At 38.9% G+C, this 60,948-nt stretch overlaps 2 protein-coding genes and 1 long non-coding RNA gene across 4 annotated transcripts; 2 read left to right on the top strand and 1 right to left on the bottom strand.

Moving 5' to 3' along the window:
- The first annotated feature begins 8,580 nt into the window (after positions 1–8,580).
- Positions 8,581–10,401, top strand: LOC129730757 (uncharacterized). Of its 2 annotated transcripts, XR_008728921.1 has the most exons (4): positions 8,581–9,680; positions 9,746–9,874; positions 9,935–10,144; positions 10,209–10,401. It is a non-coding gene; the product is annotated as an uncharacterized LOC129730757 (long non-coding RNA). The 2 variants fall into 2 exon arrangements; XR_008728920.1 differs by having other exon boundaries at positions 8,581–9,874.
- A 9,777-nt stretch (positions 10,402–20,178) lies between these two features.
- LOC129728376 (uncharacterized) lies at positions 20,179–20,547 on the bottom strand. Its single transcript, XM_055686814.1, has one exon. The coding sequence runs from the start codon at positions 20,545–20,547 to the stop codon at positions 20,179–20,181; it is 369 nt and encodes a 122-aa protein (XP_055542789.1).
- An 8,475-nt stretch (positions 20,548–29,022) lies between these two features.
- On the top strand, positions 29,023–48,457 carry LOC129731310 (uncharacterized). Its single transcript, XM_055691189.1, has 8 exons — positions 29,023–29,208; positions 29,264–29,414; positions 29,474–30,122; positions 30,186–30,312; positions 46,696–47,055; positions 47,113–47,343; positions 47,402–47,620; positions 48,008–48,457. Exons 1-8 carry the CDS (start codon positions 29,103–29,105, stop codon positions 48,157–48,159), a joined length of 1,995 nt encoding a protein of 664 aa, XP_055547164.1. The 5' UTR covers positions 29,023–29,102; the 3' UTR covers positions 48,160–48,457.
- Positions 48,458–60,948: the final 12,491 nt, after the last annotated feature.

Genomic DNA, 60,948 nt, shown 5'->3' with positions numbered 1-60,948 from the left:
AACCGAAAACTCAGAGAGGGAAAAAACTGCAAGCGTTAGACCAACTAAAAGGCAGCACGAAACAGGGATACCAGATTTACAGAATTGACTGTGAAATGCAAATTTTCAGAGTCCGTTGCCGATTTTGTTTTTTCAAATGGCAAATATTTGTTGTTACTTTTTGCATAGCTTGCAAACTTTTTTAGAAACTATTAATATATGCGGATTTTTTTTTCCAAAATGTGTGCAGGTTTTTGCTTGTTTAAAAGAAAACTTCGATATCGGCCAACATACATCAGCGAATAAACCTTTGATGCAAATAAAACCGACGAACAAAGGAACATTGAGTTGACAGTAACAACAGTAAGCAACATTTTGTTAAACGATGAAAAACTTATTTTACTGTCAACACTTGCGACTCAGAAAGAAAGGGGGATAATTGTTCAAGCGATCGCAATCGCTTCTTTTTACCGATAATTATCGTCTCGCGATTCTTCTCTTTTGTTTTGACACTTGGATTCCCAGTCAGAATTTCATGGAACGCGATTCGGACCATCGGACCCATCTCTCTCAAAATTCATGCGGGTTGAACGAAATTCGCTCGAAATACACGATCTCTCGTATTGGTGTGTGCGCTGGACGCTCTATTTCTGTTTTTTCGTCTTTCTCTTTTGGCGCCGCGGGCATATTCTTTCGGTTTTTTTCTGTCTTTCTCGCTTTGGCGCAGACCTTATTCTCACCGATAGCAACGTCGCGCAAACAGATGCACGATTTATTGTATTGGTGTGTGTATTGAACTCTTGTTTATTCTCATCGAAAGCAAACGTAGCGCAAACATATTTTTATTTTCAATCGAGTTGTGATTGAAGTTTAATTATTTCGTGTCGCGTTAAAAATTTGTTTTCGCGTGTTTAAAGTAAGAAAATACTGTCGCGGCGGGTTAAAAAGTGTCGAAAGTGTTTATGCAGCTTCCAATTAATAATGGTGGGTGTTGTTTTCGGTGATATGTTTACTGGAATGGGCAGTGCAGCAGTGTGAAATTTATTATTTTCATGTGAATAAAAACGTAAAGCCCAAGAAAGTTAAGTGCGGTGGATGTCATTCTTAAGTGAAGTGGAAAATCTAGCCAATTTAAAACGGAATTGATCCGCGCTAGATGAAAAACGAATGCTGGTTGGTAACCAGCAAGTGTGTTGTTTTGGTGTTTGGTGTTGGTGATTACTCTTCTGCATCTTTAATAAGTGCCATTGCACTTGCCAGGTCAGTGTTTCAGCAAAAAAAAAAAAAAAAAAACAAACAAACAAAAAACCAGTTCGAACCACAAGGATAATATGAATGTCCGGCCGTTTTGGTTGTTTTTTTTTTCAAACCGCTTGTGGAGTCAATAAAAAATGCTTTTAATTGTTCAATGTGTAGGACGAAAATTGTCAGTTTTTTTGCAAGCGTTTAGTAAAAATAAATTATAAAGTCTTCTATGCTTGCTAGAAACGGGTTGATCGAATTGAAACAATGCAAAAAAGTTTTGTTGTGGAATTTAACTGCACTTCTTTAGGTATCTTTTTTGCCAAAATTAGACTGACACATTGTTTCTTAGCCACTGTTAAGGGAACTGTTATTAAATTTTGTTTCAAAACATTGATTATAAATCAATGGCAAATGCGTTTTTGTAAACACATTATATTTAGCTGGAAAAGTAAATATATGTATTAACATGTTGCGAAATTTATAATTTGCTGTATAACTAAAAAAAAATTAATTTGCTTTGAAATATTAAAGAGCGCATGTACTAAAACCAGTGCACTTTGTAAGAAATGAAAACTTGCATAAATCGTTGTAATTTTGCAAAACTTCGTTGTAGAATAAAATGATGATTCATGATTCTCAAAAGGGATGCCCTTAATCATTAAAGCTTCACGAAACATAGACTTGATCGACTAAACTGGAAATTTTTTGGTCCAGTTTTTTGTGTAAATCAAATTTTTTTTCTGTAATATTGAAAACTTTTACCCCAACAGCATATTTGTACACAGAAGTTTCCAAGCATGAGGCGTGCTTCCGTACCATTGACTTTGCCGCATCTCATAAACGTGGTTACGAGAGACGGTTTAAAACTTGATTATTTTTTACTTTTGAATTGATCTAGCGAGTATCGAGTGTTTCAAGCTTTTCAATATTAGTTTTACACAATAGCAGAAAAACGGCAATTGGCAACAGACTTGCTTGCTTATTAGCGCATAGTTTTTTAAATTAATATTACATATTTTGTCTTTTTACCTACAATATAATCAATATTGAAAAAAAAATATTTAAATTTAAAAATTTAAATTTAAAAATTTCATTAAAGACCCGAATAAAAACACAATTTATTTTGAGCAAAAAGCCTGTGTTAATGCTGATCCAAATAAATATAAGAAGAACAGATATGTTTGATAAGCTTTAACAGATTAGCTTTTCACACTGTAGCCAAATTTATGGGAAAAATTATATGTTTTGTTCATCTTTTCCACTAAATTCAGGTCCCGAATTTACTATGATGTTTTTCGCCATTTTAAATTCTCCAAAAATATTAGATTAGTTTAAAATAAGAAACATTTAAAATTACTTTCAGTGTGCTAATCCGATTAGTTCCATTTTTTTAATCAGCAAAATCGCTTTTTACACGGCGGATACGGACTGGTAAGAAATGGAAAATCTTCTAAATACAGTGAAGTCTTTTTTTACACGGTTTTGTTTTAAACGGTTTTTTTTTATAAGCGGTTTTATTCTACACGTTTTTTTACGACGATTTTCCAAATAACGCGACTATTTTTTACGTCGTTTCTCAAATAACGCGGTTTTTTTTGCACGATTTTTCGTCCTCGCGTAAAATTGTTACAATGAGTAACAGTAACGGTAACAGACTATAGTAGGCTGTTTTTTACAGGTTTTTTACACGATTTTTTTACGTCGTTTTTCCAAATAACGCGGTTTTTTTGCACGGTACGTAGAATCGTGTAAAAAAAAATTTACTGTACTTGTAAAATGTACCACGAATTTTGAAATTTACGTGTTTTTCAACCGAATTTCTCAGAAGAGTCGTTTTTTACGCGATAAGTTTTAAATGGTTTTTGGTAATTTTTCTGATATTCATGTTCATTCGCAGATGGAAATAACATTGCTTTTTAATTTTTAAACATGATTAAAAAATTCAAACAAGTAAAATTTTTTCACGTGGATTTCAGAATTTACTCGGTATTTTCTCGCGGATTTTGAAACTTACGCGTTTTTTGGAAGCTACGTTTCCCTCGCACGACAAGCAACTTACGGATATTAAAATTTTTAAAAGCGGTCTTCTTGAAGCAAAATTTTAACAACCGATTGGACTCAATTTTGTTTTTAGGGCTATTACATAACAGAAACGCGTTTTTATTTCAGTCGATTTTACCAAATTTTTCAAAAAAAATTAAATGTTTGTTGTTTTTTGAAAATGAAAACGGAAGTGTTTAGGAAACTCTTTTGTGCAAGCGTAGAATACTCTTCTGGAAGTTTCAAACTTTGCATAGACGTTTCTTTGGGCAGAAGACGTAATTTTGTGCTATTGATTCAATTTTTTGAAACACGACTCTTTTTTGAAAAGCTATTGAAAAATGTTATATTGAAAAGGCATTGATGATTATAAATATTTTAGAGATGAAACAGTTTGTTTGATCGGTGTGACGTCTTCGGTAGAGTTGTTGATAATAGTTTTGTCTTTCCAAAAAAATATTCTCTGGAAAAAATTTTTTGTTTTAAACATATTAAATATATAAATATTTAAATTTAACAATCAAAAATTAATTATGTAAAACAGCTCATTTCATAAATAATCTGCTTTTTTTTTAAATGAAAAAGATTCCCTAAATATTGCGGACTGTCCGATCATGTAGAAATTAAAAAAAAAATTCTACTGGTTTGAAAAACAGAACCAACAATTTATTTTGTAATTTTTTTTTCACAGTTATTTTTTTCGAAAGACAACATAATTATCTACAACTATAACTTTGCCAAAGACACTCAATCAAATAAACCGTGTTGACTGTTAAAATATTTTTAATCACTAGTAGAGCACTCTATTTAGTTTCTGATTATTCTTTAACTTATTTTTAAAACATGGTCGATTTAATCGGTTGCCCGTTTCTTTGTTGCAAAGTATGAATGTTAGAAAAAAAATTACTCGCAAATTGTCATTCAAAGTTGCGTCCTAGAAAGATAGTCTGCGTCATTTTGACTGCTCGCTTTCTGTAATATTGCCCACATACATTTTCAATTATTTTAAGTCGGGAGTCATTTCGACGTATGATTATCCTTTTACGCACATCAAAATATGTTAATAAAACCCAGTAAAAATGATGAACACGAAATAGAAAAAAAGGAATTGCGTCACATCGATACAGGTCTCTCTACGGCAGGTTTTGAATTAGAATGCTATATAAAAACCAAACGAAGAAAACCGCTGCTGAAGTAGTCCCATACCCTTCACAATTTCGCGAATGTTAAAAATGCCTTAAGGGGTTATATACCTTTTTGGTCGAGAAAAATGTGGGAAGTTTGAATTTATTTTTAAGTGCATAGCACCATTTTCATTGTATCAAAGTGGTATTTTTCTGAAAGTACAGTTTATCAACAACAACAAAATACGTTTTATTTTGAGATATACCAATTATTACTGGAGTAATGGCCATTTCCCCGAAACACTATTTTTTTGCAGTGGCTTGCGGTGATCCTGATAGAGATTCATGGGGTCAACCGAAATTAAAAAACTCATATTATTTCATTAGTTTAGAAGTGTGCCGGGTCCTTGAACGATCGCTTTTATGAGTATTTTTTTTTTTTTTCAGGGCAAACGGGAACGTTTATCCCAAAAAATGCACGTTTTGAGCGCATTAATTTTTTTTGCAGAAAATGTAACTGTTTGTTTCAAAAAGCGATCGTTCAAGGACCGGCAAATTCAATAACGAAAATTAAAAAAAAAATTAAGGAAATCGGTTCAGTAGCTTTCCCGCAATCAGGATTACGGCAAAGTCATTTTTTGAGAAACATCATTCCGAGATAAAAACGCGTATAAAGTTACAAGTTTAGCTTATGCGGCCGTGGCGAGGCGCGCTGCAAATCGCTCTAACTTTCTTCCTATTGCTCAGATCTTTATGAAAATGTTCTCAAGATGTTGTATTTGAAGATAATGCAATAAAATTTTTTTCGGGTTTTAGCAAACCAAAAAGGTATATAACCCCTTAACTAACAGAGTTGTGAAGAAAACTGAATTCTATGATTATTAATTGTAAAATCGTATATAATACTTCAATAAACAGCGGGTGGCCACACTGTTGTTTGAAGTATCACACACGATTTTACCATTAATAATGATAGAGTTCAGTTCAATCGGTTACATTCATGGAAAGCGAACCATTCCACGTGAAAATCAGGAATTCGCCATGTGATGGAATGTTTTCCTTTAAAAAAATTCTAATAGCTTGCAGAAAACAATTTTTAAACTTGAAGAAATTCGTAATCAGTATTGTTTTCAATACGTTTTGCATGTCCAAGTTCTGATTGAGAGTATTTTGTTGGAACTGACCCCAATGCACAATGGTCCAATAAGGCAAAAAGTGGAACTTAATTCCATAGCGCCTCTCACCTTCATCCTGGCTTGAAAGTGTCTTCGGAACAATTGTTTGCATAAATGACCCGCATAATCGCAAATTGTCAAAAAAATGAAAAGTTTTCTATACTAAAAATAGAAAAAATAAGAGATAGAAGAATAGTTTATTCAGCAAAATTGTAGAAAATTCAAAAATATTAAACTTTGATGAACAAATGAAAATCCTATCTTATTTTCAATACAAAGTTACAGAGAATTTTCTGTAAAAGTTACTCAAAAGTTAATTTTTTGCACTTAACTTTTGTTAGTTACATTTTACAAGAAAACGTTATTCTAGAGAAGCATTTGGACATACAAAACACACCTGAAGGCCACACATCTCCAGGACTTTTCCTTGCAAAGTTATAGTATGTTTTAACTTATTTTTTCGATATCTTTAAGAACGTATAAAGTGAAAAGGGGCATTCAGAATCATGATGTCAATACTTTTTCTCGAAGTTTAGCTCGAGTGCTCAAAACTGTTATTAGTTCCATCCGTCCCAACCCTAGGTGGATTGATCTTTATTCTATACGTTGTTAAAGTTATCGAAAAAATATGCTGAAATGTGCTACAACTTTGTAAGGATAAGTTCCGGAGATGTGTGGCCTTCAACAAAAACGTGTGTTTTGTATGTCCAAATGCTTCTCTATAATTACGTTTTCTTGTTAAATGTAACTAACAAAAGTTAAGTGCAAAAAATTAACTTTTAAGTAACTTTTATAGAATATACTCTGTAACTCTGTACCTAATGAAGATAGGCTTTTCATTTGTTCAGCAAAGTTTGATATTTTTTCACGTTATAAAACTTTGCCGAATAAATCATTCCTCTTTCTCTTAACACAAGAAAGTTAGTATTTTTTGTGTTAAGCCGTACTCTTATATAGGTGAATTGGGACAAATGGAACCTAGAGGAGTTTATAGTACTTCAGCTTAACCTTAAGGAAAAGTATTGACATCATGATTCCACTTGCCCCTTTTTAACCTATACGTTGTTGAAATTATCGAATAAATAAGGTAAATTATGATATAACTTTATAAGGAAAAGTCCTGGAGATATACGGTCTTTGACAAAAATGTGTGTTATATGTGTCCTAACAATTCCTATGAACAACACTTTCGTGTAAAATGCAACTAACAAAAGTTAAGTACAAAAAACTAAGTTTTAAGTAAGTTCCATGTAATACACTTTATAACTTTGTACCGAAAAAAGATAGGTTTTTCATTTGTTCAACAAAGTTTCATATTCTTAAATTTTCTACAACTTTTCTGAATAAACTATTCTTTTATCTCTTAACACAAAAAAGTTAATTTTTTTATTTTTAGTGTAGTAACTTTTTCATACTTTTTGACAATTTGCGATTATGGTCATTCATACAAATAATTGTTCCGAAGACACTTTTAAGCTAGGATGAAGATGAAAGGCGCTATGGAATTAAGTTCCACTTTTTGCCTTATTGAACCACTGTGCAATGGTAAGCTCGTTTTACATCGTTTCAAAATTAATTTGAAATCTTTCAAAAGACAGAGTGTCTGAAAACAGTGCTTCAAAACTTTTTACTCTTTTTACTTTTTATTGTTGGTAAACCAATGTTACATAATACCTATCCGAAATTGCTCAATGTTTGGGTACATCGAAGTAACTTCCACTGGGCAAATATAATAATTAAATTATATAAAATAATTATGTGAATTATCGCTTTTTGCATTGTCAAAACAGATACAGCCACTTATCAGTGAAAGTAAAGTATGCGCTCACCATATGGCTTTTAACAATTCTAAATTCATCGGTATTTATACACTTGTGTTATTTGAAACAATCGAAATACTTATTGTATTTTATGGAAGGATATGTACTAGGGTGGGGCATCGATATATGGAAAAAACGAAACTTGATAGCAGAAAGCCAGAACCAAGTTTGTTTTGTTCTATTTGGGGCCCCAAACAATCCTAAATTTATCGGAAGTCGATTGATTTTGTCTCTGCTTGGCGCTTTGCATTTCAAATTTATATGGAGATTTGTATGGAAAAACCAACTTTTATGCATTTTCCAATCTAAAGAGCTCAAAATGGCTCAAACGATAGGTTTCATGACTTCAAATGGTAGGTTTTTTGATGCCTAACAACTTGGCCGAAGACACTAAAGAGCTAGGGTGTCCCAAAAAATACTAGAGCTGTTCAAAGTTGAGTATGTAGAAATTTATGTTGCAAACCATGTTTTCTGCTAACACTGCCATTGTACCGGCGTCAGTCAGATTTCCATCAGAAGTATCCTTTGAAACACGTTGTAGATTCTTTCTACGCCTAGAATATTGACCTAAATTTGTTTTGCTAAGTGTGCAAACTCGTGACGATAGGTTACTTCTGATGGGAATCCTACTGACGCCGGTACATTGGTAATGTTGGCAGAAAACAAGATTTTCTGCATTTAAATCGCCATATTCAACTTTGAACAGCTATAGCTCTTTTTAGAGACATCCTAGCTCTTCAGTGTCTTTTGCAAAGTTGTTAAGCAGGTATTAGACGAAGCAAATATTTGCTATTTTTCAATACAGATTTTATTTTGTGCAAATAAAAATCGTACCAAAAATAGCAAATATTTGCTTCGTCTAATACCTGCTTTAGGCATCTAAAATACTATACTTTAACATCATGTAGTGCATTATTAGAGTATTATTGAGCTCTCTAGAAAGGTAAATGCAAAAAAGTTGGGTTTCCAATACAAATTTTCATACAAATTTGAAATGCAATGCGCCAAGCGGAGACAAAACCAATCGACTACATGTAAGTTTAGGGTTGTTTGGAGCCCCAAAAGAAACCAAACAAACTTGGAAGATCGATCATTTTTCCCCACCCTAATATGTACCTTTAGATAAAGCAATAAAAATATTCGCATTTTTTCGACTAAAGTATCTTTTCTCAAAAAATCATAAACGTCTGAGCAATAGATACACTTTGACAACTATAGCAAGCGCGTCAAGAACCATTAACTCGATCAGCCTGAATTTTAGACAGGCTTGTTCATAACAATAATAGCATGCTCGGGAATGAAGGAATTTCAATTTAAAGCTACATTTTTTCCTACCGAAAATTTTCACTTAAATAACGAAACTTTTTAGTAAAACGATCACCATTTCTGAAAAAAAGCATGCAAAACCCACCATTCATGTACAGCGCAAAGGTACAACTTACAGGATTTGTTCGTTTTTTTTTTGTTTTATGTTTTGTTTTTGTGTTTCTGATAAGAAGTTCTTTCTGTAACATGCTCACCGCGAGAGACGTTGGAAAAATTATGTTTTGGTACAATGACTGTAGTGTTTTTTTTTTTTTTTTGAAAATTTCACATGATATGCGTGAATAAATGTGCATTAACTTTTTTTAAATATTTCGTTTGTCTTCACCAACAAAAATATTTTTTTATCGCGAGCACAAGTGCATAACCTTTTAAGACGGAAGCTGCGTGGCCGCAAGGTTACAGAGTCTGCTTTGTCAGTCGATATCAATAAGAATTAACCATGGGTTTATTCTCAGGCTCCCCCATCAATTACCTTTCCTTTACTCTAAATTCTATTATACCTTTGTGTGACTTTCTCTTAACGAAAATAATTTCCTATCATCAATAAAACTGACCCAAAGGGCGCACGATTTTAGTTAAAAAGTTTTAGAAAAATCTTGCATTCATTCCTAGGGTCCAATGAAAAACAATGAGACAGGTGAGTACGATCAGCCAACCTACTTGTTTCGGGAAAAACATGGGAAATGTGGTCCCATAAGCTTCTGTATTGGTTAGTGGAGCAAAATGGACACAGCTTTGCTAGATGCTTTGTGAGATGATAGTTTACGACAATAAATATTCAAAATTTTGAGTTGTGTCGTTATCCGACGATACAATGGTCACTTCTTCACAATGCACTTCGTTTGGAGATAAACACTTTGGCGATACGCTGCAGTTTCCAAGGAATCACACGGATTCTTGCAAAGCTGTGAATTGACTTTCACTGTCTTCCAGCAGACTATTTTACTACCGGAGACACCCGACTTTGCAATGTAAGTAAACAAGAAAATAATTGCAAGTGATGAATAAAATGTATTTTTTTTGTCATTTTGAGTAGCTTCATGTTAATTACGAGCGGAATCTGTACGCGGCCGTAGTCACAGGAAGCTGAGGTCTATACCGGGTGCGCTTGAAGCTTCCAATGCCGAACTTGAGTGAAACATACCAGCACGAGAACATGAAGAAGGTTTGTCTTACTTTGTGTGTGTGTTTTTTTTTAATTTGACCAGAGTAAATCCTAATCCAGAAACTGCTGTTGCTGGACTACTGCTGCTGTTGGGACCACTGTTGCTGCTGGGACTATTACTACTGCTGCTGGGACTGCTGCCGAACTGTTGCCTCCAAGCAGTTTCGTGGAAACTCTAGGAACAACTATTACAACATGATCCAATGATCAACTGGAAGGCTCAGAAATATTGAAACGGATAGGTAAAATTGCTCCAGCGGGAGAACCTTGGTAAAATTTCAAAGTTTCCGTAATGAGAACAATTGTTTATTTTTTCCTTAATTTTACTTCCTAGACTGATACGAAAAATTCAGCGATTGCGACATCGATCGGGCAAGCAAGTCTACACAATTGGAACGCTGCGTTCATACACATATCCTGTTGTTACCAGGAAATGATTCAATTAAATGAACAAACAGAATAAAATTCAAATCAATCTATTGTACGCTCTTTTAAATGATAGAATGATCAAAATAAACAAAAAGAATAAAAACTCAAATTATTGTAAACTTTTTTTTAGTGATTACAATACCCTTGCTAACAAGTCTAGCGTGGTAGTAAAGTTTATTCACTTTGCTCGTGTACCGTCAGCGTTTGACGGTCCGTTTGGATTTTCTTGCTTCAGTCCCCTTTATCTATTCACTCTTGTCATACCTATTCACCTATGGGTTGTTTATATAAAGTTATATGCGAATTACAATAACAGAGTTAAGCGCTATTCTCACTGCTTTCGGGCAGTGTCCAAGCTGTGGCGCGAATGCAAAAAAAAACGAAAATATTTCACTGCCACATAGTCACATCATCGCAAGTTGCTGCCATGCACTCTCCGGGACGCAGAAAATATCGTCGGCAACGATATTTTTTCATTTTCACGGCGACAACACGGCACTGTCCCGGACATTGCACAGCGGCTTGGTGTGAATACGTTCGAAATAGCGCTGTATTAATAATTAGAGACACCTCACCACTTCGGCTGTCGCACCTGGATATGCGAATGACCTACACGATTGAAACAAAGCGGATTTTTTTATATATAAACTAGATTTATGCAGTTACACACTCCAAACACGCAAGCCCAGTGAATAGTTGTAGGCTTTGCAGACAAAACGGTTAAGATCGAATTTGAAATTTCAAATTTATTTAAAAATTGAATATAAAACTATAAAATTTCTGTGCCGTTTCAAGAAAAATTGTACACCCTGATTAACTGAAGAAAGAATAAAAAATGAAAATTATATTTATTCTCTTTGTTCCTGAACTCAAAAACATGCAACTTTGTGATATTGATACACACTTTGCAATTATCCTAAAATAAAAAAGGCAAACAATGTAAACTGTTTAAATTTTCCGAACAATCAATTACTTCTAATACACTCGCGGTAGTTCGAAACCGATTCATTGAATACAATCAATCATATCAAAATCAATAAATAGTTGAACGTTCCCGGCGATGCTCGGGATAGATTCAAAATTCAAATTTAATTTTTTTTTATATTTCTCTGCCGCATTAGCACCATTCACTTCAGAAACACTGGTATACAATTTTATTTTGCGATTAAGGCTGCTCTACAGAAACTGCAAGTCGCCTTCAAAATGACGTCTGGAGTGTTACCAAACTCTTTGACGGTCACAATAAAATAATCCGTTGGCCACTGAGCCAGCTTGATCTTTACTTCTATTTATTTTGTAATTTTTTTAGTGTTAACAAACCGCAGTTCCAGGTTCACAATTTGTTTTTTCGATGCCTGTTGTTTGTTTATACGTATAATGTTTACATGTGTCAAAAATGTCTATGCAAAAATTACGCAAATACATACTACATTGTTATGTATGAGTTTTGTTTAATTTTTGTTTAATAACCTCGTTTGGTGCCATTTTGCTTATTTGTTATAAATAAATTATTTTGATTGTTAGTTCATATTAATTATTTATTTTAACAATTTTGTTGTATTTTGCATGTATATGAAATTTAAATTTAAGTGAAAACCAGTTGTAGATTAGTTTAAATTATCAAATTGTTCTAAAAAAATTAAATAATGATAAATAAAACCCTGGCCAAGCTAAACGGTAAGTTTCTAGACGTTTCGAGTCGTCGGTTACAAACAACGGGGCGGTGCGCTACGCGGCAGGGAGGGTCTACGATGGAAAGCGGACTGGTTGTAAATTAAAAGGTCGGATAGCAAATATGCAGAATTATAACCTTCATTATAACCTGGAGAAGTAAAGTCGCGCGTTGAAGATCCAGTTTCGAGGTTTTGGCGGAATAACGCCTTAAGTGTGACCCTTTGTGGCCAAATTGGAAGGCCATTTTGTACGCTAGTTTTGGCGTGGCGTTGAAAGCCAGTTGAATCATCCATAGTGCAACAGTGACACCCTCCGGGTTACCCACCAGCCGATTGTCCATCGACCAACAAGCCGGTGCTACCCTTGTGACCGAGGCCGCCTTGTCCGATACTACAACGCATAGCTGGCCAGAAGACCGGATCCGGCAAGCGAAACCACCGCATCTCTAAGGCAGTAAAGCAACCACCCAACCAGCCTCTACCCCCTCCTCCCCCCTGCAAGCGGAGTGCCCGACGGGCGTTTAAACGTGAAAAGATATACGCAAGTGAATTAAATTCTTACTAACTCTTCCTTCCCGCTTAAGGCAATTTTAATAAAAAAATTGTATGGTCTCGTAATTTTCAAGCTGTTCTTTGTTAAATCAATTGTGAGTCCTTTTGACTTATTTCCGCTCCATAGTATACGTTTTGTGAATTTCGCTCAGTGACCAACGGTATAGGTGGGTTGAAAGTTCGCCCGATTGAGTTTTTTACTGGAGACCCAAGTGACGACCCAAAGCTGGTAAGAAAAAAAAACTAGAAACTAATGAACTGTAACAGGGGATCCACTTTTGAAAGTATTGAAATTATTGGCCAAATACGAGTTTAGGCTATATTCCTGACACCAGCGTGGTCATCTTGGAATTCGAAATTGCTATTGGGAATGATTTCTGGCCTTTGGGTATCATCCTGTTTCTGAGAATACTAAGATTGGATTGTATTTGACCACTTTGGGATGTTCGCCAGAAACCGGAAATTACCATCACAAAATTAAATATGGCAGCTGGAGTTGATATAGGATGACCATTTAGGGTTGTTTTTTTATTATTCTTAAGTTTAGGACTAATAATCTGCAAGATCAATCACGATGGCTACAATGTTTGTAGTTACGTATTTGATAAAATAGCTTCCTGTGTCTGACATTGGCGGCACACATTTATTTGTCGTATATTATACCGTTCCAGCAGATAATCAAAAACAATGACTTGCGACATTAGATTTTTTACCTTATGCATAATGCGCATAATGTCGCATCTAGTGCACCATTTAGCGTGAAAAAACACATAAATTCGAAAATCCACGCAAAAACGCGGAAAAAAACTGATCGATGCTTAAAATATGGATATTCAAAAACATCACTTCGCATGCAGATTTGAATCAAACGTATTGATGTGATTAATGTTTATCAATTTTGGGGCTACCAACATTCATAATTTTACATGTCTACGTAGTTCTATGAATAATATCTCATTTTTTATTTATCAGATTAAGTTATTTGCAATATATTTCCATATTTTCTTCATTTGTCAGATATTCTCAAATTCCATTGAATATCATCATTATGAATGTTTTATGTAGTGAATAATATCTCAATTTTTATTAATCAGATACCTGTTGTTTCTTCTCAAATGTCTTTCCTAAACATCAACAAACATTTAGTTGAAAAAAAAATCACATATTGCTTTGAATTTTGATTTAGAGGTAGATTGAGCATTAAAAATGATTAATCGCGAAACTACGTGAAAAATGCGTGAAACATATTTCTCCTCAAATATCTTTCCGAACATTTTAATATAGAAAAAAAAAAATATCATCTCAATGAACTTTGATTTAAATTGAGCATAAAAAGACATGATTTTGCATGATACGCTCAGTTTTTAGTAAAGAAAATACCATAACTTTCCCACACATGTCGATCCGAAACAATATCAAACATTTTATTATAGAGAAAAAAACAACACATCACCGCTTCAGATTTTGATTTAGAGGTAAATCAAGCATGAAAAGTCATGGTTTGTTATATTTTTCGAAGTCTTGTGAATTATAACTTTAGTAATCAAACACCTATTATTTCTCCTCAAATGTCTAGTCTGAATATCAATATAAAAGACCACGTGCCATCGCTTTGAATTTCGAATTATAGGGTGAACGTTGAAGGTTGAACGAAAAAAAAAGTCAGGTTTAAATTATGTTTAAATGATATCAACTTTTTTATTATTAATAAATCGTAACTGTTTTTGGCACATTTTGCCAAAAGATAAGTACAATGATACACCGTGGCCCAGTGCTGAGTCGAGAAAATTTCCAGCTCGAAAAGTTCCTCGACTCGATCGGGAATCGAACCCGATATCACAACCATGTGGGAGAGCTAGCCGACCGACATCGCTAACCACAGGGCCACGGGGACCACAATCATCATGGTCAAATCATGGTGCTTATTGTGTACCTTGGCGGTAACAGTATCAATAAGATCTGCGTTACGTAATTCTATTTTTATATAGTAGATAAAAATAATTAATCTTGGACCATCTTATATCTTGGACCATCTTATATCTATTTTTATTATTGAGAAACCTTAAATGTTTTGCAAATTTATTGCTTCGAACTCTACAAAGTTTTTCTTGCAACAAAACGTACATGTCTCTGCTTACTTATATGACTAAAAACGATTTAAAATGATTGTAATTATTGTGCACCTCAGAAACGACGGAAATAATATCAATAAGAACTGCGTTACGTCTTTTCATTTCAATATAGTAGATAAAAAAAATTAATCATGAATCATCGTATAAATGAGGCGCTCTAATTCAGTACTGCGCTATCAAAATAATCAAAACAAAGCTACCTGTACAAGTGTACACCGCCGCTGCTGCGTCACGCCACTATGTATAAATCGCACAGCCCCGTCGCCACGTTTTACATTATGTGAATGAAATCACAGTTTTCATAATAGCAAAACCCTAAATGTTTCACAAATATATTGCTTCGAACTCTACGAATGTTTTCTTGCAATAAAACGTACATGTAACTGCTTACTTTCTTGATTTAGAACGATTTAAAATGATGGTAATTATTTTGCACCTCAAAAACTGCGGGAATTATTTTAAAAAAAATCTGCGTTACGTAAATCCATCTTTATATAGTGGATGAAAATAATTAATCATGAACCATCCTATAAATGAAGCACTCTAATCCGATACTGCGCTATCAAAATAATCAAAACAAAGCAACCATCCTATACACATCCATCAAGAACCATCCTATAAATGAAGCACTCTAATCCGATACTGCGCTATCAAAATAATCAAAACAAAGCAACCTGCACATCGCCGTTGTTGCATCGCACACAACGAGGTTTGATTCGCACAGCCCCGCCACCTAGTTTCACATTATGTGAATGATTTCACAATTTTTAAATGTTTTACAAATATATTGCTTCGAACTCTACAAATATTTTCTTGCAATAAAACGTACATGTCACAGCTAACTTTAATGATAATGAACGAATCAAAATAATTACCATTACCATTGCACCTCAGGAATGGCGGGAATAATATCAATAAAGTCTGCGTTACGGAATTCCATTTTAATATAATAGATAAAAATAATTAATCATGAATCATCGTATGAATGAAGCCCTCTAATTCAATACTGTGCTATCAAAATAATCAAAATAAAGCAACCTGCACATCGCCGTTGTTGCATCGCACACAATGAGGTTTGAATCGTACAGCCCCGCCACCACGTTTTGCGTTGTGTGAATGATATCACAATTTTAAGTATTAAAAACCCTAACTTTTTCACAAATATATTGCTTCGACCTCTACGAATATTTTCTTGCAATAAAACGTACATGTCACCGCTTACTTTCTTGATTTAAAACGATTTAAAATGATGGTGCTTATTGTGCACCTCAGAAACGGCGGCAACAATATCCATAAAATCTGCGTTACGTAAATCCATTTTTATATAGTGACTAAAAATAATTAATCATGCACTACCCTATAAATGAAGCGCTCTAATCCAATATCACGCTATCAAAATAATCAAAATAAAGCAACCTGCACATCGCTGTTGTTGCATCGCACACAATGAGGTTTGAATCGTACAGCCCAGCCACCACGTTTTACGTTATGTTAATGATATCACAATTTTGATTATTAACAAACCTTTAATGTTTCACAAATATATTGCTTCGAACTCTACGAATATTTCCTTGCAATAAAACGTACGTGTCACCGCTTACCATCTTGATTTAAAACGATTTAAAATGATGGTGCTTATTGTGCATCTCAGTGCAATAATATCAATGAAATCTGCGTTACGTAAATCCATTTTATAAAGTGGATTAACATAATTAACCATGCACCATCCTATAAATGAAGCGCTCTAATCCAATACTGCGCTATCAAAATAATCAAAATAAAGCAACCTGCACATCGCCGTTGTTGCATCGCACACAATGAGATTTGAATCGCACAGCCCCGCCACCACGTTTTACGTTATGTGAATGATATCACAATTTTTATTATTAAGAAACCCTAAATGTTTCACAAATATATTGTTCCGAACTCTACAAATATTTTATTGCAATAAAACGCACATGTCACCGCTTACTTTCTTGATTTAAAATGATGGTGCTTATTGTGCACCTCAGTAACGGCGGGAATAATATCAATAAAATCTGCGTTACGTAAATCCATTTTTATATAGTGGATAAAAATAATTAATCATGCACCATCCTAAAATAAATGAAGCGCTCTAATCCAAAACCGCGCTATCAAAATAATCAAAACAAAGCAACCTGCACACCGCCGTTGCTGCGTCGCATACAATGAAGATTGAATCGCACACCCCGCCATCGTGATCTCTTTGCGGCAGGAGAAGTTTGGTTGTGTTTGTTTTGACCAAGTCCGCATGCCAGCCGCACCGGACTTGCTTCAAAACAAACACAACTAAACTTCCCTCTCGCCCGCGACGCACGAAGACGAATGAACCCCTAGGAGCGAATGAACCCTGGTCCGACATTTTTGTTGCATTTGAGCACGATATCGGACCGATGTTGAGCGAAATGTCCACCCGTTGTTGGACCGATCTATCGGAGAATCGGACGCGAATTGGTCCGACATCGGCCCGACAATTCTTACTGGGTTCTATCAGCGAAGAGTGAATCATCGGTTTGTAGAGCTATTGGAAATTCCATCTCTGAGAGAGAAAGAATTATCTCAGTGAATCTCCGAATTGGTTTACTCGGACTGGCATATCGTACGATAAATGTTAGAACCGACTGCGAGACGAAGTTGACTCACACGCTGAAAATAATCGAATGTTTATCGTCGATTTTATCGCCGATCACCATCATTGCTGGCAGGAAGTGCTCCTATACAAATCAAGCACAAATTTTCAAGGTGGTTTGGCACTCCACCGTACTCTAAAAGGGAGGGAGGACTGAAATTAAACAGATATTTCAATCAGTTTTTCCGGGAAACAGCTCAAAATGATCGGGATGATGCATAGGAGCCAAAAGTCGACTCCAGATGCCACTTTTAGGCCCAGAATTGTCTCCGAATGCCATTTAGAAATTCAAGAAGGCAAATTCCAGTTGTCGAAAAACAACCGAATGAGACAATGCTGCTTATTATGGTATCATGGTGAAACATATTTCACTCTCACGCTCACTTCGCTTTTTATGACCTCTTCTCGATTTCACCACAAGTGAGGTGACAAAAATCATCTCCGTGAACTGAGATTGACAGTGAAGAGAAATTGTCCTACAAGTGAAATGAGAATGTTTTCAAGTCCAGAAAATCTATTTTTTCCGTTTTTTTAGATAACACCAGATTTTTCCGTTTATTTTTATTACACCAGATCTTGACGTTTTCTGCATTTCTAAGACTTTTGGCATCAAAAAAAAATTCCGATATCGAATACTTCATGAATTACTATGCATTTTTTCATCGGCCAAAAAGTTGAAACTTTGACCGCTTAGAGGCCGGATCAAATCCTGATTCGTATCGTTACTCAAAAATAAATCCAATATTTATCATCAGATCACAAATCAATTAATATTCAAGACTTATCCCATCGTCGTGAAATTTCACCGTTCAAAATGGTCGTGAAATAATTCCGCGCGAAACGTCGCTTATTCTGTTTTCACTTCAGTGATATGACACTCATAATAACCCAGATTTCACGGCAGATGTCGCTTTACGACGTTTTTCTCACATATGTCCGTCCCGTAACAGGACTATATTCACTTAACTCTGATTTCACCATGAAGTGACTCCCGTGATAAGCATTTCCGGAATCAGATTGAAGCTCAGAGGCTAAAAATTGACTCCACATCCCAGATGACGATTTCCGGTTTCTTGGAAACAGCTGAAATAATCGCACACCAACCAATATATATTTCCAGAATCGAGGCGGAACTCTGGTGTGTTGGGATGGTTCATATCCATTGGCTTCACCTGGACGTTGTTCGCTGCCTACCACTCCATGTTCTTTTTCCGTAATGGCATATTGCCAAATCCGGCAAAACAGAAGGGAACTACTGTGTTGCTTGGGGAACGGTCACAGAGGTTTAGGCACTTCTGCACATACATTTCCTGGTTGACGGCACCTTCCTCATCCAGTTGCCGTATTATATTCCTGCCCTGGAAGCTGTTTGAAGTCTGCTTTTCCTTCAGTAAACATCAACATCCTGTACCACGCAATCAAACTTCATCAACATCGTTGTCTGGCCGACTTGTTTTGCTTATAATCAAGTCCGGCTCGTTTTTTGACTCGATTCATAGTTTTAGACAAGCTTCACAGCTTGTTTGCGACATCTCGGATGGAAAGGTTGGAAATTCGGTTGAAACTGCTGGTCACTCTTTAATAAGAAACCGATTTGGCCGTGATAAGATCAGATAACCTGAGAAATACTATGGAGTAAAGTTAAGCACGTTTTATTATAGGAACGATAGTTTTAGGTTAGATAAAAGAATATAATGATAGTGACATTCGCTCAAAAGGAGTTCCGACACAAGGTCGAATAAGGGGTAACAAATGTATGTCGAATAGAGGAATTGCCACTCTTCAACATCCCTGCTCAATTCCGGCAATCCTTAATCCGAGCATCTCTCGCAGCTTAACAAACGTAGAAGTTGGTAAACCCTTCGTTAGAATATCCGCCTGCTGATCGACCGAAGGGACATACTCAATCCGAATGTTTCTTGCCTTAACTAAGTCACGAGTGAAGTAGTACTTCACCTCGACGCGCTCCATCCTTCTACAGTCACGCGGCTCCTCCGCCACGCGAAGGCACGACTGATTGTCCTCGTAGTATGTAACAGGACCATCGATACGAATTCCCAAATCGGCTAGAAGACGCGCCAACCATACTCCTTCGCACACAGCTGTACACAGAGCGACGAACTCCGCCTCAGTTGAAAAGAGCGATACGGTCGGCTGTTTACGAGTAAGCCAAACGCTCGTGCTTCCAAAAATCTTGAAGAGATACCCTGTCACAGATCGTCGATCGTTAACGTCATTCGCCCAATCAGCGTCGCTGAACGCCGTTAGGGCAGCCTCTCGATTATCTCAACGAAACTCCAACACAAGATTTAGCGTCCCTTTCACATACCTAAGGATCCTCTTCAGGTGGATCCAGTGCTCCTCCGTCGGACAGCTTTGATACTGACTCATCAAGTTTACGGATGCGGACAAGTCTGGTCTGCTAGCGAGGGTGATGTATATCAAGCAACCCACTAGTTCGCGGTAGGGCTTGTCAGTACGCTGACCCTCTTCACCTTTGCGTAGTTTCAGATGACATTCAATTGCCGTGGACAGTGGTTTACAGTCGTCCATCCCGAATCGTTTCAGCAAACCCTTTAAATAACTCTGTTGGTCGATTCGCATTACTCTTCCGTCCACGTCGCGCTGTATGCGCATCCCCAAGAAACAGCTCACCGCATCAAGATTCACCATTTCAAATTCCTTTGATAGCAGACATTTCACCGTTCGTATTCCCTTCAGGTTGTGACCGATGACGAGTATTTCGTCCACATAGAGGACAAGAAAAATTTTCTCTAGCCCAGAACTCCGGATGTAAAGACACGGATCGTTGTCACTGCGCCTGAATCCAATGATGAAACCGTTCATTCCAGGCCCGCGAAGCTTGCTTCAGGCCATAAATGTAACGGTTAAACCGACACACCAGATCGTCTCCCTACTGAAATTTGTCCGGTTGGACCATATAGATTTCCTGCGGAAGGCATTCCGCACGTCCATCTGATGCACAAGTAGCCATTCCTGATTCGCTACTGCCAGTACTGCTCTCAAAGTGTTCAACCTGGCCACCGGTGCATATGTTTCGGTGTAGTCATACCCGTAGCGCTGAGTGAACCCACGGGCCACTAACCTTGCCTTATAACGGTCCGGTTCTCCATTTGCACCAGACTTAACTTTGAAAACCCATTCACAGGAGATTAGCTTCTTTCCAGCAGGCAGCTTCGTTAGCACCCAGGTTTGATTGCGATTCAACGAGTTCATTTCATCTTGCACGGCCGCTTGCCATTTTGGCCAATCATCACGCTTTCGTATTTATTTTATAGTGTCCGGAAAATCCTGTATAATTCCGATAGCACTCATGGCAAATCCTGCAAAGTCCATGTCGAAATCCTTCTGCCAGATGGGGGGTTGACGATTGCGACGAGTTCGATCCGCCGATCCCTGCTGCGCACCAATAGGTTCTACTGCTGTCACCGATGGTTCCTCCATTTCCACCAATGCTTCCTCGTCTTCCACCGATGCTTCTTTTTCTTCCACCGATGCTAACTCTTCTTCTAGTATTTCATCATCGTCAGTAGCACTTGCACTGTTCAATGATTCATTCGACTCGCTGCGACAGATCGGAAAACCATTGCTCTCCAATTGCAGCCCATCTTTACCAACGGCTCCTTTACTAATCTTGCCACCGATGTTCTCATCGAAAACAACATTACGGACGATTTTCACCTTCCTAACTCTTGGATCAAAGATACGATACCCATTTTTAGCGTAGCCGACGAAAACACCCTTCCATGATTTGCTGTCGAGTTTCTTTTTGTACTCCTTTGGAATGTGGCAGTGAGCAGTGCACCCAAATATGCGCAAGTTGGAGATATTTGGTTTGAGTCCACTCCATAATTCGCACGGTGTTTTGCCCTGTTTCAAAGCACTTGCCGGGCTTCGGTTCGTTAAATAAGCAGCAGTTTCAATGGCTTCGCTCCAAAATCTCTTGCTGACGCCGGAGAGAACGAGCATCGAGCGAGCCTTTTCGACGAGGGTACGGTTCATGCGCTCACTGACCCCGTTCTGCTCCGGCGTGTAGGGCACTGTGTACTCCACCTGAATTCCTTTCTTGCGGCAGAACTTCATGAGCGAACCCCGGTACTCGCCACCGTTGTCACAGCGAACACGGGAAACCCGCCACTCGAACTGCGCTTCCACGATGGCAATGTACTCCTCGAAGCACTCTAACACTTTATCCTTCGTCGCAATGGGATACACTTTTACGAACCGACTCCAGTCATCAATGAAGCTAACGAAATACTTCGTGACTGGCCCGCAAACGTCTGTATGCACCAGTTCTAGAATTCGTGTCGACCGTTTTCCGACGTGTTCCCTTTCGAAAGGCTTCCGGGTCTGCCTACCTTCGACGCACGATTCACAAATCACGGTAACATCGCTATCTCTTGACTTTGATGTTTTATTCATTCCATCGACCATGCCGGTTTCAATAAGACACGTAAGGTTCTTCTGGTTCAGGTGGCCATAACGGCGATGCAAGAGTTCATCACACATACGCACTTCACCACACGACTACAGCGATTTTGCATCTATCGCTTTTCCGCCCGCATAGAACTCAAGTTCATACAGTAGATTTCTACACTTGCCGAGCGCGACTACCTCCGAGCCTTTAAACATCTTTACCGTTCCGCTTTGGAAAGTCACCGACATTCCCGCACCTTCAATCTTTCTTACTGAGAATAGATTGCACCTTGCTCCTGGTACGAAAAGTACGTCTTTCACTTCGCACGCGATCTTCTTCTCCCCAACAACGGAATTCATGACGATAGTTCCCGCGTATTTCGCAACGATACTTTCACCATCTTTCACAATAGCAATGGTCATCGGACGATCAAGTCGTTTTAGCTTCACAAACAGGTCCCGATTGTTCACTATGTGTTCAGACGCACCCGAATCTACGAACCACTGGATCTTTTTCATCGCATTAGGATTTCCGACATTAACAAAACACACGCACTTGCTTTGTTCCGAGAAGTGGGCAGTTACAGGTTTCTTTTGACGTGGGACTACGTCTTTCTTTACTATACTAAGGTACCTTCTGGGAAAACTGGATTGAACATGTAACGTTTTTGGTTGGCGGAATGGAAGATTTTAGATGCTAATAGCACTCAAACAACTGTTCCGATTTCAATAGTTAATATACCGTTGGAAAGCTAAAACATACAAGATTTGTATAATGATAATTTCAGTTACCATTTTCTTATTACTCCGTGAAAATTGCGGGAAAGTTTGAAGGTCGAATATCCACATTCATTTTTCATACGATTGGTATATTTCCCTAACGCAGACTTCAAAAACATAGACGAAATGATTTCACGCATTCAGTCATTGGGTAGCAATGCCAGCCAATTGGCATCGCATTCATCACCCAACGTAAACGACGAAGGAAGAAAGCAGAGATGCTTCTACGTGATTGGTTCTTCCCCCAATCACCCAAGTTCCCCACCCCACACTGAGTGACACTATAAAAGGACATTTCGGGTTGAGAAACGCTCATTCCCTGGTCGACCGTCAAAGTGAACAGTTCGGCTTCCCTTCGATCTGAGTTGGACCCCACCAGTGGTAATCTAATTCAGATATCGTTGTTGGAATACAGCCCGAAACTGGACGTGATCGGCACTGGGGACGTTTGGAAGCCATTGGAAGGGACCATTGGAAGACTTGGAAGCCGTTTGGATGCTGCCGATAGTAATTTGTGTAGGTATAGTGTGTCGTATACCGAGTGTGTGTGTCTGAGTAGCGTTGGTGTGTGTGTGTGTGTGTGTGTGTGTGTGTGTGTGTGTGTGTGTGTGTGAGTAGCGTTAGCGTGTGCATGTGTGTGAGTAGCGTTAGCGTGTGCATGTGTGTGTGTGTGTAGCGTTAGCGTGTGTATGTGGGTATGTATGTGTGTGTATGTAGCGTGTGTGTATAACGTGTATGTGTGTGCAAAAATTCATCCGAGGTAAATTTATTCATGACAGAATACTTTTATAGGCAACAAGGTAATTATTTTTCCTATTAGTTTGTATGCAATGGTTTATGAAAGGTGTATGTTTTTTTGTGAAGTGTTCATGGATTGTTGTGTTTGGTATTTGTACGTTTGGTGTGTGTTATATACAATGGCTATGGCAGAATTAAATATTCACACTCACAATAGTCCCACGTCAAGCCTACGTTTGTGCACTCAAGCACATACCCTTTAATTTTTTCTTTTCAGGACACACTGACGCTTTATGGCCAATCTTTGGGCAGTAGAAACACTTTATTTTCTTCTCTTTTCCGGCGGACTTCCTTTTGAAACTACTTGCAAACGCCGCCGGCTCCCGTTTCGATATAACACTTGCACCATCGACTGAACTTTCTTAATTTCCTGATCTAGCAGCCGACATTTCGTGAATTCCAGCGTAAGCGTTTCTTCCGGCAGTGACTCCATCGTAGCAACAACAGTTGCATAATAATCGCCTAGACTCAGTAGCAATCCACACACAACATCGACGTCTTCCAGCACCGCTCCAATGCCACGCAGCTGCCGGACAAGCGATTCGCACCGCAGGAAATGCTGTTGCAATGGTCCGCCTTCGTAACTCAGCTCCTATAACTGCCGACTGAGGTGCATTCTTTTCGCAACACTTTTGCGTTCGAATACACGCGAAAGAGCATTCCAGATAGCCTTCGGAGTGGCATGCCCCTGCTCGTACTCGATCTGGCTGTCGCTTATCCGGGAGACGATAAGGGATTTACATTTGCGTTCCCTCTATTTCTCCTTTTACAGCTCCTTCCTTTTCTGTACCTTTTCCTCTGCTTTGTCCTCGTCCTTGACGACTAACTCCTCCCGTTCCCGTACTTCCGTCGTGATGAGATCCAGTAGGTCATATTCTTCCAGAACTACTTCCATCCGATACTTCCACGTGGGATAGTTGGTCCCGTCAAAGAGATGTACACGATGCAGATCTTTTTCCTGCTCCATTTCACACATGTTTGCCTTTTCCGGCAGGCGAAAACACATCCGAACTGATAAATCGCGTTGGCCTGGGCCGATAACCTAATAAGAAACCGATTTGACCGTGATAAGATCAGATAACCTGAGAAATACTACGGAGTAAAGTCAGGCACGTTTTATTATAGGAACGATAGTTTTAGGTTAGATAAAAGAATATAGTGATAGTTCCGACAAAAGGTCGAATAAGGGGTAACAAATGTATGTCGAATAGAGGAATTTCCACTCTTCAACACTCTTTTCATCGTTTTTGCGGTCTTCGGATTTCGATACTTTCTTTCAGGCATTCGACAAGGGTTCTTCAAACACTTTTATTAAGTCGGTGACGATTGATTTGGCCACATTCAAAAATTCCCAACTTGGCGTACGAGTAGTTCCGATTTTCGCGATGCGCGGGCAAAACTTTGATGCGTTGCTTCTCTTGCTTCGACGATATTTTCACAAGTGAAGAGCAAATGTTAAAATCATGCATAAGGCATGATACTATACACACATGTCTTTAAAACTAGGGGTGGGGGACGATTGCCTAATGGCAATATCAAAACGATAAAAAATCGCGACGGACGGAACAAACCAAAAAAGCGTGTGAACTAGGCGAGCTGCTGATTTTAAGAGAACTTTAATGAGTATAATGAGTATTGTAATAAATGTGCAGGGTATGCAATTCGAGTAGTTTTGATGTGAGATTAAACGGCTGCATTTTGTCGGAGTTGTTCGCCACTCACCAAGGGGTTTTTAGTTATTTCAAACACGAAAAATAAAATACGGCAAATTGAAGTTGACTAATTTTTGATCCTAGCACCTTTCAGTTCCGGTTGAGCGATTCACATTCGCTTCGGCTTCGACAGTAATTTCACTATTTTTAATAGCTTTTTAAAGCATTTTAAATAGTTTATTTTACTCTTTCTGTTTTGATTCAAAAGAATATATGTTTGAGGTTTTGCAGAACTTCTTATACAATTTATAATTTATGCATAAATCGCCCAAACAAACTTTCATTTAGCTAACTGGTATAAGCTCCTTAAATATTAGGGGGAACAAATGTTTTTGGCCAAGGTTCCCGGATAAGAATTCTATATGGCTGTCAATTCTATAGCCATACACAAGTTTTGAACAAAGTCCTAAAATGCATACAAATTTCTTCTAATTCAAGAATAAAGCAATGCCTTGGTGCTACATTCCGAATTCGGAACTCGACCTCCTGTTTATTATACACAGACTTGTCGGCTGACTGTTTGGTGTACAAGACAAATACGAGGCTAGCAAGCGCTACAATCCTACTGACACTAACAATCTTTCCCGAGCCGAGACTCGAACCTACGCCGATTGGTTTGTTAGGCCAGCATCGTACCACGAGACCAGCTATCAACCACTATCAATTGCGTTGTAAGCATCAAGCAACAAAGTAGAAGTCAATAAAAAACAAAATCCATACAACAAAAGAACTCAGTCATCGAAATAAGCGAATTGACCGATTGGAGTTTTGAAAGAACTTCTTTTGTTTAATAAACGGCGATGTTGCTTCAAGGCTTGTCCCTTGAGGTTAAACTTAGGTTAATAAGAATTGTGGAAGACTTCGATAACATCACAATCATCGACCGTCAGTTTTAATAACTCAGATATCCTAGCGAAATTAACGATCAAAAATTCTCCTTTTTTTCTTTGTTCATCTATAATTTATTTGACACGGCACAAATACAATTAATGTTTAACGGCGCCAATTATATCTGGTAGCTTACTTTCTAAAGTATCTTAATAACTAAAAGCAAATTTTTCATCCTCGCTGCCGACTACGAGCTGAAACTAAATCTAACTTAAAGCTATAATATTTTGCATTAAAAGCACTGGTTTACTGTATGATGGTTTTCATTGCCATAGGTAAGCAGCATATTTAATTTGTTCCGCTGCTGGGCCAAGATATTATGGACTGGCATATTGGGTTGTCTCCCTCGGGCCTTGAGAGTATCGTGCGGGTCTGATCGCTGTTTCCGGATCCGGGGTCTTAACGTGTTCTTGTCGTTAGGTTGGATGTAGGTGGAAGGGGATATGACTAAACTGGGGCGTGTATGGATTTCAGGAAAACGTATATAAGGGACATGTAGGATAGGTCACGGCTCGCCAAGACATCACGAACAGGAACAGCCGACTGCCTACCTTCGGCCTGCAGGGAAGCTATTAATTTAGACCTGGCGTCACGGTGTACAGGGCATGACCAAACAACGTGCTCTATGTCGAGATAACCTTCACCACAGGCACAGACACCACTCTCTCCGAGCCCAACACGACGGAGATGCGCGTCAAATCTATAGTGATTGGACATAAGCCGGGACATCACGCAAATGAAATTCCGACCTACATCCAACCCCTTGAACCACGGGTTCGTCGATACTTTGGGGATTATGGAATGTAACCACCTTCCCAATTCCCCTCTGGTCCAAGCATTTTGCCAACTGATGATCGTATTCTGACGTACAAGTGCGAAAAATTCATTAAAAGCAATTGGTCTTTCATAAATATCACCGTTTGTTGCGCCCACCTTAGCCAAAGAGTCCGCTTTCTCATTACCCGGTATCGAGCAGTGAGAAGGGACCCACACTAAGGTAATCTGAGTAGATTTTTCGGATAAAGCACTCAGATGTTCCCGTATTTTCCCCAGGAAATACGGAGAGTGCTTAACATCTTTCATCGATCGGAGAGCCTCAATGGAACTGAGACTGTCCGTAAAGATGAAATAATGGTCCGTGGGCATTTTTTCGATAATCCCTAGGGTGTACTTAATTGCAGCCAATTCTGCGACGTAAACAGAAGCAGGATTATCAAGCTTATGGGAGACAGTTAAATTGTTATTGAAAATACCGAAGCCAGTGGACCCATCAAGAAGTGATCCGTCAGTGTAGAACATATTGTCGCAGTTGATGTTTCGATATTTATTGGAAAAAAAATTAGGGATCTGCTGCACGCGTAAATGATCCGGGATTCCACGAGTTTCTTCTATCATGGATGTATCGAAAAACACAGTAGAATCCGAAGTATTTGATAAGTTGACACGATTTGGAATATTCGAAGAAGGGTTAATATTTTGGGACATGTGATTGAAATACAATGTCATAAAGCGGGTTTGAGAATAAAGTTCGATTAACCTTTCAAAATTTTCAATCACAGGACGGTTCAAGACCTCACATTTGATAAGAATGCGAGAAGATAGGCTCCAGAAACGGTTTTTCAATGGTAGTACTCCAGGTAAGACCTCCAAACTCATCGTATGGGTCGACTGCATGCAACCCAAGGCGATACGCAAACAACGATATTGTATTCGCTCCAGTTTGATCAAATGTGTGTTTGCTGCGGAGCGGAAGCAGAAACACCCGTACTCAATGACAGACAATATCGTTATTTGGTAAAGCCTTATAAGGTCTCCTGGGTGGGCTCCCCACCATTGTCTGGTTATTGTACGAAGAAAATTCACTCTTTTTTGACATTTTTTCATCAGATACCTAACGTGACAACCCCAGGTGCCTTTAGAGTCGAACCAGACACCAAGATATTTGTGTACCAAAACCTGAGAAATCGTTTTACCCATCAATTGTGTTTGAAGCTGAGCAGGTTCATGCTTCCTAGAAAAAAACTACTATGTCAGTCTTCTCCGGAGAGAATTCGATACCTAGCTGTAAAGCCCAAGCAGACAAATTGTCCAAGGTATCTTGCAATGGTCCTTGCAAATCGGCAGCTTTGGCTCCTGTAACAGAGATTACACTGTTGTCTGCAAGTTGTCTTATCGTGCATGAATTTGCCAGACATTCGTCGATGTCATTTACATAAAAGTTGTAAAGAAAGGGGCTTAAACATGAGCCCTGGGGAAGACCCATGTAGCTAATGCGAAAAGTTGCCAAATCGCCGTGCGTAAAATGCATGTGCTTTTCGGACAACAAATTGTGTAAAAAATTGTTTAGAATTGGAGAAAATCCTTGTCGGTGGAGTTTGCCCGAAAGAATGTCAATAGAAACGGTATCAAAAGCCCCCTTAATGTCCAAGAACGCAGACGCCATTTGTTCTTTGTGAGCATACGCCAGCTGAATATCTGTTGAAAGCAACGCAAGACAATCATTCGTCCCTTTGGCACGGCGGAAGCCAAATTGAGTCTCTGATAGTAGACCATTTGATTCGACCCAGTGGTCTAAACGACGGAGTATCATTTTTTCCATCAATTTCCGGATACAGGATAGCATTGCAATCGGCAAAAAATTCTACTTTTGCTTCAATGGCAAATAAAGAAATTTGTCGTGGACTAAGTCAAAGTGTAAAAAAATAAATTAGAATGTTATGCACCTCCATGGTTGCGTCGGTCATTACTGTGCGTAGGTCAGTTTCTCCCTCTACTCTACAGCCAGAGTAACAGAACTCCATTTCATTTTTCTAGAATGACTTCAAAGATTTCACAATTTTGAAGATCTTGGTGTGGTCCGTTTTTGTGTGTTTTAGCAAACATGCTGATTTTAGCTCTTGACTGTAATAATTCCCACTTTTTTTTTGTCCACACAATCACTCTTTTCCCACTTTTTTTGTTCACACAATCATCGGCGCACATGTCTAATTTGAATGCAACGAAACGAAAGGCGATAAGCTGCTGATATGCTCCCGTACAGTACGATTATATAATTATTTCGTGAGCTCGTCTTGATCTTCCCGGAATGCTAATCCCCAGTTATCACCAGTTAGTTATTCGTCAAGCGCTTCATAGTCAAGTACAGACAGAAAGTCGCGAATCAAAAAACGAGATTCTATGGCACGTGCGAAGAACTGCCGAGTGAGCTTAAGTCTGTTGCTAGTAATTTGCCTACTGCATGCTGCCGAATCCTACTTTGACTTCCCTTTATTAACCAAACCAAGTGAGATTACAATTACAAAGCAACGCCAGTGTACTTAGACTTAAATTATTTACAGAGGAAATCTGGACCGAGTTAATCAGCTCTCATCGCAACCAAACAACTCGAGTATATCCAGGAGAGGAATGTGACCGTCCGTGTAGTGCCGATGAACCACCAAGAACATGCTATTTCGATTGGACTCTGGAAAACCATGCTACAATGGGATCGTAAGTGCTCAAACAATGCTTAAAAACTGACATACGTTTAACCGAAAACATCTGAGTAGATCATGTTGGGATTGCCGTCTTGGAATTCGGGAGCATTGCTTTCATCCACAGTGTGTAACAGCCAACGGAATGGAACGTGCTATAGTGGCAATTAATCGCAAAATGCCCGGACCTTCGATTTATGTTTGCCGGAACGATATGATTGTGGTTGATGTTTTCAACAATATGGAAGGACTTGCTTCTACGATTCATTGGCACGGTTTTCATCAAATAGACACGCCATGGATGGACGGCGTTCCAATGGTTACGCAATGTCCAATCCCATCGGGAACTACTTTTCGATATATGTTCAAGGCGAAAGAAGTCGGAACCCAGTGGTATCATTCACACTCAGGATATCAGAAACCGAATGGGCACATAGGAGTTGCAATCGTGAGAAATCCCAGTGACATCAACGTTAACTTGTACGACAATGATCTTTCGGAACATGTAATGATCTTATCTGACTGGACGCTGGATTCAGTAGAACGGTGGGTACCAGGATTGCAAAGTTCGCAGATGAATGTCGACTCCGTGCTAATTAATGGTCGGGGACGATACAAACACGTTGACTACGTGCCGTTAACGGTGTTCCGGGTCCAACCAAACAAGCGTTACCGCTTTCGGCTGATCAGTGCAGGCAGTCAGTATTGTCCGTTTCAGCTGCAAGTGAGTACATTTCATTCACTGCTATCAAGAACGTGATTAATTTACTGATGTTATGTAATGCAGATCGAAAAGCACAGAATGACGATTATTGCTACAGACGGAGGCGCAGTGAAGCCGCATGTTGTTGATACGCTTATTTCCGTATCAGGAGAGCGGTACGACTTTGTTCTGGTCGCTAATCAATCGGAAGGTAAAACTTTTAAGTTCAAAGGAAATAGTCACTGCTGTCAATAGATTTTTTTAGCGTATGCTCAGTAAAACGGGGTAGTATAGTGACGTAATTTTTCCTACGTAATTGTAGGTATTACCTACATACTGTTCCGTTTTGCTTCAAAAGTTTTTGAAAATGTGAGTGTTATTTGTTTCTAAAGAGGATAAAAAATTATTTTCTCTAATTGGTTTTTGAACTCTATAACTGTTGTGATCCATTGATATTCTAATTCATTTCCAAATTGATACCAGTAGTACAAATCAAAAGTAGTGATATTTAATCACTATTCAAGATAACATACTTCTTTACATAAGGAGTTGTTTGAACGAGCATGTTCAGCTCATACGCAAAAAAAAACCTTTCCCTAATCTGAATTAAAATTTCTGGTATGTAAACTACCATTAAATTCTGAATTTTTAAATGGGAATCACTTTTTTATTGGATTTTCTCCTTAAAACTAGAGTGTATTCAAAAGTTGCACAATTAATTGTTGAAAACGTTTAAATACCATCAATTATTGCAAAAGTTGATTTCGCACATAAATTATACGTAAGCATTGCGCTGGTCGATAAATGTGAAGAAAAGTTGCCCTAGAGCTTAAACTGGAAAAATTATTATAACTTTTTAACCATTCCTGTGAATTTGGTGTAAAGTTAGTAAATGTAAAGTGCGTCAAAAGGCCGCGGAACCAAAATTCACAAGAATGGTTAGCTTTAAGGCAAAACCTTTGTTTACCAGGTTTATCCAACCAATATATTAAACTCGCTTGAAGAAGGTTAGATACAAACACGGTACTATTACTAGTGCAAATTTTGTTATTATATTTATTTTTGATTTTATCGTTCACAAAAATTGAGTCATGGCTAAGACACATTCGGATACCGTATCAAACCAAATCAAAAATTGCTCTAATTTCACACAATATTGATGTGGTTTTTCACCATCCAAATTTTTCATGTAGATAGGCATAGCTATCCTTATAAAAACGTTTTCCAATCTGGGCCCAACGGATTGAGTGTGAAATAGGCCATCGACTATGCATGCTTGTAGGTGTTCTAATGTGTAAGTATATTATCATAGATGTATGTGTATGTGTATGTGTATGTATATTAAGTATGGTAACTGGAGTAAATATAAATGTATGAATGCGTGAGGTTGATATGAGGGAACTGCTCAATATTCATCTCAGCCCATATATTCATCTCATTCAACATGGAAACGCAATTGAAAACAGAAAAAAACGCATATTTTCTTCTTAAACCAATCTGCTAATCAATGGAGTGAATTCTTCTTAGTTCACTTTAGATTCCTCATAAAGTATTATCCTCAAAAACTCACTTAAAAGCACTAAATTTGATATTATAGTCGGGCATCTGCACTCGAAAACTCATTTAATTCAATCACCTACCTCAGAAAACAAAATCCGCGCAACGTTCTATACGGTTACAACGGGACTCGTTCAGCAGCCTACCAAAGTTTCTTTCATCACTAGCGGGCCACTTTTTATTTTAATCACCAAACAAAATCACTCACTACACTAAGAATACTTTAATCTTTGAAATATTTACCTCAAATTTCCAAAAACAAGCTTAAATTAGCAGAAATATATGAGATGAATTTCTGCAATTCTTGAATTTCAACTGTATGTATTTTAATCTGTTTTCCTTGCGTTGAAGAAAATCGAAAGTTGCCAAATCAGTTTTTGTTGAGCATGAGCATGAGCATGAGCATGATTGACTGCCCGCGGTTGCTACTCCGTTATTGCCAGATCAGCTGTAATTACACAGAGAACCAATGGATGATGCTTGGGACTAACATTCATCCTCAATGTGTAAAAACTGGTGATCTTAATCTTTATGTTAGGCAATACCAGCGCCGGCCGCATCCGAATGCAGGTCAAAGAAGGAGTGTGTATAGGAATATGTTGACGTGATACTCGCTTTATTGGAAGCCGAGAACACCTCTGCACTTCCACGAGAAATCACTGGGATGTTGGAGAAAAGGGTAGGGTTTGCAGCAGGTTTCGTTTTGGTAAACGATGCGCTGAGTTCGAGTACCGGGTTCACAATAACAAATATCGCGTCTACAAGTTCATAATAACCTCCGCGAAAATTATTACGCCATTCGAACTCGTTCTGTTTGATATACTACCGAAAAATAAGGGCACGCGAGGATACCGGACCTGCGACTAAATTAAGACAGTATAAAATATTCGAACATTCCCTCATCAAATCATCATACAACTACACTTCTATTGTTTCCTCGATGAGGTTATACCGAAAACTATATCGCGTTGATAAACTATCTGTAGAAAACACGAACTCATGGAAGGTATCGACGTGACATTCGGACATTCGGATATCTATTTATGAAGTCATTATGCAACTACCGAAACGTATCTCCCATTGATTTATCTCAGCTGATTACAGGATATAACAAAAGCTACTAGAGCTGAGTCCACGTTAACGCCTCGTCACTCCTATCGCTTCTTCGTGAAGTGATCCTATTTGTACCGAAAATTATAACACGGTTATAACTAATCTGTAGAAAATGCGACCTCATGGAAGGTATCGACGCGAAGTCTCTAGATATTCGGTCACCCGGAGATCTGGCTTTCTGCTTAACAGGTCGACTAACGACATTCGTCTGTTCTTAATAAGCGATTTCCTGATCTCTGCCTAATTCAAGGCAAAACCGAGGCATCATGCACGACCGCTCTATTCCTTCTCACCGATGTGGACGCGTAGGGACGCGGCGTTTCACGTCGATTCTTTGTTGTTTGTCTACACAAGAGTCGCCTATCAAATACAAAAATTGGCAAAGTTGCATGCATCCAAAGCCCCAATAATTTGAAAAATGCAGGTACACATACTTGCCAAAACGTAGTCTTAAATTCGCGAACAAAACGCCAAACTAGCCATAATTAGAAAATAATATTTAAAACGACTGTTCAAAAGCTAGAAAAATCGAAAAATAGTTAGCATCGATTCTGGTTAGCAGCAAAACTTACATTTCAAACTCTCATAAACCACGTGCATGTTTACTGGAACTACTTTAGCTATTTTGTTTAGTCACTGTTAGCAAATTATGACCCAATGAGGGCTCTATCACTAATTCTATTTTGTGTAGAACAATATGCGTGAAGCCGGGTATTCAAACTCTACTTCTAACCGTGATTTAGTTTCGACTAAATGAATTTTATCCAAAATTGATTACTTCTAAATATTAAATGCACGCGAACACGAATATAAAAACATATAAAAATAACAATTAAAAATTGTCCATGTATAGCAATATTTTTCAAAAGTTAGTAAAATCATTAAATTTAATATACAATTTTCATTACCATAGCATGGTATATGCTATTTAGTATCGTATAAATATAAGGTATAAATATCGTATAAAGTCTCCTGACAAGCAAATACTACCAGCCCAATATATACTATTCGGCTATTTCCTCTTTAACCAAAGTTATCTCTGCCCATTTGGACTGTCAATACAATCATGAAACAATAATGTGGGCATAATCATTACGCGAAATTATTGTTTAACACCCGAAAACAACAGGGTGTAGTTCGTAAACACGAACAACAAAAAAGCAATTCTATCAAATGCCGTACGAAAAAAAAAATGACGGAGGTGATGAGTGTAGTTTCGTTTTGCTGTTTGTTTTCAAACCTACAAGTGCAGTTATGAACGGCGCAGCACCGTCGCGAAAAAGAGTTCGGTAGAATATTCGCTACTGCTTCCACTTGATGGCGCACACATCAACACATTCAGACTCTTAACATTATGACACAAAGCCTATGAGTTCTTCAAAAGTTTGACACAAAAACAAATACTTATCTGAATCATTCGAATGAATCCGGCGAAACAGACGCCGACCAGCACCAAGCGATACATCGCAGTGCAACGCTCAATGTCTTGCCATTCCTTTCGCTCACATCACTATCACTAGGCAGGCCTTTGTTCTCCTATATCATACGGCTAGCTTGCGCGACGCAGAGCTTACACTCACACTTATACAATTTTGCGGGTTTGTAATTTTAAAACCGCGATAATTTTTCACTTGTATTCACTTAATCACTAAATCTTCACTTTTCTCTCGTTAATATAGCATCACACGACACATCTTCACACTTTACAACAATTTTGTCCGTGGAAATCACACAAAAATGAATAACTTGAACGGAGAGGTTTCAAAGCACATTTCACTAGCTAGCTGTGCTGCCAGTTTTCTTCTTGCCAAATCAGTTTTTGTTGATACGAAAAAATCATACTGAAAATGTTGAATTATTCCGACATAATTGACATAAATCTACAGCACTGTACTGGTTACCTAGGTTACCAATTTTGCACGTAAACAACTACAGCGGATATCTAGGTAACCTACTACGACGGGCTGCGGCTACGTTCATTCATGATAATGTGATTCATTCATGATCAACAGTGTGATGAATATGGGGGCGTCGTGAGATGAATAATTGAGCAGTGATTCAAGTTTTGATATGGATATGGAAGCGTTGTGAAAAATGGCTTGTTTTACAAAATTCAGGATAAATATAGCTAATTTTACTTAATATGCAATGCTGAACGATTCCATAAGAGCACGTAAGCTAGGGAACCTGTATATTAGAGAATCGCCAAGGCACTTACCGTTAAAGCAACTGTCAACATCAAAACGGGTAACGGCAATGCAAAATTATACAGCTCGCCCGTTTTGATGTTGACAGTTGCCTTAACGGTGAGTGTCTCGGCGTCTCTCTGGTGTATAGGCTGACTAACGTAAGCTTATTTAGTTTATTTGTTCAATGATTTCGTGAAAATTAGGTATTTAATCCGTGCATTCTTCGGGAATATCGGTTTAATCCGAGGTGAGGAGTTCAAGAATAAACCCATATAAAAGTGCCGAATCATTCTGTGCCGAACACGCATCAGTACTGGACGTGTTTGGTGATCGGTCCGATAGAGTATAAAACAAAAGACGTGTGAACAAGTGTTGGCATTGTTTGCCTGGTCGAGTGAAATAAATCCGGGTTCAAGGTCGTTCCTTTGTGCAACTGTTTCGCATCGTGACTGCCAGCTGGTGCGTAAGCCGATTTGGCTGCTGGCTGGATTGTGCTACAGCAGTGGACGAGACACAAACGAGGAAAAAGAAGAAGCCATCAGTGTCAGCGAGTCGTATCGCTGTGTGGAGTGATCTCACACCTGGCTCGCTGCTGGTGGCTGTTTGGTGCTGCTGTATTGGTGCTGCTGGCTGTAACGGCTGCTACTTCGAACGATCGGACAACCAACCTTACTGGAAGGGAGAAATAAAAAGGTACGTGTTCTTGTCAGCGCTAGTGCGCTAAACATAGCGCGATGGATGTAGATCCCTCGCCTCCCGCGCCACCATCCCCGAACCCCTCTGACCCTGACCCTTCTGTTACCCCCTCCCCTGTTCATTCTTCAGTCCCCCCTCGCCCCAGGCTTTACCCAGACGGAGCCCAGGGCAGCTATACTGTTTATTTTCGGCCAAAGGCAAGACCGAAATCGAAAAAGTTGAACCTCTTGCAGATTTCTAAAGACCTGATTTCTAAAGACCTAAAGTACAAGGGCGTGACCGAAATTTCCAAGGTCCGGCCTAACAAGCTCCGTGTCGTGGTCGGTAACCTGAAAGAGGCCAACGATATAGCTTGCTCTGAGCTCTTCACACGCGAGTATCGCGTTTACATACCCGCACGAGACGTGGAGATCGACGGTGTCATAACCGATTCGAGTCTGTCCGTCGAGTGTATACTGCAAAGTGCCAAAGGGTGCTTTAAGAACAAAACGTGTCCCGAAGTAAAGGTGCTCGACTGCAAGCAATTGCGGTCAGCATCGATCATCGGTGGCAAAACAGTATACACTCCGTCAGACTCGTTTCGAGTTACGTTCGCCGGGTCTGCACTACCAAGCCACGTCTCGATCCACCGGGTTCGTCTCCCTGTGAGGCTCTACGTGCCCCGCGTCATGAACTGCCTGAATTGCAAGCAGTTAGGCCATACAGCCGCCTACTGCTGCAATAAGGCACGTTGTGGCAAGTGTGGGGAGTCTCATGCGGAAGATTCTTGCAGTGTTAACGCTGAAAAGTGTATTCACTGCGGAGAAAATCTGCATGAGCTCTCGACATGTGCGGTGTACATGCAGCGCAGGGATAAAATAAAACGGTCTCTCAAAGAGCGTTCAAAGCGTTCCTACGCTGACATGCTGAAGAAGACCGTTACCACTTCTCCCGTTACTTCGAACCCCTTCGATCTGTTGCCCTCTGAGGAAACCGATTCTGACGATTCACCAGCGGGAGCATCTTACGCCAATCCTGGGGAGTCTAGAAAGAGGAAAAGTGTTTCCTCTCCTAAACTTCCCAGAAAAGGTCCTAAGATTTCTCAAAGTGAAATGAAGGTTACAAACAAACCAAACAGTGCTGCGGAAAAACCGAAGCAAACTCCTCCTGGGCTGGCAAATTTAAAGTCCCAGAAGGAGTTCCCAGCACTGCCAGGAACATCTAAAACCCCAGTTGCTCCTTTTACACTCCCAGTTGATGAAACAAACTCTGGATTAGTGAAATTTTCTGACATTGTGGACTGGATTTTTGAAACTTTCAATGTACCCGATCCAATTAAAATTTTTCTTACAGCATTCCTCCCAACAGTTAGATCATTTTTGAAGCAGTTGACTGCCCAATGGCCTCTCCTTGCAGCGATTGTATCCTTCGATGCCTAATTCAACTGCGTATATGAAGGATTCTATCTCTGTCTTACAGTGGAATTGTAGAAGTATTTTACCAAAAATTGATTCGTTTAAAGTTTTGATAAATAAAAACAAATGCGATGCATTTTCCCTTTGTGAAACTTGGCTTACTTCAAATATTGATCTCAACTTCCATGATTTTAATATTATTCGCCTTGATCGAGACACCCCATATGGAGGAGTACTTTTAGGGATTAAAAAGTGCTATTCTTTCTATCGTATTAACCTCCCCTCGATTCCAGGCATCGAAGTTGTCGCATGTCAAATGACAATACAAGGTAAAGAGCTTTGTATTGCCTCAATATATATTCCCCCCAGAGCACAGGTTGGGCAACGGCTGCTCTTTGATTTAATAGAACTTCTTCCCTCGCCACGTTTGATTTTGGGAGACTTCAACTCTCATGGCGTGGCTTGGGGTTCCCCATACAATGATAACCGCTCCTCTTTAATCTATAACCTTTGCGATGACTTCGACATGACTATTTTAAACAACGGTGAAATGACACGTATCCCGAAACCTCCAGCGCGCCCAAGCGCTTTGGATCTATCCTTATGTTCGACGTCGCTACGGTTGGATTGCACATGGAAGGTAATCCTCGATCCTCACGGTAGCGACCATCTGCCTATTCTTATTTCAATTACTAACGGGTCAACTCGCATGCGACCAATTGACATTCCGTATGACCTCACACGAAATGTCGATTGGAAGTTATACGAGGAAATGATTTCAAAAGCGGTCGAGTCGATTCAACATCATTCACCACTTGAAGAATACAACCTCCTCGCGGGCTTGATTCTCGACGCCGCGTTGCAAGCCCAAACGAAGAAATATCCCGGCGTAACGATCAAAGAACGGCCTCCCACTCCGTGGTGGGACCAAGAGTGCTCCGATGTCTACACGCAAAGATCCGACGCGTTTAAGGCCTACCAGACGGGAGGTATACCTGGCGACTATTTACGGTATTCGGAGCTTGATACCAAGCTTAAAAGCTTGGCTAAAGCAAAGAAACGTGGATATTGGCGTCGGTTCGTGAACGAGACGTCGAGGGAGACATCGATGAGCACTCTTTGGAACACAGCCCGAAGAATGCGGAATCGCGTAACGGTCAACGAAAGCGAGGAGTCTTCAAGTAGGTGGATATTTGATTTTGCCAGGAAAGTATGTCCGGACTCTGTTCCTGAGCAAAATATTGTTCGCGATGCGTCTCCGGGCCACGACGCGATAGAATCACCTTTTACGATGGCAGAACTTTCAGTTGCCCTCCTGTCCTGTAACAATAACGCGCCTGGATTAGATAGAATCAAATTCAACTTGTTGAAGAATCTACCCGGCAATGCCAAGAGGCGCTTGTTGAACTTGTTCAATAAGTTCCTGGAGCAAAACATTGTACCGCAGGATTGGAGGCAAGTGAAGGTGATCGCCATCCAAAAACCAGGGAAACCAGCTTCTAATCACAACTCTTATAGGCCGATTGCAATGCTATCCTGTATCCGGAAATTGATGGAAAAAATGATACTCCGTCGTTTAGACCACTGGGTCGAATCAAATGGTCTACTATCAGAAACTCAATTTGGCTTCCGCCGTGCCAAAGGGACGAATGATTGTCTTGCGTTGCTTTCAACAGATATTCAGCTGGCGTATGCTCGTAAAGAACAAATGGCGTCTGCGTTCTTGGACATTAAGGGGGCTTTTGATTCCGTTTCTATTGACATTCTTTCGGGTAAACTTCACCGACAAGGATTTTCTCCAATTTTGAACAATTTTTTGCACAACTTGTTGTCCGAAAAGCACATGCATTTTACGCATGGCGATTTGGCAACTTTTCGCATTAGCTACATGGGTCTTCCCCAGGGCTCATGTTTAAGCCCCCTTCTTTACAACTTTTATGTAAATGACATCGACGAATGTCTGGCAAATTCATGCACGATAAGACAACTTGCAGACGACAGTGTAATCTCTGTTACAGGAGCCAAAGCTGCCGATTTGCAAGGACCATTGCAAGATACCTTGGACAATTTGTCTGCTTGGGCTTTACAGCTAGGTATCGAATTCTCTCCGGAGAAGACTGAGATAGTAGTTTTTTCTAGGAAGCATGAACCTGCTCAGCTTCAAACACAATTAATGGGTAAAACGATTTCTCAGGTTTTGGTACACAAATATCTTGGTGTCTGGTTCGACTCTAAAGGCACCTGGGGTTGTCACGTGAGGTATCTGATGAAAAAATGTCAACAAAGAGTGAATTTTCTTCGTACAATAACCGGACAATGGTGGGGAGCCCATCCAGGAGACCTTATAAGGCTTTACCAAACAACGATATTGTCTGTTATTGAATACGGGTGTTTCTGCTTCCGCTCCGCAGCAAACACACATTTGATCAAACTGGAGCGAATACAATATCGTTGTTTGCGTATCGCCTTAGGTTGCATGCAGTCGACCCATACGATGAGTTTGGAGGTTTTAGCTGGAGTACTACCATTGAAAAACCGCTTCTGGAGCCTGTCTTCTCGTATTCTAATCAAATGTGAGGTCTTGAACCGTCCCGTGATTGAAAATTTTGAAAGGTTAATCGAACTTAATTCTCAAACCCGTTTTATGACATTGTATTTCAATCACATGTCCCAAAATATTAACCCTTCTTCGAATATTCCAAATCGTGTCGACTTATCAAATACTTCTGATTCTACTGTGTTTTTCGATACATCCATGATAGAAGAAACTCGTGGAATCCCGGATCATTTACGCGTGCAGCAGATCCCTAAAATTTTTTCCAATAAATATCGAAACATCAACTGCGACAATATGTACTACACTGACGGATCACTTCTTGATGGGTCCACTGGCTTCGGTATCTTCAATAACAATTTAACCGTCTCCCATAAGCTCGATAATCCTGCTTCTGTTTACGTCGCAGAATTAGCTGCAATTCAGTACACCCTAGGGATTATCGAAAAAATGCCCACGGACCATTATTTCATCTTTACGGACAGTCTCAGTTCCATTGAGGCTCTCCGATCGATGAAAGATGTTAAGCACTCTCCGTATTTCCTGGGGAAAATACGGGAACATCTGAGTGCTTTATCCGAAAAATCTACTCAGATTACCTTAGCGTGGGTCCCTTCTCACTGCTCGATACCGGGTAATGAGAAAGCGGACTCTTTGGCTAAGGTGGGCGCAACAAACGGTGATATTTATGAAAGACCAATTGCCTTTAATGAATTTTTCGCACTTGTACGTCAGAATACGATCATCAGTTGGCAAAATGCTTGGACCAGAGGGGAATTGGGAAGGTGGTTACATTCCATAATCCCCAAAGTATCGACGAACCCGTGGTTCAAGGGGTTGGATGTAGGTCGGGATTTCATTTGCGTGATGTCCCGGCTTATGTCCAATCACTATAGATTTGACGCGCTCCTCCGTCGTGTTGGGCTCGGGGAAAGTGGTATCTGTGCCTGTGGTGAAGGTTATCACGACATAGAGCATGTGGTTTGGTCATGCCCTGTACACCGTGACGCCAGGTCTAAATTAATAGCTTCCCTGCAGGCCGAGGGTAGACAGCCGGCTGTTCCTGTTCGTGATGTCTTGGCGAGCCGTGACCTATCCTACATGTCCCTTATATACGTTTTCCTGAAATCCATCCACGCCCCAGTCTAGTCCCGTTCCCCTCCGTCTACACCCAACAAAACGACAAGAACACGTTTGAACCTTAAGCACAAAACCAGCAACCAGACCCCGCACAACAGAACCAGGACCCAAGGACTACGAGCCTCTGTCCCAACTCACGACATCGTGGCTCAGCAGAACGAATCCATACATGCCATTCGACGATTATCAGACGACCATTGAACAACAAAACACTGATTGGAAATCCCATGCTAGTTTTAAGTTAGACTTAATTTCAGCTCGTAGTCGGCAGCGAGGATAAAAAATTTGCTTTAGTTTTTAAGTCATCAGATATAATTGGCGCCGTTAAACATTAAATTGTATTTGTGCCGTGTCAAATAAATGTTATGTGAAGAAAAAAAAAGTGCCGAATGGCCTGATTCTTCTAAAATTCAAACCTATGACTATCAAAGCGCGCTCTGTAACCTTGCAGCTACTTAACACTACCTCGCGTCATCCTGATTCAAAATACCGAAAGTTTTGGTTTTTGCCTATTTTTTGGACAACATTATGAGCGTAAAAAACACAGGTTAAAATTCACCACAATGCACTGACTTGGTTATACCAACACACAAGTAACATGACCCGGAATGGCGCGGATAGTTATTAAATCGATTATTTTGAACCTTAGGCATTTTAGAATGTTCTTCCGGAGTTATGCAGAATCAAAATAACAATGCGTTTTATAACGGTTTTGACAGTTGTCGTCAGGCTTGAAAACGGTTAACACGCTCATTTGATTTTGCTTTCTTAGCATGCGTCACAGTAGGATTTCGCTCGTAAATGTAGAACAACCATCGCACATTGGGAAGAAATGAACCCAAATTCCCACTAATTAGAAGCAGCTGGGCTGGCAACCTGGAATATAGCATTTCTTATGTAAAATTGGTCAATAAATTTCATCACGTGCACGAGACTCTAAAGTGTCTGTATTTCCAAAAGTGCGAAAATAAAGAGCGAAAAGGGCAAAATGAACCGTTTCTCGCACCCTGCACAAAATGAAACCATCACCAATCGATTTTCTGACCAATTTTACATAAAAATTTCTATATTTCAGGTTGTTATACCAGCGGCGATTTATTAGTGGAAATGTGGGTTCCGGTTCTTTCACTAATTAATAGCCGCTGGACTGGTAACCTGAAATATAGCACTTCTTATGTACAATTGGTCAACAAATCGATTGGCGATGGTTTCATCTCATGCAGGGCACGGGAAATTATCTATTTTTATTGATCAATTTAACATAAAAAATGCTATATTTCAGGTTGCGAGCCCAGCGACTTCTAATTAGTGGGAATTTGGGTTCATTTTTCCCAGTGTGCGTCGCTTCTCACATGAAGAACATGGTCAATTGACACTCGCGTATCAATGTCATTCGTTCTGCGATGTTATTTTGACCTATTTCTGTCTACTTCGTTCTATCTAAGTTGATAAATATTATTACAAGATCAATGATATGAGTAACTTCCAAAATCTCCGCACACAACGTGCGTAGTTATCATTTTTAGAAAAAAATGTCAAAACACGTTTTAGGAAAAAAAAACTCGTTTGACATGTTTGTTCAAGAATATATTTAGACAGCGAGCCTTGCCACCGTCAGGAAAAAAAAAGACGATTATCGCAATGAAAAGTGGTTCTACCGTGATCATTTACAAGCCTAATTGTCGCACAAATATATATAGATCGGTGACGTTTCACTAGGGTTTGCAATATTCCCGGGAGTTGATTTCCAGGGAAACGGGAATGAAAAATCTCATTTTCCGGGAATTCCCGGGATCCGGGAATGGAAAAAAATCTTAGCAAAATGAGATTTCAAATAAAGTTTATATATAAAAGGTAACAAAATATTTCATCATCAATTCGCATGAAAAACAAATTAAAAAAAGGAACATAACAGAACATATTAAAGTTTATATAAGAAATCGCGATCGATTTTTGAAGCAAATATTTGCAGAAAAAGAGGTTTCAGGGTTTTCATGTCGTCGAACAATCGCTTCAGATCCGCCGATAATTTTCCGTTAAGCCAAAATTATGTAATTTTCCTCTGTAAAACTTTACTGAAGTCCGCTGAATCACCGCTGGTGTTTGGTTTTTAGAATTCTTCCAAATCAACGATTCCAGGTCCTGCTACATTTCATTAGAAACTGGAGTCCGATACTTTCAGTTTGTTCAAAAGAAAGCTGAGTGTTAGGCATATATTTGCTATATTTGATACGGACTATTTTTGGCAACACATTTCTTAGGGCTTTCGTATATGCAGTACACTATAGCAAATATTTGCTCAAAATACTGTTTGTTTAAACGGTAGTAACGGTACCCTCGTCATTAATTTTTTTTATCAAATATATTTGCTTTACCAATACACAATGCGAATTATTTATAATAAATGAACTGCGTAACAAATCTAGTTTTCATTGGCAGAACAATATTTTAAACCCTTTTGGAGTTGGTATCATCAATGATTAAACCCTATTTAGAGTATTAAGCAAAGTGAAAATCTCATACAAAATGTTCATTTTTTCACGCCCGTGAAAAATACAACCTGCGAAAATTTCACTTCGCTTGGAACTATAAACAAATTCGATTCAGCGAAATCTAAGGTTGTGGATCTCATCTTTTTCACTTGGGTTTACTTTTTTCACGCATGCAAACGCTAGTGAAAAAAGCAGCAGCAGGCGAAAACTTGATTTTCGCTGCACTTAAACTGTAAACTGACGGCTGGTGAAATACCTGCGTGTTTCACAAATGGGTTTTCACGTCAGTTTTCGCTAGCGAAAATTTACGCTTTTTCACTTGTCAAATTCTTCACTTCGCTTGGAACTGTAAACTATGCTTTAAAAAGAAGGATTCCGTATGAAAATTTTGATTGATTAAGCATAGTTTACAGTTCCAAGCGAAGTGAAACATTTGACAAGTGAAAAAGTGTAAATTTTCGCTTGCGAAATCTGTCGTGAAAACCCGTTTGTGGAACACGTGGGTATTTCACCAGCTTTTGCAGTTTACAGTTTAAGTGAAGTGAAATTCACGAGTTTACACTCCGAGCGAAATGAAAATTGGCTGCAACTGACAGAATATAAACGCACGCAAGTTTTCGCTTGCTGCTCCTTTTTTCACTACCGTTGGCATGCGTGAAAAAAGAAACATCAGTGAAAAAGATAAAATCCACAACCTTTGATTTCGCTGGATCGAATTTGTTTACAGTTCCAAGCGAAGTGAAATTTTTGCTGGTTGCATTTTTCACGAGCGTGAAAAAATTAACATTTTGTATGAGATTTTCCCTTCGCTTGGAACTCTAAATAGGGCTATAACTGGAACGTTATTCCATTCGGCAGTCTTCTATGAATGAACGAAACTAACCGGAAGGAACTAAAGAATAGACTTGAAAGAAGTCAGTTTTAGAGCATTTGAATGCTTACCTAAAAAATTTTCTGTGAAATCGCAGCCACGACCTAAGCAGCACTAACTATGAAATTTATTAAATTATTTATTGCTCTTCGCATTGATTTCCGGTTTTTAATTCCTTTGTCAATCATCAGGTCTAAACTTTCTCATCCATAAACAAAGAAAAAATTCAAGCAATTCGCTCAGTAGTGAACTAACTAGCAAAGGATGACATTTGACGAAACAAATATTTTCCTAGTTTTTCGTTTACTGAGTAAGGCAGCAAACAGTTTTGACAAGTAATTGAAGCAAATAATTTGATATTACACGGCAAGTAAATATTGACCGTCATTTCAAGCAGATATTTGCATCATGTAATGCTTATTTTAGTGCTGCTATATATTTTGACGACGTCAGTTTCAAGTTTTGATAGTGTATTTAGTTTTATTGCACTATTGTAAAGTAAATCTTGCGATTTTTTTCTCGGTAATCGGGAATCCCGGGATCCGGGATACTAGAAATTCTAGTAGAGTCTAACGGAAACCGATAATTATTTCTTTTGATTTCTTAAATCACTCTGCTAAAGAGCGTCGTTATAGATTTTCCAAATATTTCTGTTCCCGGGATCCGGGAATCCAAGCAAAAGATATTTCCCGGGATTGCAAACCCTACGTAGCCGTGTAAAGTTGTTTTTGTTTTCTTCAAACTGTAAATCATCGCATATCGTTGTTTCAACTTTTTACCATTTTTTTTGCTTTTTTTAAGTGTATTCAGAAACGAATTTGAACCATTCAATAGATGTTCAACTGAATATTTGTCCCACTACTCAAAACGTAGCATTGCAAACAAAACAGCGATATGTTTATGTTTTCCTCAACGCGTGGTATTAATACATTCGTACGTAAATAGCTTTTATATCTCTCAGCTGGTCTCGAGGTACGTTGCTGGCCTAACAAGCTAGTCGTCGTATGTTCAAGCCCCGGCTCGGGAGAGACTGTTAGTGTCAGTAGGATCGTAGCGCTAGCCCCGCGATTGTCCTGTACACTTAACAGTCGGCTGAGAAGTCTGTGTATAGTAAAACAGAAGGTCGAAATCCGATACGAAATGTAGCACCAAGGCAAAAAAACGTAAATAGCTCTATTGCGCAGTGCAACCAGATTGACAATTGTATTTATCCATGATAACTTTAATTAATATTGAATTGATGGTCCCCGTGGCTCTGTGGTTAGCGATGTCGGCCGGCTAGCTCTCCCACACGGTTGTGATATCGGGTTCGATTCCCGATCGAGTCGAGGATCTTTTCGAGCTGGAAATTTTCTCGACTCAGCACTGGGGCACGGTGTATCGTTGTACTTATCCTACACATACAAAATGTGCCAAAAACAATATCGATACCGAATTCTCTCAACTAATCCAGTTGATCGAGACTGCTTTTAGCCTTAAGGCTAAGCGTGCGATATTGTTGATGATAAAAACTAATATTCAGCCTTTAACAATTGGCTTTAAATTTGAAAAATCTAAACTGAGTGTCTTAGCAGAGTGATTCAAGAAATCAGAAGAAAGAATTATCAGTTCCCGTTAGACTCTACTAGAAATTTGGGAAAAAAAATATTGAAATTCAGTCCGCGCAAATACGTATTTCGACTGTGACATACAGTCATCCTCAGTGCTTATGTGGACTGGTATTTGCTTTAATACTAAAATTTTTTCGCACAATTTTAACATTTTCTTGATATAAAATCTATCAAAACTAGAAAATGTTGTAAGACATGAGCAACTACATAAAAATGACCAAATTTTATTATTTCCTTAATGCTCATGTTTGATATAGGCTAAAGATGCCATTTTGTGCTATCATTGTTTTTTTTCATTCACGACCTTTTTGTGAAAATAATTCATCCAAAAAGGGTATTGACGATTATAAATATTTAGTTTTTTTATCCGTGTGACATCTTCGGTGTAGATCAGTGATTCCCAACCTTTTTGGCAGCCCTTTAAAAGAATTTCTGATACAAGTTTTTGAGATACGGGGCTGTGTTTTTCAGTCTTGTATCGTCCCGCACATCTAATTTGTTCCATTGGTAGATCTGAATATTCAGAGGAAATAATTATCCGCTATCAAAAAGGTATCTAAAAACAATTAATCACCTATCAAATTTAGCAGCGGTGGGAAACCACTGTTGTAGAGAATATTTTTTTCAAATTTTTATATTTTTTTAAAGGACAAAATTATTACCAATCAAACAAACCGTTTAATCAAACCGTTTAGGCTCAGAAAATATTTTTTAAAGGGCCAGACTCATCGGCTTGATTGAAAGGTTTATAAACCTAGACTTTTTTATCAGTTTTGTGGGGATCCATTGTATCAACCTTTTTCAAAAATGTAGTCAATCTTAAGGCTCAAAATAGTGGATTCCTTTTTTAATTATGAGAGAGTGATAGAGGAAGAGAGAGAGAGAAAGAGTCAAAAAAAATTATGCTAGCCGTTATTGAATTGATAACAGAATGCTTTGAAATTATTATATTACATTGCTCAATTGTTATATATGTAGGAAATTACTGGGTTCGTGTTCGTGGCATCGGATTTTGCAACAAGATGCGAGTTGAAGGATTCGCCGTACTCTCGTACGCAGATCCGAGCATTCCAACGAAAGACCTCATGTATCCCGTTGACGATCCGCCGAACTTTGATGATGTCTTTCCACTTGGCATCACGTTGAATCATCACACGGCTCGCTGCTACACTCCACACGACAACGACTCCTGTGCTGCCGATTTAGAGGCCCACGAAGAATATCGAGACAAGGAGCTAATCGAATCAGAGCCCGATAAACGATTGTACGTGGGATTCGATGTCATTGAGTCCAACAATAGCTTACTTTTCTCCCAACAGGGATATGTTCACTACGCTAGTAAGTATTTTCATTCCGTGATTTGAGAAATTTAATTAATGACTTACTGGACTGCAGCCGTTCGAAACGCTTTCAACGCCATAGGAGTAACGAACAATATCAGCTTCGTCTGGCCTAGTTTCCCGTTGCTTATCCAACCGGAACTGATTACCGACGAGAATCGGCTGTTCTGCAACGACACACACCTGCCGGAAAAATGTAACGATTATGCCATTTGCTTTTGTACTCACAAATTGAAAGTTGACCTGGACGACATCGTCGAGGTGGTTTTGTTTGATACTGCACTTTGTAAGTCTCCGATTAGTTTTACCCCCAAGTAGAAGGTTAATCTTACTTCAACTCACAGGCACCCAGGATTTCTACCATCCGTATCACATTCATGGTCATCGATTCATTGTCACCGACATGGGCCGTCTACCGGAGGAGGCGATGGACCGACGACTGCAATACTTGCAGGAGAACACATTCACGCGTAAACCAAACAGCCACAATCCACCATACAAGGACACGGTATCGATCCCGAACAAAGGTTTCGTCCGAACACGGTTCAGAGCAAATAATACTGGTACGTAAAATTGTTTAAATGTACACTTCAGCATAATTCTATTCAGTATACCAGTTTGCTGTAATTGGAAAGGGATTTCTCAAAACAAGATGTATGTTCAAGCAGGTTTGCATGATGTTTCAATGCGATACATGCTACATGAATTGAACAACAGGCGGAAAGCTACTTTACACACGTTATAACGAAATCTTCCATAAAATCTGCGTTGATACACAATTAAAAACTTTAACGTTCTTCACACATTATTCACAACCAAATTGTGTAGACAAACAAATTATTCAACGCGTTAGATTGGGAGGGTGGTAAATTTCAAATTCACCCACGCATCGCCCCGCTGTGAATGTTCCGTTTAACGAAAATTAAATTAAACTTCTCGCTGATGCCCAGGTTTCTGGCTGATACATTGTCACTTCGAATGGCACCTGGGCACCGGTATGGGTCTTGTTTTGCAGGTCGGTGAGGTAAACCAGATGCGGAAAGCGCCACCAGACTTTCCACGCTGCGGTAATTTCAAAACGAAGCTGAGCGGACTGGATTAATGATGACAGCGGCGTAGCTGCATGCCAATGAAGTCATCCGGAAGACATTGCAACATCGGTGACAACCCCATGCGACACGCTGGGTGCTCCTGTAATTCTACCACGTAGCAATGAGAAGGCATATAATTAAATGCAGATTATTGATGTAGTGCCAGTAAGTCTGATAGCTGTAAACAAAAATGTTGTGAATGACCAAAATATGTTTCAATGAATCTGTTTCATAATTCAACTGTATATACACATATAGAATAAACGATACGAATCAGTAAAATACGAACGTGATAACCATACAGAAGAATGTTTTTTTAATAACAAAATCACACCAGATGCAAGTAATGTGCACCCGAATATTATTTTCCGGCAAAGCAATCATTTTTGTACACACCTTCAGGATAAAAACAGCTTGAGGATATGTTTCTGATAAAATTTATTCTCATATTCTTAACTTATGACACCCTAAAGGCCTCTCTGCTTCATGTAGTAATTTGAATATCAACTTTCTTACCACAAGCGAACGAACAAATTAAACCCTCAGCCATTAAATCTAGAGCTGCGTGTAATTTACCCCTCGGCACGTACGCTTTCTAATTGACAAGACAAATCTAATTTGCTCGATTTTGTCTCCCTCATTTTTATGAGACTAGAATCGCTCCAGAGCTGAGCTCGGCTCCCTTCTTTACATCAGACGAGAATCGCTCTGCACTTGCACGCAACCGCTTTTTACGCCCCTTCGGTTTATGAGTTTATAAAATGTAGACCAGGATTCATGCCTGGATAACCGTTAACATCGGATTGCAGTTTTGCAAATATGTTATACTTATTTTAATTAGCACATTAATTTTTAACAATTTCAACAAAAACGAGGGTGTGTTATTTACACTTACCAAAGACTGGGTTAATCAATGATGATACTAATTTGCGTTTGCTGATTCTTTCTGTTGGGAAAGAAGTACAAGATAAGGTTCAAGGTTCTGAAATTAGAACAAACATGAATCGCCGATACTCAAAACATTTGCTATAGCCGTCATTGTTGAAGGTGGCGGTATATTATAGTGAATACATTTCCTCGCCTTTGAAAAGTGCGAAACAGGATCGGCTAATTTAATTTCGTGAAAATTGTAGAGCGGTGTAAGTGCAGAAGCAACCACCCCCCGAACAATGAAACGAGATGTAAGGAAATTTTATCAGCATAATTTAAAGACACAAACATCCGAAAACCGAGTTCAGCATCAAACTCGAACATCAACACCCTCCTCAGCAAGCACCATCATTATTATCATCGCCATCATCGACATTGCGCCTGTTGCCGCTTCGCTTCGGTTTGGACGGTTCTTCTGGGACTTTCATTCTACTCGTCTCATGCTTCACTTGCGTCTTTATTTCACCAAAGAACATTCTCCTTTGAACCAGAAAGCTACATACACACACGTAAAACAACATCATACTTGTTAATTGCGGTTTCATGACCATCATCTAACTTCTTGATTCGCCCTTGTCAAAAAATTTCTTCTCTAGTTGGTGTACAGCGCTACAGCAAACCAACATTGGAAAAACCATTCGTTGAGTTAAATTAATGGAAAATTTGTGAACTCGGAAGGAAAACAACACATAAGCTAACTAAAATGTAATATACATTCTGATCTAGACAACAATCTTATGCTTATTATTAATACAATACCAAGACCGAGAAGCGACTAGTAATACTGCATTTCAATGCGAAATAGGTAACTGACAAAACATGAGTATTTTCAACTTGACATGAACTGTCCATAGTTGTTTAGACCATTTTGACTCAAGAATATTTTTAAGCGCATCAGCTTTTGGTAAGTGAAATCATTGGAAAGTTGAATCGCAAAAATGTATATCTCTTCTAAAATGTTATCTTCATACGAGTTGTAACATGTTGATTTCTTGACTGTTTTTTTAATCAGTGAATAAAAATTTGAAAGTAAATTTGCCAGAAAAAGTATTGTTGTTTTTTTTTAATAATTATATAACCATGAAAAATTTATGTAATTTAGAAACTTTTGAAACTTGTCGCAAAGTGAAGTGGAAATGTCTCGAGCAAAGGCGCACTACATAAAACGATTGGGAGATGGGTGCAAGAGGGTTCCAAAAAATTTGATTTTCAAATTCTGTGGAACTTCTAGAAATATATCGCTAATTTTTTTGTTTGGAAGCGTCTTATAATAAAATTAAAATGCTTGGAATGGCAGTTTTGATAGTAACCAGCATGGACCACTATTTTATAAGATAACGTGAGGATTGTGAAGTTTAAAAGTAACAAAGCTATCAGGAATTCGATAATTTGTGGCGATGCGAAGAGATGCGCCAATTTTATAACAATACTAGCTAAGTACTCGATCTCACTCGGGAACCAATATCAGCTCTCGTTGTTAAGCTACTGAGGGCTGATTGGTTGGATCGATTGGATCTTTATTGAATCTATAATTTTGAACCATATTATAAGAAGATCATTTTCCCGTATGAGCAATTACGTCCAATATAATACAATATATTCATTGACATAAGAAAATGCAATTGTAGGGTTAGAAACGGCTTAAGCAATGGCGCCTATTTTAATCAGTCGAAGGAAACGGCCCTCACACACCTGAATTTTGATCAATATCGATAATTTTAATGACTATAACATACGCTCCGAATACCTAGGTGTCTTACGAACACATAAAATACCGTTTAACACAGAAAAATATTTGAATAAACATCAATCGAAAAAATCTACCAATATTGCAGCCATTCAGGCACCACTTCGGGTGCTGAAGAAAATCCACTGCGTCACAGTAATTAATTACTAAAGAAATACGTTTTGCCTTTCTCCTAGAAAGGTATGGCAATCACTGGAAAAACCGAAGGTATAAAAGTGGTCCCAATGGCCGAATGTCATATACCACTCGACTACGACGAACTGAGCATTTTCTGTATGTATGTATGTATGTGTGTATGTGTGTGTGTGTGTGTGTGTGTGTGTATGTATGTGCAACTTTTTTTTCTCACTCACTTTTCTCAGAGATGGCTGGACCGATTTTCATAAAATTAAATGCAAATGAAAGGTCTAGTTGCGCCATAGGTTGCTATTGAATTTCATTGTAATCGGATTTTTAGTTTAGAGGTTATGTATCAAAATGTAAAAATCACGAAACATCAATATCTCAGAAACCGCACAACCGATTTCAATAAAATTGGCTTCAAATGATTGGGCTGTCCTCAGAACCCTTAACTTTTGAATATCGTTATGATTGAACATATGGTTTAAAAGTTATGTAAAGAAAAGTTATCCTGAGGTTGTTTAAACTCACTCATTTTTCTCAGTGATGGCTGAACCGATTTTCACAAAATTAGTGTCAAATGAAAGGTCTAGTTGCCCCATAGGTTGCTATTGAATTTCAATGCAATCGGATTATAACTTTGTCCGTTGTTAATAAAAATGTGAAATCACATAATGAAAGTAAATATATTGACTTTCTCCTAACGATCACTGGCTAATTAAAGGGTAGAAAAATGATTGAAATGGCCGAATGTCAAATACCACTCTACTCAGTTCGACGAATCGAGCATTTTCTGCATATATGCATGTATAGGTGTTTGTGTTTGTGTGTGGGTGTGTACGTGTGTATGTGCACCTTTCTTTCGCATTCACTTTTCTCGGAGATGGTCTGACCGATTCTTTCTATCTTGGTGTCTAATTAAGGGTCTATTTGCCGCTTAGGTTGCTATTAAATTTCATTGTAATCAAACTTTCAGTTTTAGCGCTGCGTCAGAATGTGAAAAACACTCTTATATCTCAGAAGCTATGAACATAGTTGAATTCAAATAAATGGGTTTTCAAACCCTTGAACAATGAATTTCATAATGTTTAAACATGTGGTTTGAAAGTTATAGAAAGAAACGAAACTCGCAGACTGTTTAAAACTATAGCTACGATCAAAATATGTGGCCTCAACATCATTTAAATTTAATATTGTACTATTTCAATGTTTGCGGTCTTGCTCGGGATTGAAGTTGAAATTAAAAGTCATTTCTATCATTTCACTTTTTGCCTTTCTCCTAGAAAGGTATAGCAATCACTGCAAAACCTAAAGGTATAAAAGTGCTCAAAAGGGCCGAATGTCGTATACCCAGTGTTATGAAAATGACTGCAAGACAATGACAGCAAATTTTCAACTGATCTGGCTCTCATTGTATTGCACAGCTCTCACTGCTCCCCACACGTTGGGTGAACAGTTCGACAGCAACTGACGACAGTACACATGCAACTCCATACGGACTGTTATTTTTCATCTTCATATGTGTGTTGGTATTTCCAAGCTGTCGTAAATGACAGCCTATAATCTTCCGACATCCTTCAACACGAATCCGAGCGGGATGTCAGGTGATTATGATCATGACAGTGAGGCCGATGAAAGAATGATAGAGAGATGGTGCGAAGCACGTTTTTTCTTACGTGGGAAATAATATCAACAATGGAAACGGTTTGCTTTGTATTCAATATGCCACCGGCCTGTGAAAAAGGAGAAACGAAAAAATGCAAGTCGACGACAGCCGCAGCCGATCAGCAGGCTGTCAACAGGAACAGGACATCCTCAAAATGAGCAAACTAGGCTGTCATGTCCGAACGAACAAAATACATGCGCAAGAATGAGCTGTCGTACGCAACACAACACTGTTTCTTTGCCTTGTTTAAGCTGTAGCTGTATGTGAGCTCTCATGAATAGCGCATGCATGAGGCTGTTAGAGTGAAGAGAGGGAAATGTCGTCAGTCGCTCTCCAGTCATTCTCCTAAGCTTGCGTATACCACTCGACTCAGTTCGACGAGCTGAGCATTTTCTGCATGTGTGTGTGTAACGCTCTCCCAATCTCACTCGATTTTCTCAGAGATGGCTGGACCGATTTCAATGAAATCAATTGCAAATGAAAGGTCTAGTTGCCCTTTAAGACCCTATTGAATTTTATTGTAATCTGATTTCTAGTTTAGAGGTTATGTATCAAAATGTTAAAATCACGAAACATCAATATCTCAGAAACTACACAACCGATTTGAACAAAATTGGTTTCAAATGAACGGGCTACCTAAAAACCCTCAAATTTGAATTTTATTTTAAGAAACGTGTTCTGGAGACTGTTTAATCTCATCAGTGTCATATGGAAAGTCTTGTTGCCCCATAAGACCCTCATGATTTTTTTTGCGAACGGATTATTGCTTTTCCTGTTATGTTTAAAAATGTGAAATCCAGCTATGAAAAGGAACATATTCCGAAGACTACATAAACTCACTCACTTTTCTCAGAGATGGTTGAACCGATTTCTACAAAATTAGTGTCAAATGAAAGGTCTAGCTGCCTCATAACACCCTATTGAATTTTGCTGTAATCGGACTGTAACTTCGTCTGTAATGTATTGAAATGTGAAAATCACGAAACTTCATTATCTTAGAAACTACACAACCGATCTGAACAATATTGATATCAGATGAACGGGCTAGTGAGGGATATACTGATGAATTATGATTGAACACGTGGTTTCAAAGTTTGGCTCCCCCATACGTTCCCTTTTCATTTGATTGTAATCAAACTTAAGCAACCGTTATGTTTTAATTTGTAAAAGAACGAAAGTCTTTCATCTCAAGTATTACACGACTTATTTGAACATAACTAGTGTCATACAAACGAGTCATCTCTCAAACTTACAAATAACAAACTTCATAAAAATTTGATACACTGTTCAAAAGTTTTGTAAAGAAAAGAAATTCAAAGACTATTCAACACTATAGCTGCTTTGATCAATATATATGGCCTCAACATGATTTAAATGTGATATCGTACTATTTGAACGTTCCCGATATCGCTCGTGATTAAATTGTTCAAAATTAAGAGTCATTTCTTATATTTCGCTATTTCTGAAGCACTAACATTACGTCAAATTTCATATTTTATACTTTAATTACAACATCAATATTTTAGAACCCAAAGAGTGAATATACCTTTTTGGATTTAAGCATTCATGTGAATCTATTTTTACAAATAATAAGTTTGAATGAGAAAGGCTGAGTCTGACCGCTAGGTGGATTAATTTAGGTTTTTTATTTTTACTCGCTTCTTCCCGAGCTCATGAAAATTCCGAGAGTGCAGTGTTTTTGACTTTCCACAAACAGTAAGTTACCAAGCTTCACATTGACATTGAACACCAGTTATTGGTTTCAAGGTGTCATATCGGGTCTATAAATAAAAATATTGGTTGATTTTTATTTGATTTTGATTTTACGGTGACAGACCGATTATCGATGCAGTGCCGAATCCAGAATACGTCGTCATATTACTCGGTCTTAAGCTGCAATTCTTCAGTCGCCTCTAATACCTATTTCGCGGGCGACCTCGTCGACAGCACACATCGCGGGGTCTACCCTGAAGTCGACGGCTTCTATCGGGATTCCTGCTAAATATAGTTTTTGCTGATCGTTCCCCCGGCATTCCAACAGCATACCGAGCCCACTAAAGCATGCCGTGTTTTATCCGCTTGACTATATCCGCCGATTTATATGCCTGGTACACTTTAGAGATGGTCGGGTACGGGTATTTTTACCCGATACCCGTACCCGACCCGTACCCGACGGGTTCGGGTCGGGTTTCGGGTAGCGCTAAAAAATATTTTTCGGGTTCGGGTCGGGTACGGGTAATTTAAAAACCAAGGCTTCGGGTTCGGGTCGGGTACGGGTTTGAAAAATTCTCAACTGGTCGGGTACGGGTCGGGTACGGGTAATTCGATTTTCGTGCATTATGAAAATTTAATTATTAACTTTTCTAGCCTAGGTGTTTTAGCATAGTTTTGGTCTGGGAGAGAAAAACGGATACGAAGCAGCACGAAGTTGCATCGGTAACGGTATCATTAATTTCTATAGAAGAATGATTGCATTTTTTTCTTGACTTTGGACTTATTCGGAAAATACTTATTCTGATACTATAACTCCATCATAAGTAAAGCAAATAGTATGCTGGACTTTGCTAAGCGGTTCAGCCACAATTTTCAAGACCCGTACACTATCAAACTATTGTATATTACATATGTTAGACCTATTGTAGAATATTGTAATCTCATATGGATCAGTTCAAAAACAATTCCTTCTTTACGCGCTTCGCAACTTGAATTGGACTGCATTTCCTCTGCAATCGTATGAAGCACGTTGCATGCTCATTAATCTGCAAACACTTAAACAACGCCGCGAATTTGCAATGCTATTCTTCGTCAATGACATTATTTCAAATCGTATAGACTCATCTGCATTACTATCACAACTCAACTTTAATACACCTTCACGGCATCTTAGAACGAGAAAACTTTTTTCAGAAAAAAATTGCAGAACTAATTATGCAAAAAATGGTCCCATAAATCGAATGATGTGTCAGTATAATCTACATTATAAAACCATTGGCATAACAATGGCAAAAAAACAAATTGAAAACTGTCTGAAATACACTAGAAATATTTAGCTCGTAACAAGAACATTGTAAACACTATAAATAATAACTGTAATGAAATATTTATGTAGTCTACATTTGCCTGACGAAATAAATAAACAATTAAAAATAAAAAAATAACATCCACTCAAGCAATGAAATTAACATTATTTTACATAATATTTCTGTCCTTAGGTAAGCTACGAGTTTTGAAAGTTTGTCGATTTTTTTAAAAGCATTTATGTTGTTTAAACGTGTAAGCAATGTTTGCAAATAAACTCTTTTCCGCAGACCTCCTACGTAATTATTACTCGGGTATCAAAAAGAAGTCGTTTGGTAACAGTTTGGAACTATACTGCCGTTCCAATCATAGTAGTCCCATGTTCTACACAAATCTTATGCACGCTGGGACAACTATGCTTGGAAGGGCAGTATACACTTCATCACGGTTGAGGCTTGATTTTTGTTTCACAAAATAGTGAGGTATGAAATTGAAATTGTGAAATTGTTGCAACACTGCGCAAGTCTACGTAAATATAAATAAACTCAAAAATCTGAAGAAACTGACTCGACAAATCTGTGTTTTGCATACAAATTTGCACATTTAGTATTCGTGATGTTCGAGTCATACTCGGATTACAGCAGGAAAATTTTTACACGCTATCAAAAAACGACGAGTGTGCGTGTCATCTGTTTCGTTAATATTTTAGTTTAGTATTCGTTTCTCCCTCCCAGGTCATGGTTTGCACTGTGACCAGGGATGCCGCATGTACAGAAATACCTGTGTTATACCGAATTCTAGATTCCTGATTGCTACGATGTGCACATGAAACTCGTCGCTTAATTCAAACTCTACCAGACATGCATTTTTCACCATTCTCCGTGTTGTGCTAGTAGGGTGAATCAACAAAATAAAAATTTTCAGCAGTTTATATGAATCATACAAAATAAATAATTGAAATCCCTGATCAATTTTAATATGAGGTAACTAGCGGAACTCCGTACACAGTTATGAATAGATATTTTGCTGCGTGATAAAAATGATCAAATTTTTCAACATCAGACAAGTGACAGATTCTATGCTGGATTCTGGGAGCACCAATACTTCGCCTGGAACTCTGGCTGGTTCATAACCATTCGTTCACATGAACACTCGGGTCTAGCCCAACTCCGGCCGTCATCTCGAGAAGCCACATATGACAATCAGTGCATAAAACGTGCGAGGTAATCAGGTATTTAAAAAAAAAAAATCCAGGACGGGTCGGGTACCGGTAATTTCGGGATTTTTTTCTTCCGGGTACGGGTCGGGTACGGGTAGTTGAAAACAAAATTTTTCGGGCTCGGGTCGGGTACGGGTATTTCAAACAAACCCGACTTCGGGTTCGGGTCGGGTACGGATTTGAAAATTCTCGATGAGTCGGGTACGGGTCGGGTACGGGTAACAAATTTCCCATACCCGACCATCTCTAGTACACTTGATGGTTCATACGTCTGCGCCAAATACCATTTTTCAACGCTCAAAAACACCAAGCGCTCGCCGATCAGCCTCTTCCAGTGTCCATGCTTTATGGCCATAGAAGGCCGCCGGAAGAATCAGTGTTTTGTAGAGTGCAAGTTTTCTACGGGTTTGCAGGCTGCGAGACCCTAGTTGGTTACGCAATCCGCAGAGGGCCCTTTTAGCGGCCATTATCCGTCTCTTTAACTCACGGCTAACCTCATTGTCACACGTCACCAATAAACCCAGGTAAATTGATTCGTTGACTACAAGTGATTCCCCATCTATCACTACCGCTGTACCAACATCCGACGAGCTACCACGCTCTCTACCAGCAACCATGTACTTCGTTTCAGCAGAGTTTATGAGAAGCCCAATTCTCGCAGCTTCCCTCCTGAGAGGTCCAAAGGCCTTTTCCACCATTCTACAGTGAATACCAATGACGCCAAGACTTTGACATGATGGTGCTGTTTCTCTGCACGCCAGCTCTCCGTATAGCGTCTCTCAGTGCGATGTTAAGGGGTTATATACCTTTTTGGTCGAGAAAAATGAGGGAAGTTTGAATTTGTAAGTGCATAGCACCATTTTCATTGCGTCAAAGTGGTATTTTTCTGAAAGTACAGTTTATCAACAACAAGAAAATACGTTTGATTTTGAGATATACCAATGGCCGTTTCCCCGAAACGCTATTTTTTGCAGAGGCTTGCGGTGATCCTGATAGAGACCTAGCGGAACAACCGAAATCAAAAAACTCATATTATTTCATTAGTTTAGAAGTGTGCCGGGTCTTTGAACGATCGCTTTTATGAGTATTTTGTTTTCAGTGCAAACGGGAACGTTTTTCCCAAAAAATGCACGTTTTGAGCGCAAAAAATTGCATTAAATTTTTTTTTTGCGGCAAAATGTAACTGTATGTTTCAAAAAGCGATCGTTCAAGGACCGGCGAATTTTATAACGAAAATTTAAAAAAAAGATGAAGGAAATCGGTTCAGTAGTTTTCCCGCAATCAGGATCACGGCAAAGTCATTTTCTGGAAAAAACTATTCCGAGATAATCGCGTGTAAAGTTTCAAGTTTAGCTTATGCGGCCGTGGCGAGGCGCGTTGCAAATCGCTCTAACTTTCTTCCTATTGCTCAGATCTTTATGAAAATTTGTGGAAATGTTCTTAAGATGTTGTGTTTGAAGATAATGTAATAATTTTTTTTCCAGTCTTTTGCAAACTAAAAAGTAGGAGGGTGGTATTCAAGACACGACCGCATGACGTTGACTACCGTATTCTTAAAAAAAAAAATATTCCATTGAAGCAAATAGTAGAGGGAATTGCAACGCTTCTTTTACAAAACTTCTGTAACAAAATTTCGAGGCTCCAAAAGGTACCAGTTTCCGATTATTCTCGTCCAGAATTCCAGCCATTTTAGTATTTTGCAGTAGCCATTTATTACTAACAGCCACCAGCATAACGGGTGAAACCGGCACGAGATGACCGGTACTATTTTGTCTTTCCTCCTTTCAGCTGCTAACACCTAGCGCTGTCGTGAAATTAACATCAACATAAACATGCATTTTTGCAAGGTTTTTTTCCGCTAGCAACAGCAATTGTAAAACATAAAATTCAACTAACCGCTTCTATTATAAAACTGCGAGGCACCAAAAGGTGCCAGTTGGCGATTTCTTGTTTACTGGTTTCCGTCCAGAATTCCAGCCATTTTAGTATTTTGCAGTAGCCACCAGCATCACGGGTCAAACCGGCACGAGATGACCGGTACTATTTTGTTTTCCTCCTTTTAGCTGCCAACACCGAGCGTCCGTATGTACCCGGTACGGTTTAATAATGAAACTGATGGGGTGAAATGTTCGAACGATACGTTTTATACCAAGGCTTCGTCAGATAATTAGAAAGAGGGAGGGGCTACATAGATGATGGAATGGTAGAGACAAATGTTTCTTGAAAGCTGCGCCGGCCGCTGTCATAATATTAACACCAACACAAACATGCATATTTGCAAGGTTTTTTCCGCTAGCAGCAGCATTTAGTAAAACAGAAAATTCAATTTGCCGCTTCTGTAACAAAATTTCGAGGCACCAAAAGGTGCCAGTTGCCGATTACATTGTTGTTTTCTGGTTAATCTACTAAAAGCCACCAACATAACGGGTGAAACCGGCACGAGATGACCGGTACTATTTTGTCTTTCCTCCTTTCAGCTGCTAACATCCTGGCGCTGTCGTGAAATTAACATCAACATAAACATGCATTTTTGCAAGGTTTTTTTCCGCTAGCAACAGCAATTGTAAAACATAAAATTCAACTAACCGCTTCTATTATAAAACTGCGAGGCACCAAAAGGTGCCAGTTGCCGATTTCTTGTTTACTGGTTTCCGTCCAGAATTCCAGCCATTTTAGTATTTTGCAGTAGCCACCAGCATCACGGGTCAAACCGGCACGAGATGACCGGTACTATTTTGTTTTTCCTCCTTTTAGCTGCTAACACCGAGCGTCCGTATGTACCCGGTACGGTTTAATAATGAAACTGATGGGGTGAAATGTTCGAACGATACGTTTCATACCAAGGCTTCGTCAGATAATTAGAAAGAGGGAGGGGCTACATAGATGATGGAATGGTAGAGACAAATATTTCTTGAAAGCTGCGCCGGCCGCTGTCATAATATTAACACCAGCACAAACAAGCATTTCTGCAAGGTTTTTTCCGCTAGCAGCAGCATTTGGTAAAACAGAAAATTCAATTTGCCGCTTCTGTAACAAAATTTCGAGGCACCGAAAGGTGCCAGTTGCCGATTACATTGTTGTTTTCTGGTTGATCTACTAAAAGCCACCAGCATAACGGGTGAAACCGGCACGAGATGACCGGTACTATTTTGTCTTTCCTCCTTTCAGCTGCTAACATCCTGGCGCTGTCGTGAAATTAACATCAACATAAACATGCATTTTTGCAAGGTTTTTTTCCGCTAGCAACAGCATTTGTAAAACATAAAATTCAACTAACCGCTTCTATTATAAAACTGCGAGGCACCAAAAGGTGCCAGTTGCCGATTTCTTGTTTACTGGTTTCCGTCCAGAATTCCAGCCATTTTAGTATTTTGCAGTAGCCACCAGCATCACGGGTCAAACCGGCACGAGATGACCGGTAATATTTTGGTTTTCCTCCTTTTAGCTGCTAACACCGAGCGTCCGTATGTACCCGGTACGGTTTAATAATGAAACTGATGGGGTGAAATGTTCGAACGATACGTTTTATACCAAGGCTTCGTCAGATAATTAGAAAGAGGGAGGGGCTACATAGATGATGGAATGGTAGAGACAAATGTTTCTTGAAAGCTGCGCCGGCCGCTGTCATAATATTAACACCAACACAAACATGCATTTTTGCAAGGTTTTTTCCGCTAGCAGCAGCATTTAGTAGAACAGAAAATTCAATTTGCCGCTTCTGTAACAAAATTTCGAGGCACCAAAAGGTGCCAGTTGCCGATTACATTGTTGTTTTCTGGTTAATCTACTAAAAGCCACCAGCATAACGGGTGAAACCGGCACGAGATGACCGGTACTATTTTGTCTTTCCTCCTTTCAGCTGCTAACATCCTGGCGCTGTCGTGAAATTAACATCAACATAAACATGCATTTTTGCAAGGTTTTTTTCCGCTAGCAACAGCAATTGTAAAACATAAAATTCAACTAACCGCTTCTATTATAAAACTGCGAGGCACCAAAAGGTGCCAGTTGCCGATTTCTTGTTTACTGGTTTCCGTCCAGAATTCCAGCCATTTTAGTATTTTGCAGTAGCCACCAGCATCACGGGTCAAACCGGCACG

The sequence above is a fragment of the Wyeomyia smithii genome, chromosome 3 (genome assembly GCF_029784165.1).
Source record: "Wyeomyia smithii strain HCP4-BCI-WySm-NY-G18 chromosome 3, ASM2978416v1, whole genome shotgun sequence".
In the NCBI taxonomy this organism is placed as follows: domain Eukaryota; kingdom Metazoa; phylum Arthropoda; class Insecta; order Diptera; family Culicidae; genus Wyeomyia; species Wyeomyia smithii.
The sequence above is the reverse complement of the archived record's forward strand: the minus strand, read 5'-3'. Positions and strand labels throughout refer to the sequence as shown.

Bases quoted from the DNA above. Each gene is read 5' to 3' on its own strand.
- LOC129728376 (XM_055686814.1), bottom strand. From the start codon at position 20,547: ATGAACTCGTTGAATCGCAATCAAACCTGGGTGCTAACGAAGCTGCCT.
- LOC129731310 (XM_055691189.1), top strand. From the start codon at position 29,103: ATGGCACGTGCGAAGAACTGCCGAGTGAGCTTAAGTCTGTTGCTAGTA. The intron at 29,415-29,473 runs GTAAGTGCTCAA...ACATCTGAGTAG, and splicing joins AACCATGCTACAATGGGATC to ATCATGTTGGGATTGCCGTC. The intron at 47,056-47,112 runs GTAAGTATTTTC...ACTGGACTGCAG, and splicing joins GGGATATGTTCACTACGCTA to CCGTTCGAAACGCTTTCAAC.